Below are 72,089 nucleotides of genomic sequence, written 5' to 3' on the forward strand. Positions count from 1 at the left end.
AGAAACATAGTCAAAAAGTGGTTGCCAGGGCTTAGGATGGAAGAAATAAGAAAAAATTGGTAAAGAGTACAAACCTTCAGTTATAAGAAGAATGTCCTGAGAATCTAATATTTAACATGGTGACTATAGTTGATAACACAATTTATAATTGAAATTTGCTAAGAGAATAAAAAAATGTTCTCACACACTCAGAAATAGTAAATGTTGAGGTGACAAGTGTGCTAATTAACCCTGTGGGGGAATCCTGTGACATGTATACATATTTTGAACTTTCACTTTTTACATTTTAAATATCTTACAGCTATTCATAAGTACACCTCAATAAAGTTGAAAAATTTAAAAATAGTGTTAATGAATCTTTTAAAAGGCTCTATACTGTTTTTCCATTTCTTCCTCTTTGAATAATTTTACTTTGCTGATTTAATGTCATGAATAGCTTTCCTAGTATTCCTCCCTATTCATTCATTATAATCCTAAACTTAGATATTATAAATTATAAATTATATATATAGTTGATATGCAAAGTATGCATTCAGAGTCTGCATTTATTTCATTGGTGCAACTACCAGGAAGAATAAGTTATTTTCCTATTCTGTTACCAGATTCTGCAGACAATTTTTTTTTATTCAATAGAAAATGTGAATTAAAGAGTCATCTGGCTGCCATCTTACTGACCACACTATGGTGTATACAGATATTGAATTACAACATTGTAGACCTGAAACTTATATAGTATTATTAATCAATGTTACCTCAATTTAAACACAAAGTCTATAAAGAATTTTACTACTCCTGTAGTATCTTATAATACTTTTAGCCATGGAATATTTGTGTTTAAAACAATTTAATAAATGTCTTTTGATAATGATAACTATTCTACCAGTCAATGTGCCATTACTGTCTCCACATTCTGTTATATTATTCTGTTATACAATCTAATCTTGTTAATCTCATACACTATATTTTTTAATGATCGTCCATGGAACAATCTCTAAATTGATTACCTGAGGTGCAATGTCCTTCATGATCTGGCTACTGCTCACATATTTGCTTTATGCTCTTTACTCCTGCTCTTTTTACTTTGAGTTTCACCAATACCCAACTACTTGCCAGGTTTGTCCCCATGTGTTTGTATGTTGTCTAGATGATGCACTTCTATTTACCAATTTAGATGATCTTAAATACTTCTCTAAACTCAGCATTGCCCTTATCTGATTGCTTCCTCTTATCTTCACTTAGTACTTTCTACAATGTGTCTGTAATAGCAAATGTCTATTTGTTCACAAAATACACACACATTGAGTGTCCCATAACGTGACAGGTATCTACATCTTTTAAGGCTCTCTTCTCACCACCTGCCTGCTCAGGAACTCCAGAAGAGTTCCCTTGAGAAGAGAGCTAACTCTGTTCTTAACGTGGATGTTTCATTTCTTGTCTCCACTCCTTGTCCTCTTGCATTATATTGATGCTAATTTCTTCTCCAGAGACCTTTCAGACTTTTTTCATTTATTCCTAGCTTGAGCTTTGAATTTTCTTTCTTTCTAATTTTTCTCTTTGGACAGAAACTCACCTAATAACACATAATCCAGATTCTTGAATCCCAGTATAGGAAAAGCACTAGAGGCTTCAATATAAGTAGGAGAGTTCTATAGGCATTTTTTGACATTATTTTCTTTCCTTAATCTGTCTTGAAGGGAGTCATTATGTTTATCCCTGACATAAAAAATATTGTACATGTGTAAACCTAATTAAATAAATGAACAAATAAATTAATGTTACTTCTACCTTGCTCACTACAAGGTGATTATTGACAATGATTTTCAACTCAATTTTCTATCAAGTAGTTACAGTCTAGGAGAGTGCTTTTCAAATTGTACTCTGAGGAGTACTCAGAGGGTGATATAAGTATGCTGGGGGCGGTGGATGAAAGACAAGATGGCAAGGCTCCAGGCGCCTCACATGTAGTTCAAGCAGAGAAAGTTCCCTAGTGTGCATTTTATGTATTGGACTTCTTCCAAATATTTCAGCTGAATAAATGTTTCCAAGACTCCAAAATTAAAAAAAAAAAAAAACCCACTGGTGCAAAGATATACTAGAGAGTGGCAAAGGGTAACTTCCCATAGTAATTAAATCTGCTTACCTTGTCTCAATTGTACTTTGATAAATTTCCATGAACTTAAAACTTTTCTAACTATGATATTAAAATTTTCAACGCAAACAAAGCATTACATGCTTGGCAAAGTTGCTTCTACATCTTTAATGAAGACAGACTTCCCAAGAATATCTGGAGAACCAAATTTGCATAACAAAAGATTTATTTACCCAGGCATCTCTTCACAGAGGAAATTCAGTAATTTAATAAATCCATACCATTTTAACTCCTTGACACCTAAAACTTGAAGTGTGTCCTGCATGGAAGACAATTTTCCAACAACAGACACCTTGATAAGTGCTAATGCAAAAGGATTAGCAAGCTAGTGCAAACAAGATGAATTATGCTTAGCACTTAGGGTTTTCTGTGGGCAGTAGAAGGATAAATGAAGTATTATTAATCCTGTACATTTTGTGCCAGAGGCAATAACCAGTACTCTAGTGCTTTAGGCTACTTGATATGCCAGCCTCTGCAGTATGTTCCTCCAAGCTGATGCTGACAGAGCAAAGTAACACAGACAAAATCCTTTAAGTTTCTGTGTTCCCTGAAATAAAGAAATGTAAAAATTAATGCATTATGTTAATCTGAGAATCAAATAAAAATGTACTTTGGATTATTTTTTACATAACTCCTATGGCTATTAATCCACACCAAAATATTAAAGGACATGGTTAATCTGTCAAAAAGGACTTAAAATTTCAAAGGTACCTTTGATTTAATTCTTTTTCTGTTCTCATCACTAATAATCCACATATTAAAAAAATAAAAAGAAGAGGAGGCCTCTTGGGGATGAAGAGAATGATTTCTCTCACAGCGTCAATATTTGTAACAGACCCTTTAAGGAAAATCACCAAAATGTCATATTTGTTTCTTTTAAATAAATGGTGTAGTGATAGTAATGAACATATTTGCCAATATTAGCACAGAATGTCCTACTTCAGATTTTAGTGCTGAGAATATGGGGACAATTAGCTGTAGAATGAGGGTATTGCATGTTTATAGAAGTTATGCTTTGATCCAATGAGACCTAAATTGCTATGTCATACACATTGCCTTTATCAACATGTGTTATCACTCAGCTTCCTGTCAGGAAGTTCCACACCATCTTCCACTGTTTAACTTAGGAGCAGTAGACTAGACAAGACGTTACATTAGTTTGAGAAATATATTTGCCAATAAGTGTTTTTTTTATACAGGAAAATATGTACTCCAAAATTTGAAAATTAGCCTATTGTAAACACTACAAATCATTTAGAAATTACCTATATACTCACAGAATAGAGTGTGCTAAAGCATCATTTTTAAAATTGTGGCAGTAAATAATAAAATAGTCATATTAGAGAATCAATCTTTCACTTACCCTTGGCATCTCTCAATGTGTGGTATAAGTTTGCACGCAGAATTTAAAAAGTACCAGTAATTCCTATTAGTCAATTGAAACAATAAAGGAATTTATTCATTCATGCATCTATTTGTCTATTTATTCATTGACTTGGCACATGAAGTGTCTACTAGGGGTTATGTAACTACACTGGATGCCAACATCAAAAATTTAATTGAGAAAACAAGATGGCAGAAGAGTAAGTGGAAACTACACTAACCTCCTCCCAGGACCAGTCTGGATTTACAACTTAATTTTGGAGAAATCATCTGGAATACCCAACTGAACATCAGCTGGAGAGAAGAAGTCTTATAACCACGGAGAGACAGAAAAGGCCGCTACATCACAACGTGACCGGTAGGGAGTACGGAGACGTGAAAGGGGTGGCTGGGCTCACACGGGTGGCAGCTGAAGGGACTGAGAAAGATCAGCAGCCGGGGATTCCCCCTGAGAAGGGCAGGGTCTAAACCCCCAGCTGAACTTCCCAGCCTACAGCAACAGAGTGGAAAGTAAAATAGTATCCAGCTGAGAAAAGCGAAAAGCCACAGGGTTTCTTGCTAGCCAGAGAGAAACAGCTGAAGAAAAAGAGCTCTTAGGCGGATCACATATGAAAATATTTTGGCCCTCACTTACCCTGGGCTCAAGCAGAGGGAAGGCAGAGAGAACTAGGACTTGCGGAGAGTTTGGTGAGGTAGCTTTGAGGGGAGAGCTTGAGAAATGACCAACTGGGTCCCAGTGCTTATTCATCCCCACACTGCAGGCAGACCATTCCCCTCCAAGTGACATCAGCTTGAGGGGAAGAAAAAGCCCTGCCTACAGTAATTAAGCTGCCACACCCATGGTCCTTAAGCCTGAAAGCTAATCAGAGATTGAATAGATTAACAACTAAAGGAGACAGAATAAGGCAGTAGATCCCTGGAAGTCTCCAACAGGCTTCCTATGGCCAGACTGGTACAGGATCTGATGCCACCAGGGGCAGGTCCAGGAAGTGCAGATCACTCTAAGAAGCACCAACAAACAATAGGAGTCACAAAAATGGGGAGACAGAGAAACAACCCCCCATCTAAAGGAAAGGTAGAATCCGCAGAAAGAATGCTAAATGAAATAGAGGGAAGCAAACTATCAGACATAAAATTCAAAACACGGATTATGGAGAAGCTCAATGAGCTCAGCAGAAATTACAAAGAACTCCAGAAAAACTACAGGGAACTTACTGAGAATTACACCAGAATGAAAAAGGACATGGGAGCTATCAATAAGAGCCAGGAAGAAATGAAGAATACGATCTCTGAATTGAAGGCTAGAGGAAGCAGAAGATCGGATCAGCGAGCTGGAGGACAATGTAGACAAAAACTCACAGACAGTGCAACAAAATGAAAAAAGACTGAACAAGACTGAAGAGGCTCTAAGACAGCTGCAGGATAACATGAAACATAATAATATCCATATCATAGGGATTCCAGAAGGAGAATAAGAAGAGCAAGGAATAGAAAACCTCTTTGAAAAACTAATGACAGAAAACTTCCCTCACATGAGGAGAGAAAGAGTCACACAAGTCCAGGAAGCACAGAGGGTCCCAATGAAGATGAACCCCAACAGGCCCACTTCAAGACACATCATAATTAAAATGCCAACATTCAAAGACAAAGAGAGAATCCTAAAAGCAGCAAGAGAGAAACAACTAATAACATACAAGGGAGCTCCAATAAGGCTATCATCAGATTTCTCAGCAGAAACACTACAAGCCAGAAGGGAATGGCAAAAAATATTCCAAGCAATGAAAAACAAAGGCCTACAACCAAGAATACTCTACCCAGCAAGGCTCTCATTCAAAATAGAAGGTGAAATAAGGAGTTTCCAAGACAAAAGAAGGCTAAAAGAATACATCTCCACCAAACCAGCATTGCAAGAGATGCTAAAGGGTCTGCTTTAAGAAGATGAAGAAACAGAGAGAGACAGAGAGGAACACAAGTACAAAGGGGGAAAATTACAATGAATAAGTACTGAAAGAAAGAAGGAACTTCTACCATTTGCAACAACATGGATGGAACTAGAGAATTATGCTTAGTGAAATAAGCCAAGCAGTGAAAGAAAAATACCTTATGCTATAACCTATTACAGGAGACTAATGAACAACACAAACAAACAAGCAAAATTAAACCAGAGTGATGTCTGTAGTTATAGGCCTCACTTAATCCTGTCTGCATTGCTGCTTCCTGAGACCCAACAGTGTGGCTGAATAAAGTGGCTGGAATACAACAAGGATGCCGGCCTGATAAACCAAGCACACCATTGTCCAGGGACAGCCAACTGACCTGGAGTCTGCTAGATCCTTCTCCATGTGGGAAGGCCATCCTACCCTCCACACCCCCACTCTTATTAGGTATTTCTGGACCCAAAGGTAGGTAAGACAATGACCATACCCAACTTGAAGCAGCTAGAGGAGCACGAGACCTCCGCCCATTGTCCTTCATAAGATTATAAAGGGTCTTAAGTCTGAGAGGGGGAATATTATTATTTTTATTGTTATAAAAATTAATTAATTAATCATTTAAAAAAAGAATAATATGGGAAAGTGTGAAGCCAGAGAGCTTATATGCACGACCCATGGACATGAACTATGGGGGAGGGGAATGGCTGGGGGGAAGCGGGTACTGGGTGGAGGGGAGCAAAGGGAAAAAAATTGAAGTATTGTAACAATATAATCAATAAAATATACTTTAAAAAATCAATACAGATGACCTCACAACCTAGCAATATCATTCCTGAGTTGCTACCCAGGAGAAATGAAAATATAACTCCAGACAGACACTTGTATATAATGGATTATTAATAATAACCAAAAAGTGGAAATGACTCAATTATTCATCAATTAATAAAGAGAGAAGTACATTATATGTTCAAACAATGAAATACTATATAGCAATAATGAGATAACATAGTGATGCATGCTACAATGTAAATGAACCTCAAAAGTATTATGCTAACTGAAAGAAGCAAAACAAAGACCACATATTACATAATTAAATTTGTATGGGACATGAAGCAGAGACAAATATAGAGAGGCAGAAAGTAGATTAGTGTTTTTCTGGAGGACAAGGGAGGTAATGGGGGTTTGGTATAAATGGGCATGGAGGGTCCTATTGGGGTGATGAAAATTTCCTAACCTGGGTTATGATGATGGTTATACAACTCTGTAATTTGCTAAAAATTATTGAATTATGCCATTAAAATGGATGAATTTTATATGTAATTTATATCTCCAAATAGTTTTTATAAACCACATTGATATGGAAGTATTTGAAAGTTATTGAGAAAATGAAATTGCCTAGGCATTATGAATGACCAGCTATAAACACTGTGGGAAAGATTGATGCATATATTTCTGGCAAGAACAAGTGTGGACTATGGATCACACTGAGTAATGGGGTGGAAAGTTGTTCCACTTATAAGCACATCCTGATTATTACACCTTTCCAATTAAGTTGTTACTCTTCTACTAAACATTGGCAATGCCTGATCTTATAAATAAGTCTAAAAATGAAAAAAATCCTAAATCAAATCTAAAACCACATTCTAGCCACACTGATATTTTACAGCCTCTTACACATAGCATACCCATGTCAGTGATGGAGGGTTTGGAGATGTCTCTGGTAATCCTGGATGCAATAGTTGCCATGGTTACTTTCAGTTCTATGGTACCCAGGCAAATCCTCAGAAATTAACAGGATGTATAATATTTATCAGAGGCATCAGCACACACCCTGGGCTTACAGTAGACATAGCATGTATACACCTCTCAGCACTTTACATTTACACAATGGAATACTATGCAGCAGAAAGAAAGAAGGAACTCCTACCCTTCATGAAAGCATGGATGGAATTGGAGAGTTTTATGCTAAGTGAAATAAGCCACACAGTGAAAGACAAACACCATATGACCTCACGTATAAGCATAACCTAATGAACAAAAAAAAATAAACAAGCAAAATAGAACCAGTGACATGGAAATAAGAAACAAACTGACAGTGACCAGAGGGGAGGGTGTTTGGAGATAATGGGGGAAAAAGGGGAAGTGTCTAATCAAGGAACAAGTATAAAGGACTCATGGGCATGAACAATAGAGTGGGGACTGACTACAGAAGTGGGGGGGGTGTGGGACAGGGAAAATTTGAACAACTGTAATTGAAAAACAATAAAATAAAATAAATGTAAAAAAGAAAAAGGAAAATGTGGAAGGAGAAGAAACACACACAGATATACACACATTACTAGGATCTTATTCTAATAAAACCTGTATTCTGAGACAAATATGCCATATGCCTTTCTTCTATGTCCATTCATATACAAGGTCTGCCTGTAAAAAGTCCAGCCATTGTTAATATAAAGAGAATAGTTTGTGTAACATTAATGTAACCTGGCAGCCAAGGAGAGTAGACTGGAATGCGCATGCATAAATAATGATGACTTCATTGTACTGGTCAGTGGGGGTGGTAGACACTGTTGAGTGAGCATGTGTACTGTGTGGCCATCAAACTCAAAATGACTGAGCAAGTAGAGCAATGAATCTGCATCAAATTTTGCATTAAGCTTGAACACTCCTCCATGGAAACTATTTGGATGATTCAGAAGGCTGCAGCTATGGGCAACTGGTGATTGGCAGTTTCATCACACAATGCGCCCATTCATGCATCATAATTCATGCCAAGTTTTCTTTGGTGAAACATCAAATCATCCAGGTGATTCAGCCCCTCTACAGCCCAGATTTGTCACCCTGCAACTTCTGGCTTTTCCCAAAACTAAAATCACTTTTGAAAGGGAAAAGATTTCAGACCACCCATGAGATGATGAGATTCAGGAAAATATGATAGGGCAACTGATGGTGAATGGGATAACTGTGTGAGGTCCCATGGTGCCTATTTTGAAGGGAACTGAGGTGTAATTGTCCTATGTACAATGTTTCTGGTATCTTGTATCTTCTTCAATAAATGTCTCTGTTTTTCATATTATGTGGCTGGATACCATCTGAATAGACCTAATATTCATTTCAATTTGGTCCCAAAACAGCCTGCATATTTGGATTATTGGTCTTACTACTAAATAATATACAGAAATGCATAGACAAGTAATTACAGACTATAGTTTGTATCTTTTTTTTTTTTAAATTAGTGGGTAGGTGTCTCTCTCTCTCTCTCTTTTCTTACAATTTATTCAATCTCTACCACATCATAATATACAGCTTCCTAACCCTTTTAGAATTAAACATAGTGCAGATTCAAATAAAGGTTCAAATGTGAGAGCAACAAGTCATATTTTGCAGTAAGAGGCATTGTTCTGAACATAGAAAATCCAGTATTTTCTTTTACATGTAGTTAAAAGTAAGTTTTATATGAGATAATTTTATGCCCATTTATAGACACACAAAATTGCATTCCTTTCTTCTTAATAATAATAATAATAATACTTCTTGAGTACTTACTCTGTGCCAGGCAAATTTATATGATATTACACACACATATACACAAACACAGACATATCTACACATGGAATTCTCAGTATAATCACATGAAGTAGGTACATTAGTTTTCTTAGTTTATATTTAAGGGAATGAGTCATTGAGTAGTCAAAAAAACTGCTCAGGTCACATGATTAATAATTGGCAACGCAAAGATACAAGGAGGGTTTTCTGCTTCCATGGTTCAAGTGTTTACTATGCAATACAACATGTCTCTTCTCTAACTTTATTTCTTCCTACACTTTCAATGGTTACTTTTTTTTACCCAACCAATTACATTAACTGACATAAATTTTGGGGGTTATAAAAAAAAATTCTTTCTAGCTTTATAAACATTTTAGGATTTTTGATTTGTCTTTATTGTTTTATTTGTTGCTTCTCCAAAACACCAGAATTACCAACTAAAGCAGGAAAATACATTTGCTTTGAAAGAAGAGATGTTGTATGGACTAAGGGGAAAAAAAAATCAGAAATACTTTGTCAAGTTATTTGTCATAGGCTTAGTTGACACATCATAAAACCTCATTCCCTTATACAATCAATTTTTATTTTTTAGAATTGTATGTGCTGATAAATGGAGTTAAGAAACAACATGATGTATGCTGTAAACTACAAGATATATAATGTTGATGAAGAATAATGCTCAAAGCAAAGAATATTAAGAGATGAGGCCAGAGAAAAATGATAGACAGTTTTATATGACATTAAAAGAAATTCTTGCTTTATTCTGAAAATATTTTATACACCATTAAAGCTTTCAAATATGGAAGTGATAAGGTAATATTTGCACTTATAAAGCTATTGCTTTGATTGTAGAATAGCATATTAATTTGAAACAGACAGGATATGGAGCTATGCTCAAGGCTGTGCCATAGTCAAGATGAATGATGCTTACAGCCTGCATTAGAGGAGTAGCAGTGATGATTATGGACAGGTCATTCCATAAGAAATATTTCAGAGGTAGACTCTGACATGCCTGGCATTCTATTAGATGTGTGGAAGAGTGAAGACTCAAGTATAATATACAGGCAACAAGATTAAGTGATTCATTCAGAAGCAGATTAAGGTTGGTTGAGGCCCCGGGCACAGAAGAAAATATTGGGCCCCTTAAAAATAGAGAGAGAAAGGAAAAATAAAAATACATGTTAACCATATTTTACGCAGCATAGTAATGAAGTCAAACTTGGTGTCATTAGAAAAAAGTGTAAAGTTGGGGTTTTGCGGGGCCCTTCAGAAGTCAGGGCCCAAGGCACACGCCTGGTGTGCCCAGTGCACTTGCCATTAAATCCGCCTCTGGACTCATTGAGTGGAGGATCTTCCAACAGTTAAAGAGAATACACAAGAAAAAAAGGTTTGGGAGATAACTATTCTCTTTAGTATCTATACATGATTCTCTATAAGAAAATAGAATTTCAAGTGGAAGGAAATTGAGTTAATTCAGGAAAGGGTTATAAAAGGTGGCGATAGACTTACTATTTCTATATAGAGATAACAATGTTTTCAACTCCTCTCAAAGGCTGTCCTGAATACTCTCAAAATATAAGTTAATTTTAACAAACTTCTTATAATTTTAGGGTTCTAAGTACTATCATCATTTCATACCATTTGCACCAAATAACAAGAAAGAAATGTGGATACCTCAACTGGGCTCTACTTTAAGAAAAGGAGATTTTATGAACACCAGTGTTGTAAGCTACTTTTAAATTTGTGAGTTATCTTCGCATCAAGTTTATTCATAAAACAATCATTGAGACACTACTATGCATTTAGGCTCCAGTCTGGCTCTGCAGATATAATCAGTTAAACTGCCTCTGTCTTATCTAAATAGAACCACAAAGTTATAAATCATCTTCCTCTTTATCCCCCATCAAACTGTTCTTCTTGATTTTTATAGTCAATGTGCTGCTCCTTTTTAATTTGTTTATTTATACTTTGTAATTTTTTGTATGTTTTATTGATTATGCTGTTACAGTTCTCCCAATTTCTTTTTCCTCTGCTTCCCTTCACCCAGCACCACATTCCCCCCAGCAGCCCCACTCCCCTCAGTCCATGTCCATGAATTGTGCATGTAAGCTCTTTTTCACATCCCCCTATCTATTCTGTAGCCTCCTACTCTGCTTATTAATTCCTGCTCTATTTCCCTCCTTCTCTTTCTCTCTCTCCTCCCAGCTGACACCCCTCCACATGTTCCCTGTACCTATGATTCTGTCCCCACTCTGGTTGTCTGCTTAGTTTGTTTTTGTTTTTATTTTTTTAGCTTCTGCTGCTGGTAGTTGTGATTTTGTTGTCATTTCAATGTTCATAGTTTTGATCTTTTTTTTCTTAAGTCTTTTTAACATTTCTTATAATAATGGCTTGGTGATGATGAACTCCTTCAGCTTTACCTTGTCTAGGAAGAACTTTATCTGCCCTTCCATTCTAAATAATAATTTTGCTAGATAGAGTAATCTTAGTTGTAGGTCCTTGCCTCTCATCATTCTGAATACTTTTTACCAGTCCCTTCTTGCTTGCAAAGTTTCTTTTGAGAAATCAGCTGATAGTCTTATAGGTACCTTTTTGTAGGTAATTTCCTTCTTTTCTCTTGCTGCTTTTAAGATCCTCTCTTTATTCTTAACCTTTGGCATTTTGATTATGAGGTGTCTTGGGTCCTCCCTGGGTCTAGTTTGTTTGGGATTCTTTGTGCTTCCTGGACCCGTGTGTCCATTTCCTTCCCCAAATTAGGAAAGTTTTCTTTTGTTATTTTTTCACATAATTTTTCAACTTCTTGTTCTTCCTCTTCTCCTTCTGGCACCCCTATGATTCAGGTGTTGGCACATTTAAAGTTGTCCCAGATATTCCTAAACCTCTCCTTATTTAAAAAAATTCCTGTTTCCTCCTTCTGTACTTGTTGACTGTTTACTTCTTTATGTTCCAATTCATTGATTTGAACCCTGGTTTCCTTTCCTTCACTTCTAGTTTCATGTGGATTTTTCTTCATTTAGTATAGCCTTCACTTCTTCCCTATTATGCTTAATTTTTTCTGTCAAGTTCGTGAGCATCTTTATCATAAGAACTTTGAACTCTGTGTCTATTAGGCTGGCTATCTCTTTGTCCCTTAGGTTCGCCATCTCTTCATTGCTTAGTTCTGTCACTGGAACCTTGATCTGCCCATGCTTTTGGGCTGTACTTCTCTATCTCCTCATCTTGATAGCTTTCTATGTTTGCTTCTTTATTGTGAGTAGAGCTGTCGCACCAATTACACTGTAAAGGAACAGAGCCTTAGGTATTTGTTAGTGCGTGCTGACCCATTTCACCGTGCTGTGGGGCTGTATGTGAGGGAGGGGGTTGAGAGGGAACAGTGCCACTTGCTCAGGCTCGCTGCTTTCCAGGCACTCCTCCCCCTTCCCATACTGAACAAGCTGCCTCTGTTGAGGGACCTGCAGTTTCTTCCTCCACTCCACCCCCACGTGTTTTCACAGTCAGAAGCAACGAGGCCTTATTTTCCCCAGTGCTGGAACTATGCCCTGAACAGTCTGGGCTCATCGCGCTTTCTGTGGCAGCTTCAGTCCCTGTCTGCTAGCCGCACCCCTAGCTGTGCCCCCAGCCGTGCTGTCTGCTGCTGCTCCGAAGCACTACTCCTGCAGCAGCTGCGCCGCACTCTTTCTCTGTCCTGGCTTTGCCTCTTCTACCTTTCTGGCTGAATATTTCTCCTTTATTTCTTTGCTGAACTTCCCTGTAGTTTTGAAGTGGTTGTAAATTTTATCTTAGTTGTGATGGAAGCGCAGCATGTCTACTATGCCTCCATCTTGGCTGCCGTCCTCCTTTTAAATTTCTTTTTAAGTACAATTTACAGTCAATATTATTCTGTATTAGGTGGGTGCTCAAAATATCAGGGCAGCCACTCTATAAAGTCTGATTGTACATCTGAAACTGATACAAATTAATATTGAATATTGAATGTGCTGCTACTCTTTTAGACTGATTAGAGATTTCAACTTTCTGTATCTCTTTATTATATTATATGCATAAAAATTTCATAATTTTAGGACAGGTTTATATTCTGTCACATATTCTAAACCAGTAAAATATAAGGATCAAAACTATTACACATCCAATGTTTGTGCACTTACTTTTTTAAAGTGACTTTTCTTGGTAAAGTCATTATTTTCCTTTAGATATTGAAATATTATAAAATGTTTATATTATTTATTAATACTTATTTGAAGTGTTAGAACAATTTGGTGATATATGAGCTGTTATATCCACTTTACAGATAAAAAAAACCTGAAGCTCAGAGTATTCACAGGGCTGAGGTCTTTTCACAATATTAATGCACCTGAAAGTGATATAAAACATTCTTGTGCTTCTGCAATACTCTTTTATAGCACAATTAAATCTTTTATGATTCCTTTTATCCATGCACATCACTCCAGATTATCCTTATGGACTTCAGGAGCAGAAAATGTTAGTTATAAAAAGCTTTAATCAGGGACATGCCATAGAAATGGTGTTAAGATTATTAACACATTGTTTCAAGTAAAAGCTGTGTCACTATTCCATTTAATTGATGCTGCATTTTGCCTACCTCAGTCTGTTGGAATTTTTTTTCCTTTTCTAAAAGATTATGAAAAAAATGTTAAGCTTTTATATTTTCGTAGGGAATTGAAAGGTCCTTTTGCTACTATTCATTTCACCAAGTAATTCATTGTTTTTCTTTTAAAAACTCAGATTTTTGGATCTAAGTTGTGCATTTCCAAAACATTACAAATTTTGCATCTCTTTCTTCTGATCAAATAAGATAAAATAAAAGAATAAGGAAAAGAAGTTAAGTGTGCACCTCTGAGTCTGAAAGGATCGCACATGTGCCACTCTGAAAGCAGCTGTTTCTGTCTGCACAACTTTCTGAAACAATGTGACTACGAAGTTCTGAATGTAGAAGAGTTGGGTAACAAGTAGCAAAGTGTAAACACAGCCCTTCTGGACTCAACCTGAAAAAATAAGCTCAACAATGGAGTGTAATGGAAGTTCAGATGCAGAAAGAAACTTTTGATTCATTTAATGCAATATTCTCATTTCGTGGATGATGAAATTAAGACCCAGATAAACACATTGTTTACTCAGATCTTTATTTGTTGAAATCTGTTCAATGTACAGCAACAAAACCTTACTGCTACCTCTTACATCGAACATCAGTGTATATTCTATGCTGGAGTTTGTCTAAAGAATGAAGATGGGCAATTAGATATTTTAAATTCCTCATAATAAAATCAATACAAAACCAATCAACAAGCATCTGTATTTGTGAGTGTGTATTATATCTAACTTAGTCATTTATAGCAAGAAGTTGCCAGCTATAGTAGTTCATAAAGTAGATTACTTGCAATAACTTTCTTACCTCAGGTAATGTTTAGAGTCAGCTTGGTTTCCTTCATGTTTTCTTCTCCAACTGTGATAAAAGGTATTATTAAAAACACTATATCAAAGGTCATATCATGTCAAACCATGAATTTTATTTTGTTTCTGAATAGATTTGGTGTGGGTGTTTCACATTCATTAATTGCATTTGAGCCATGTTTTGAAAATATTTTACCTCACCTGATATCTTTCACATAGGTTCCCCAAGGACACTACAAATGAGCAACAGTCTCTTTCAAGTTCAAGACAGTTCTGCTAGACTGGCTAATGGGATTCAAAGGTCTTCAAAGCAAGATGATTTAAAATTCGCTGGACTTCTGAGTGGGCCATCACAATAAGGTTTAGAAACAACATGAAAATCACCCCTGGAGTTGGATGTAATAAAGGAAAGAGGGAAGTAAGTCTCAGGAGAATGAGTTACCAAACACAGACTTTTTCTGTGCAAGGAGCTTTAGCATTTCAGAAGTGGGAGGGAAATTAGCTGTCACTTAACTTTAATTTACTTTCCACTATATGTGAAGAAATTGAGGCCAAGAGAGAATAGAGGATATATTCCACAGCACATAGCTAGGTAGAAGAGAAGCAGGAATTATAATCTATTTATTCTGATTTTAATGATTATAGCTATATAAACATTAAATGTGCTTCTTTGTGAGGCATTCTGTTATAAAATATATCATTGGTTCATTACACTGAGTATAATTGCTTTCCTGAAATGTTGATAGCCATCACAAAATTAAACTAAACACAGTTCATGTGAGAACACTTTCATATAGGAAGACATTCTTAACAGCTATTCATTTTTTCCTTAACTGTTCTCTTCCTCTTGCTACCAATCTATCTTACACATTCCAATTCTCTTTACCATTGTTATATGACTTAAAGTACAGTGAAACTGTTACCTCTCTTTCCTCTCCTCCTTTAAAACTGGGGTTTTAGTTTAGATCGGAAAAATTTTTTTTTTTTAAATTCACACTGAGTCTACAGTCAGATGAAACCCCTAAGTAATAGAATTATAGAATCTTTGGATTGAAATAGGGCATTAACCATCATCTTATTTAGTCACCCATTTATGCTTGAATGTCCTCTACAATTTCCCCCCTCAACTGTCCACCCCTTGTCTACATTTGAACAGTTCCAGTGACAGGCTACATATCACCTTCTGAGAGAGGTTGCTTCATGTTCAAGTAGCTCTAGCTGTTTTCTCTTCTTTATATTGTGCTGAAACCCATGTCCTTGTAGTACCTAAAAACTGGTCCAAGTTTGCATTCTTGGGGCCATATAACCCCATGTCAATACTTCAAATATTTGCAAACAGCTATCTTGCTTTCTGAATCTTTTCTACTCTAAGGAAAATTTGATTTCCCTCAAATGTTTTTACAAAGTAAGGTTTAAGGTCACCCTTAACTCTTGAATACCTAATTTCTGTTTTCTGAAACAAACTCAATATGTTTATATTGTATTTCAAGTACTGTATAAATAATTTAATATGTTTTTACAGATATGTCTGGCTAGTGCGAAATAGTCAACTTAATATATGAATAGCAATAGGAATTTAAGGTTGCATTTTACTTTTTGATGTAATTATTTCCATCTAGTGATTCATATGAAACTTGCTGAAAACTAAATCTCTATGTCTTTTTGTTTTTTTTTATATGTGCTACTGCTAAGCACATGTTCACTATCCTGAATCTCTACTGTCAGAATGTCACCATATTGATGTGTCACAAGATGGGTACTTTTTTCTCTTTATATGAGAGTAGTCCATTAACTTTCTGGATGAGACCAATCTGAAAACAAGTTTAGGTCAACTTTGCAATATCCATACAATGAATAATAAATGTGATTAAGGATGATAATGTAGGTGCATAATTATTGACCTAGAAGGATGTTCATAATATATGCAGAATGATAAAAATAAATCTGGAAAGATGTAGATTATATCCCACTTCAGTTAAAAATACACATAAAAAAATATGTGTATGCTTTTCACTTGTTTAGAAAAATTGGCCCCAGGCTTTACTTTTTCTATCCCACTCTTCACAGTTACTAAAAAATTTATAACAACTTTCTAAGTGTAGTTATTAGGATTTTTATCACATTGGAATACAAATTTTCAAAAAGTAAAGTACTTGAAGAAGTTAAAAGCTGATACTCTTGGTGAGTTCAATATAATGTTTTGTAAAATACTTGATTTGTTAAAATTATACATGAGGTATTATCAATATTATTAAAATCTGGCAAGTAATGGCAAACTGTAAACACTGAAAATTTCTAACTTGCCTCATCTTACTATAGTTTTTCCTTATACCTGATTTCAATAACATGAGTTATTTTTATAATTTTATATATAAATAATATTACTATACATGTAGTGTTTACAGTAGTCCCTCTCTATATCGCAGTTCACTTACCGTGGACTCACTGTATTGCGGGATTAAAAAAAATATTATATTTAATTATTTATCGCAGCTCTTTTGCTATATTGCGGGATTTTGAGGTACTGTATACATATGTTGTTAAAGTTACGTAGGCTTAAGAGTGCAGAATATGTTTAAGAACATAAGTAGTGTTTATAAAAGTATGGAAAAGGTTAATAAGGGAGTGGGAAAGGCTAATAAGGGACTGGAAATGGTTTGTAAGTGTGTGGGGAGGGTTTATAAAGCCTTAAAATATATATAAATACTAAAATAAAGGTAAGGTTCCTACTTCGCGGGTTTTCACCTATTGCGGGGTGGGGGTGGGGTTCTAGAACATAATACCCACGATAAATGAGGGAATACTGTATTCCATACCAGGTGCCCTACTACTGGAAGATGTAACTTATTTCCTTATTTTATTATAAACTTTACATGTACCCACCTAGTTCAATTCTTCAAAGTAACTAATTATATATATAAATAAAACCTGCATTTTCTTATGTGATAAGATGCTTAGAGGGATTAAGTAATCTTTTCAGGGTCAATCACACAAATACATGAAAGTCTGATGCTTCATTCTCTAGATCTTAGCACTCTTTCTCACATGTTACACTGTGTTGCAGGAATCACTGTATGTAAGTGAACTTACAAAGAAAGAGACAATTGTGGTTCATTTATTACACAAATAAATGATATAAGTTTTATAATTAAAAAATTTAAGGGGAAATATTTAACTAAGGAAATTTATAAAATGGAAATTTGTTGCAATTGAAACCCCCAAATTGCTCAGTTTCTATTTTGAGAAAAACAAAAAAATAAATAAATAAAAGATACCCAAATCTTATTATCTAATAAAAGAAAGCAAACTAATTTATCCATTTCACATGGATAAATGTGCCTTGATGAGAAGCACTAAACCAAAAATAAACCGTGCCCTACATATTTGTCCCCCTACTTTGTGATTCTCTGTGTGAATAAACTGAACTTTGTACAATACATGCTCCAAAATAAGCATTGTGCAATGGTATCTAACTAGCATTTATATCTAACATTTTAATCATAATTCATTAGATAAACACATTACTGATCTTTTGTAGAATTTCAATTACTATTTTGTCAAAAGTTATAGGATAATGGTTAAAACTATGAGCTTTAACATATAAAGGATCTGTTTAAAATTTCAAATCCACTACTCCTTATGTGGGAAACTGTATTCACTAGACTATACACCTATTAAAGCAAAGACCATGTCTGCGTTCTTTACCACTGATTACCAGGGGCTAGTAGAGTGCTTACATCACTGGCTACTCAGCAAAAGGAAAAAGTGATGAATAAGTGAATTTAACTCTCTAAACCAAAATGTGTGAAAAAATACCTACATCATAAGGTTATTGCAAGAAAGAGATTAGTTATTATATATAAAGGGCTTAAGCTTAGTTATTATATATAAAGGGCATAATCTTAATAAAGTGCCTGGCAGAGAGCCGTTATTAAATAAATAAAAACTATCTGCATTATAATTATGTAACTCATTATAATCATGTAAATCATTATAATTTTCATTGTATTATCCTGAATTCTCACAGGAACTTAAGAAAAGGACTTTTTAAAAAAGATTATGAAACTTCTGGCCAAGACGGAGGCCTAGATAGATACACTGTCTCCATCCACAACTAAGAAGGAATACAACTACAGTATTCCCTCACTTATCATGGGTGCTACATTCTAGAGCCCTCCGTGATAGGTGAAAATCTGTGAAGTAGAAACCTTACATTTATTTTAGTATTTATATATATTTTAAGGCTTTATAAACCCTCCCCACACACTTATAAACCATTTCCAGTTCCTTATTAACCTTTCCCACTCCCTTATTAACCTTTTCCACACTTTTGTAAACACTACTTATGTTCTGAAACATATTCTACAATCTTAAACCTGCGTAACTTTAACAACATATGTATACAGTACCTCAAAATCCCACGATATAGCAAAAGAGTTGTGATAAATAATTAAATATAATACTTTTTAAAATCCTGCAATACAGTGAGGTTGCAATAAGTGAACCACGATATAGAGAGACTACTGTACCTCAAAACTAGAGACAACCAGAAGTTCCAGAAAATCAAGCTGCATGGAAATTCAACAAACAAAGAAATAAAAAAATAAAAAACAAATACTCATCCAGGAGGGGCGGAGCCAGGGCAGAGAGGATGCGGTGTGGTTGAAGCAGCAGTGGCAGCAGCAGGCCCACAGAAAGTGCAGTCACATGTTTTAAAAAGTCAGGAGGGATACCTGGGGATTGCTGCCAGCACTAACCAGACCACACAGCTCATGGTCCCATTGCCAGGGAAAATAAAGCCTCATTGTTTCTGACTGTGCAGACTAGTGGGGGTTGGGGTGGAGGAAGAAACTGCTGGTCTCTCAACAGAGTCAGCTTGTTTAAAGGGTTCCCATCATCCTAGAACATCCACAGACCCACCCACTCTGGGAACGATGGCCAGGGCAACACCGAGAGAGGCACCAGTCCCATATGGAAGTGGGAGAAGTGCCTGAAAAAAATAGCAAGTGCTGAGCAGTGGCATTGTTCCCTATCAGACCCCTCTCCCACATACAGTGCCACAACGTGGTGAAATGGGTCGCCTTGTACTGACAAATACATAAGGCTCCGCCCCTTACAACTCAACAAAAGTGAAAGCTGTACCTAAGACACAGAGGCAAATAAACACAGGAGCCTGTCAAGATGAGGAGACAGTGAAGTATGGCCCAAAATTGGGAATGGATCAAGATTCCAGTGAGACAACTAAGCTGGAGGAAAGTGGGATACTGGGAAAAGGGAGCTAAGGTAAATAAAATTGGGGCCATTGTAACAACATGGTCAATAAAATATAGTTTAAAAAAAACAAATAATGTTTTTATTCACGATATTTTGAGTTTTTTCATACTACTGTGTTCTTGATTCACATTGGTAATAGAGATTTTATTATATTTATGTATACATGTAGGTAATACCTTTCAGCAACAAAAAATACTTTATATTAATTACTTGAGAGGTAAGATATTCTACAGGTAAAAATTTAATTTCTAGAACACTTTATATAATCTATGATTTGGCCACCAGATTACATGTAGTGCCAAGGGCATCTACTACTGCCTAAGAATGAACTTTTTGAAGTAAATAAAATTAAACTTTCTTTTTTTCCTGTTAGAAACCTTATAGTATTATTTTTAAAATGAGGATTTCTCTCTTTCTTATAGCGTAAAAATATTTTAATCATCCAATTTTATCTAAGAAAATAATCTCTGTTAAAATTTATTGAAGGTATTAGTATAGTTTTAATTAGTTGCGTATTTGAGATAATTATATTTTTGTGCCAAAAACCTAGGCGTGTACCTAAGTGGAAACAAAAACATTTTGAGATGAATAGTTTGATAAAACACTATTTCCAAAGCAAAGAGGTAATAAAATCCATGTTTGGAATCCACTCACACCAGACCATGTAAGTATATCTATTTGAAATCTTGTGTCTTTTTATATATAGATCAGTACTAGTGGGCTTCAAACTCTGGATATTGGCTCCATTTTATTCCATCAAATGCTAGCATCAAAGACAAACTTTACCCCCAGTTGAAAAAAAAGTCAGCGAAAGATTTTAAAAAATATTTAGTCTTTTGAAAAGGACTCTCAAGGAAGTAATTTGAATAAGAAGCTACAGAATAAAATCATAATAGTAAAAGAAAACTAAGTGATAGAGAATAGGGAAGTTGTAAGGACTGAAAAGGAGTGTCGTGCCAACAAATGCAGGTTTCCTTTTTCTCTGGCAATTAGATAAAAGATGCGAGGCAAGGCTGGACTCTCTGACAGTTCTTTTATTGCAGACATTACAGCATTCTTGCTTGCCCTCTGCCCTTGGACTTGCACTGGACCACCAGCTGGTCACCAACCATCCTCCTCCAGCTCTTCTTGGGAGCCTGGCCGCTCCCTGCACCCTCGCTCACTGTGCCAACCAGAACACTAATGAACACTCCCGTTGGGGTTCCACCTCTTTTACATTATGTATAAAGAAAGCCAGCCACTAGCCAAAATATGACATCAATGCTTATATAACTACAAGTGCACTGCACACGTGAATCTAATTCTTATCTCTGTCAGCCCACGCCTGAGCATCGGGGTGAGAAATCCTGACCAAATTCCATTGTCCTCACAAGGAGTTACTCTATTGAGCTGTGCTACAGTTTTATAAAAAAATAAATAAAATATTTTGCTTCACTCATGATAGCATCTTCAGAAATTCTTTCAAATACACAGCAACTGCAACCCACCATTTAAAAAGGGTTAAAAGACCACAATGAGTATTTCCAACTTTCTACTAAAATTGTCATCATGCCTTTCAAGTCACAAATGATTCTTGACAAACTTGTCTTTATTTTCAGAGAAGAGTTATTTTGTTTATGTTTAATTTTATAATGCTTGAATTTCAAATTTTATGGCTTAAGCTGTTTAGCTAATAGATAATTTCAATCATATATGTTCATTTCATTTATACTAGGATTTACCAAGCTTATGGCTTCTGGAGACCACTTTCACATGACCTAAAAATCATTCCATTTGTGATAATGATTGTAATTATCACTCAATAACTAATAATATGGAGTTATTCTGCAGTTACATTTATTTTGAAATATATATTTTTTCTGACAACCACTGCAGTCTGTCACAGCACAGTCACTAACACTAAAAGATTTTTTTTTCAATAATTCCCCAGAACAACTCCAACCTAATATTTATTCAGTGATAGAGAGTTCATTAAGTTCTCATACTAATTAAGAAAAAAAAATCCAACAACTTTATGTGGAGAAGATGTGGGCAAAGTCCGGATATAGAGATTTCTACTTTAACATAATAAACTAAAAAAGGAACACTTGGAAAATAAGAATATATATTCCAGGAAGAAGAATCTTTGAAAATTTGAGATCTGTGATAAGCTTTGGAGTAGACTGTTAGGTTTTACAAAAACCTAACTTCCCTGGAGATAAGGAAATACATACTGAATCCCAGCCCCTTCTAGTTTTTCTGTCTCATGATGGGGCACAGGTGACTGAGAAGCTCTTGTGAAGGTCACAGACCAGGGTCATGCCTGACTACAAGACTGAGATCTAATCACGGGATTATAGAAGGGTTCCTGCCCCCTACACCTATCACCTAGGGTCTGTATAACAAATTAGGATTGAAAAACTGCAATCCTCAGACCCTATTTGACAAAGGTTTGCTAGGGAAAACCAAAGAGAGCAGAGAAGGCAAAAACAAGGACACTAGGGGAAATTTTAGCCTCTGATACCACAGCTACCGCGAACAATAAATGGTCTAATTTCTAGCCAGAGGTAATAAGATCCCACACTAAAAACTTATTTTCTCCAATTTCTTTTACTCTGTGCATTATGTATGAACTTCAACCACAAATTACAAGTTATGCTAAAAGGCACAAAATGTCTGGAGAGATAATGCAAACATCAATTTAGCTTCAGATATGGTTGAGAATTTAGAATTATGAAACTAGAAAAGATTTTTAAAAATCAGGATTAAATTCTAAGGGATCTCATGTAAACAGTGGACAACATGCAAGAATAGATGTCTAATATAAGCAGAGAGGTGCAAACTCTAAGAAAAATATAAAGAAAATTCTGTTCTATTGTGTATGAAGCATTATCCCATACACCAAAAGGCTGATGGTTTGATTCCCAGTCAGGGCACAAACCTATGTTGCAGGTTTGACCCTCAATTGGAGGATGTGTGGGAGGCAGCCCATTGATAAGTCTCTCACGTCAATCTCTCTCTTTTTCTTTCTCCACCTCCCCCTTCTCTCTTCTTCCCTTCTCTGTAAAACCAATAAACATATTCTCAGGTGAGGATTTAAAAATGTAATAAATATTGTAATAACTATATATGGTGTCAGGTGGGTATAAAATTTATTGGGAGATCACTTTATAAGTAATGTAAATGTCTAACCACTATGTTGTACACCTGAAACTAATATAATGAATGTCAACTGTAATTGAAAATTTTTAAAAAATTAAACAAACAAAAAATACAATCTAATAGAAATAAAGAAGTTTCAATGCACTTGAAAGTAGACTGGACCTGGCTAAGAAAATAGTCAATGAGCTTAAGGAGGGGTTTATAGAAACTACACAAAGTAAAAGGCAAAGAGAAAAAAGAACAAGAAGAACAAAAAAGAACTCTGTGACAATGATGTACCTGGAGAAGAAAGAGATGAAGAAATAGGAAAAATGTTGAAGTAAGAATGACTGAGGACTTGGCCTGGTAGCTCAGTTGGTTAGAACATTGTACCCTTATGCTAAGGTTGTGGGTTCATTCCCCAGTCAGGGCACATACAAGAATCAGTAAATTAAAAAAATGTAAAAAGTGGTTGAGTATTTTCCAAAATTAATAACAAACACAATACCACAGATTTAGGGTATTTAATGAATTAGAAGCTGGATAAATATATATTTTAAAATTATACTTAAACATATTATATTCATACTTCAGATAACCAAAGACAAAGAGAAAAACTTTAAAAAGAAGTCACTTTGCAGGTGGTGGGATAAAGGATAGAGGCACAAGGAAGTGTAAGAGTTACATCTGACTTTTCTTCAGATAAAATACAAGCAAGAGGACAATGGGGTGAGATATATAAAATGCTAAAAGACTGATCAAACAATCTAGAATTATACATTGAGAAAAACTAACATTCAAAAGTAAAGGAGAAACACTGTGTCAGAAAAACAAAAATTAAGGAAATCCGTCACTAGCAGATCTGATTTGCAAAATTGTTTAAAGGTATTATTTAGATCTAACCAGATAGCTCATTTGGTTAGAGCATTGTCTCAATATGCCAAGGTTGCAGGCTCAATTTCTGGTCGGGCTCATATAGGAATCAACCAATGAGTGCATAAATAAATGAAAAAATTAATCTCTCTCTCTCTCTCTCTCTCTCTCTCCTGCTCTCTCTCTAAAATCATTTTTTTTAAAGTAATCCTTTAGGGAGGAGAAAAATTTTATGGGTTAAAAAATGTTATATGTCAGGTCTACATTTAAAAACCAGTAACAGAGAAAAAAATAAATAAAAAATAATAAAGTATTTTATTTTTCTTATTCTTAATTGATCTAATACACAACACTTTACTTAACATAATAATAGCAACAATGTGTTAAGTGATTATAGCTTATGTATAAGTAGAAGGAATGACCTCAGTGTAATAAAGGATGAGCATGGGAAATTGGGAATGCACCGTAATAAGGTACCTATACTACCAATGAAGCAGTAAGGCGTTACTGAAAGTGTACAGAGATTGGTTGTAAATGTATGTTGCAACTTCAGGAAACCCATGAAGGAATTAAAGTCACACAGTTTAAGTGTGAGAGAAACTTCCTCTTCCTAACCTTTGTCAACATTGTGTAACTCACTTTTCTGTGTCCAGGCTTAGTGACCAGATTTCCCAGGTGAGCTTGGAGGGTTTTGATGGTAATGATATACTGCAATTTTTAATAATTTCAAAAGAATAGAAAGGAGCTGAACACTGAAAATTTCAAAAATGCAATATGCTCTTTAGTTTAATTAAATTAAAAATATATACCACAAAGTATATTTGTGATCACACATCATAAAGAGCATTAAAAATTTCCTCTGCTTAGAAAACAGACTATTCTTAAGTGTGAATATACAACCTATAGCTATTTTTATCTTAAATAAAGCATGTCGATTGATCAAAAGTCCATGTCATTTTGTCATTTTCAATAATAATAATAGCTACATGACAATCAGTGAGGTTAGAAGAATGGTTGCCCCAGTAATAAAGAAATCAGCAAATTATTACCCAAAATACTTGGGTTTTTTTAATGATCATTCTTTACTAATTTAAGTCATAGCTCCATGAGTTTAAAAGAAAAATTGTGAAAAACTAAATAGAAGATGCAAAGTGTAAACTGTTTAAAAATAGCAAAAATCATAAAAACAAAACCTATTCTGCAGAATGTGGCTACAAAGTGGGAAAAAATAATACTTATGTAAATAGTTATGCCCTTAAATGAAACATGTGATCACAATTTGTTTCCCTTTCTAGCCAAACCAAATATGAGTTGGACAGATTCACACATGTTACTCAAATGGTTTTGAAATGAGAATTTCAATGATCATTTCCTGCAATCCCTAATCAGAAATACAATCTGTTCTTTTAGAAAAAGCTCCTGGCTTAACATTTTTTAATCTTTGAAAAACTGTTTTACACCCACTTTGTTTTCTTTAATAGCTCCTCCTTTTAACTGCTGAAGTTTTATGTATATTTATGTAAGGGATGGAGTGTATTATGCATTATGCATCCTGCTGTTAGCTTCAGGGTAAAAGGAATTCTGCTCCATGAATACATGGGCATTTATTGAAAGTTTATGGATGATTCTGCATCTCTCCTCCAAATTGGTAATAATTTTTCTATCTGAAGAAAATAATAGATCTCAGTGTGAAAAGAGAAAGCGTTATGAAAGGGAAACAAAAGTAAAAATGTCTCCCAAAGCCTTCTGTTCCAAAATAAATCACCATTTATGTTATCTTGATTTTTAGATTTTTATTGCAGTCAGGTTTCAGATATTATTTGTCTGGTCCCACCTTGTAAATCTCAGAAGGTACATCATTCCCACTCTGCCCTTCCTTTTAGCTTTGAGCTACAACCTCTTTTTTCAAAAGTCATCTACCTGATCTTCTCTCCTTGCCCTGTAGTAGTCTTTCCCTAACACAGCTGCCAGAGTAATCCTCATTAACATGCAAGGCAGATCTCTGCTATAGCCTTCCACAGCTTTATGTCTCAGCATACAACCAAAACCTTCTAAAGCCCTTTAAGCCTTTCCATAATCTTTACCCTCCTCCCCATCCCTTTTTCCTTTTCTCCTGCTCCTCCTCACTGGCACCATCCCAGCACTCTAGTCTTTGCTGTTTCTAGATTATGCTGGGCCCATGCCAGCCTCAGGGCCTTTGTACTGGTTATTCCCTACGAATCTTATGTGGCTCACCACCCCCCCACTCTTTTAGGTATTTGTACAAATAACGCTCTCCCTGTGATACCTACCTCGAACACTTTATTAAAAGTAGCCACCCACCCCTGCACTTACACTTTAGCTCCCAAACTCTGATTTTCTTTTACTTATTTTATTTTATTAATTTTTTTATTGGTGTCCCCTCACTATTGTTAAGATTCACAAGGACAGGAATCTTCAAATTCTGTTCATCAATAAACTCAGCACCAAGAATACTGTCCAGCACATATTGGATAAACAACATATTTGTTCAGTCAAGAATGAGTCTCTTGACACATTTCCCACCTCCCTACTCTACAGAACTACTCTTCTTTTTAAATCTTTTGCAAAACATACAATCTTCCAGATTATACAAAAGTACTTAAAATTTTTTTAATCATTATTGCATCCTATATTTCTGATAAATTGCAACTCTTTGGTTGATGATCATAATAATAGATAATGTAAGCAATGTTGTTTTTTCAAATGAGCAACAAAGCATAAACCAAAGTAGAATATTCACAATTTACATTTCTTATTGTTATGGGAGAAACTCCCAGAAACTCAGTTCTTCTTGCCAATGCAGTAAAGAATTACAAATCAGCAAGTCTATTAGTATGCATACGGGGTTAATAGGGTGGTCCATTGTCATGGAAGAGGACAGGCCTAGCTAAGGTGGGTGTAAAAGGCATTGGCAAAGCAGGGTAAGGATGGCAAAAGTAAGGGTGGCCAAAGGCCTGGGGTGGCCTGAGCCCAGGCAGCCAGAGGCCTGGTGGCCAGAGTGAGCCAACAGAACAAGTCCTTTGTTCTGAGGACTTATATAGTTGGCAGGATGGAGGTGAAGAAGTTACATATTGATTGACAGATAAAGGTGGTGCCAGCTTTCCAAAGGAACCATGACTACCCAAACTTAGATATGTGTGGGGATCTGTTAGCCGGAATCATTATCTTGCTCTAGACTCCATTTGTTCCTTCAGTTGTAAAACAGATAGTGACAGGCAGTTAATTAAAGTTGGGGCAGTTACCCAAATTTACTTATGAGATTTTTACTAAACATTAGGGACTTCCTCATAAAACAGATAGTGAACAGAGGTAGACAATTAACCAAGGTTGAATGTTTTATGCACCTCTTCCTTTGGGGACTAGGGACTCTTTCCCATCTTTCAGGCCTTGAGATGAATACACAGTGTCAAAGACTGTGGAAACGATACATAGAATTTCCCCCCATGTTAACATGGTGTTTCCTATGATGTTGAAACATCTGGCAATATTATGGGGCCTGACTCAGGACTGCTGAGTCAGTAGGAGAGACATGTCTCCCTCTTCCTCTCTGCCTTGATTTGCTCTCTGTCTTACCTAACATAACCATTGCATTTTTTTTTTTCTGATAAGAACCAGGGATCAACAATCTTTTTATTTATTTATTTATTTATTTTTGCAATGGGTTGTGCTATTTACAGGAAATTAGTAATTTATTTTATTTAAATTTTGCATATTTAAAATTTTTTAAAAATATGTTTTATTGATTATGCTGTTACAGTTGTCCCAATTTCTTTTCCCCCTGCTCCCCTCCACCCAGTGACCCCCCTCCAGTTGTCCTGCCCCCCTTAGTCCTTGCCCATTGGTTGTGCATATAGTTCTTCTTAACACCTTCCTGTCTACTCCAGTCCCTCCTACTATGCTTCTTAATTTCTGTACTGTTTCCCTCCCTTTCCCCCTTCCCCCTCCCTGCTGACCTCCCCCCATAATGCTCCCCATACCTATAATTCTTTTTTCACTCTCGTTGCCTACTTAGTTTGCCTTTGTTTTGATTTCCTAGCTTTTGTTGTTGGTTGTTGTGATACAGTTTGCATTTTAATGTTCATAGTTTTGATCCTCCTTCTTCTAAACGAGTCCCTTTAACATCTCATATAACAGTGGTTTGGATCTGATGAACTCCTTCAGTTTTACTTTGTCCTCGAAGCACTGTTTCTGCCCTTCTATTCTGAATGACAGCTTCGCTGGATAGAGTAATCATGGCTATAGCTTTTTGATTTTCGTTACTTTGAATATTTCTTCCCAGTCCCTTCTTGCCTGCAGGGTCTCCTTTGAGAAATCCATTGATTTTCTTTTCTTTTCTCTTGCTGCTTTTAAGATTCTCTCTTTATCTTTAATTTCTGACAGTTTGATTATAATGTGTCTTGGTGTGGTTCTCCCTGGGTCCAGTTTTTCTGAAACTCTCTGTGTTTCCTGGACCTGTAAGTCTATTTCCTTTCCCAAGTCAGGGAAGTTCTGCTTCATTATTTTTTCACATAATTTTTCAATTTCTAGTTCTTCTTCTTCATCTTCTGGCAACCCTACAATTTGGATGTTCGTTCACTTGTAGCTGTCCCAGAGTTTTCTGAGCCTCTCCTCGTATTCCTCACTTTTTGTTTCCTCTTTTTGCACTGGTTGACTGTTTGTTCCTTCCCTATGTTCCAATTTGTTGATTTTATCCCTGGTTTTCCTTTCCTCACCACTTGTCTCATATGTGTTTTCATTCATTTTAGCATGACTAGCCTTCATTCATTCCCCATCTTGTTCAATATCTTTTGTTAATTCTGTAAGCTGCCTTATGACTATAGCTCTGGACTGAGCCTCAGAAAAATTATCTATTTGTTCATCAGTTAATTCACGTATTTGCTTTTTGGTCAGCTGTGTGATTGGTATTTAATCATGATTCCTGCCATCCTGACCATTTTCCTTTATCTTCCTTCTTGGGCGGGGCTGTCACACCTCCTACACTATAGGGGCCAGAGCACCATGCACTCGTCACTACAGGGTGACCCTTCTCACCACATTATGGTGCTTTGCGTGGGGGTGGGGGTACAAGATGGATTCCTGACGTTACTCTCTGCTGAGAGACTGGGAGCCTCCTCCTCCATCCCCACACCCTCTGGGCCCCACAGTCTGAGGCAGCATGGGTCTGCCTTCCCCAGCATTGGAATCACAAGCTGATGGGTCTGGACTGCAGCCGGGGATGCTCCCCAGGTTTTTCTCGCCTTCCCTTAAATATGGGTGTCTGTGCCTATCACAGTCCCGCTGCTCATCACCACTGCTGCCGCCACCAGCACAGTTTGATCTCTTCACCTTGGCTTTGCCCCTCCTACGCATCTGGACAAGCACCACTTGTTTATAACTTCATATGTTGGACTTCCATGTAGCTTTATTTTCTGGAACTTCTGTTTTTTTCTGGTTTTGCAATAGTTATAGTCCTTCTTAGTTGTGGAGGGAGACAGAGCATGTCAGTCTAAGCCTCCATCTTGGCCAGAAGTCCAAACAATCCTTTTAAATAGTAGAATCAATTATCAGTTGAGGCTAATAAACATGCTCTTTAAAAAAAGCATGAATCCAATAAAATAAAGCTAGCACTTTTTGCTTTACCATATATTCAAGCTTTCCGTAAATGTTAATAATATCTGACATCTTTTTGGTTCTGAATAAATTGTGGCGTTGAGTCTACTTGTCCTGTACTGTACAAGGCAGTGGTCTTTCTTCACTGTCATTAATTGTCAGAGACCTTGTCAACTTTGAAATACTGGGTGACAGACTTGTATCCTTTTGCTTCCTTAGGAATGTCAGTTTTATTTCCACATATCGCTGATGATCCAATTTTCATTTCTATACATATTGGAGATGTTGTGGTGATGTAATGTGTGGAATACCAAATTCTAACTTGTTACTCATTCAGGGACCTAAAAGCATAGAAATAAATAACAGTGGGATTTTTCAGAATCTTTTAAAAATATCTGGCAATATGTTGCTTGGTCCATTCACCCTCCATGTCTCATGTGGTGGAGACAGCAATTCACATTAAGAAATATAAATCACAGTTTCTCTCAACCTATAAATTCTAGATTTTATTCCCTGACAAAAAAAGACACTATCTATACTCTTCAGAAAGCAGGAAATCATTCTTGGTCTACTTCTGATTGGCACTAGATTTACAGCAGACATATCGCCCTCTAAACCTCCTGTAGCAAATAATATGGCATTGTTGAAGAGTGCACTAGAATTTATCATGTCTTTTTTGGGTTGTCAACTGTAGCATAATCATGTTTTACATGGTTTCTACCATTCCAAAGATTTTCCCACCTACTATCTATGTAGCTTTATAACACCTTCTTACAGGTTCTCCAAATGTTACATAAAATAAACTGACACAAAAAGGCCAAATGATTTCCTTAAGGTCAAACATGAGGCAATTGCATGTTAAGCAAACAACCCCGATGCCCTGCCTTTTAGCCCTATTTTAAAGATATTACTGTAAACGCTGCCCAGCATATATGCAGAGTCACTTCTAAGATAAAACATGAGTTCACTGAAAAATCTGAAATGTCTTCTATGTTTCTATCTGCACTTATTTAATCTCATCTCTCATGCATCTTCACTGCTTCTTCTGGCCATTCCCAGGTTTTCACATGCAGTCACAAACTTTTACCCATCTGGTATAGAGATCCTCTGCCAGCTGGTACTGAGTGACCCCATGCCCACGGAGCAGGGTACCTCCTCTTTGTGAGCTCAGCTAATGCTTCTCTAGGAGACCTACTGAACCTGCTATCTCCCAACGTTGCTTCCCTTTGCTACCCACAGGACACATTCTCTGCAGAAATGGGGAGAATGACCCCCTTTGGTATGGGACTCTGATCTAATTCATATCAAATTGGGAACAGAAGCCTCATTATTTTTTTCTCTTCTCAGTCTCCCTTTTATCTCATGCAAACCTGAAAAAGATGCTCAACACCACTAATTTCCAGGAAAATGTGGGTCAAAATCACAATAAGCTGTTACCTCACACTCACTGGAATGACATCTAGATGTGAAAAAACTGAACTCTGTGTATTGTTGGCGAGAATTTAAAATGATGTAGACACTCTGGCAAGAAGTACTCAAAACATTAGCCTTTAGATTACCATTTGGTTCATCAATGGTACATTAAAATTCATACCAGCATTATTCACCTTAACCAAAAAATTATAAACAGCTCTAATATCCCTCAATGAATAAATAGATAAATGTGTTATATACATATAATGAAATATTTTATAATCTTAAAAATATTATGAAATTCTGATCAATGGAACACCATGGAAGATTCTCAAAGACATTATGTCAAAAGAAATAAGCCAGACACAAAAGGATAAATATTGTATGAGTCCACTTGTATGAGGTACCTAGAGTTGTCAAATTCACAGAGACAAGAAATAAAATATTGATAACCAGCTATTGTGGGGGTGGATTGGAGAAAGAAGAGTTAGTATTTAGTGAGTAAATAATTTGAGTTTTGGAAGACAAAAACAAGTTCTAGTGATGGATAGTGGTGATGGTTGCACAACATTGAATACATTTAACACCCCTAAACTGTATAATTAATAGTGCTCAACGAGGTAGATTTTGTAAAGTATATTTCACCAAAATTAAAAATTAATTAAAAGCACTCTAACAAATGCATTTTCTGATTGTAAATCATTGTTTCGTACACTTTAGTTTCCAATTGTTCAAAATGTTTTAACATGGCCTGTAAGCCCCTGGACATCTTAAGTCAGCCTCATCCTGTGTCCCTTTTATCTTACCACTGGGCCCAGTCCAAGGCATCCTGTTCCAGTTGCTAGAACACATCTTTGGTTTGTCATGACTTTTGTATAAGCTCTTTCGTATAGATGAACTACTCTTCTACATTTGTACTTTTATACTTTACTGGAAATGCAATGTATGTGTACAAAACATTTTTGAAAATTTACAAAAAATTATGTAATATTATTAAATATATGTTTGCAATTTGTTGTTTATACACTATCTTTTCTCTTTAGCCCTATCTGTGGCTGAGATTCTTCATTTATTTTAACTAGTATAGAGACTTTTATTGCAGCAATACACTAGAGTTTATTTATTTATCTTCATACTGAGGGAAATTCACTTATTTTTCTCCAATAAGTTATTCTTGTTTCCAGTTGAACTTCTTAAAGAGTTTGTCTAAGGCACCATATGTAGAAACAAAATTGATGAGTATTAAATGAGATACAAACATCTTCAACTTTATTATTTTTTCAAATTGAGTTTTGTGGTAGTTAGAGTTTACAATACCTTAGCAATATGTAAAAATGCTTGTTTTCATGCATCATTGTCAGCAACTAGCATTACCAATTTTTAAAACATTTTTTAATCTTAAAGAAGATAAATTGTGTGTTATTGGTATTCTAATTTACATTATACTGATTAATAGTGATATAGAACATCTTTTATTTTTATTTTTAAAAAGTATTTTTTAAAATATTTTATTTATTTATTTCCATAGAGAGGGGAAAGGAGGGAGAAAGAGAGGGAGAGAAACATCGATGTGTGGTTACCTCTCACATGCCCCCAACCGGGGACCCAACCCTCAAACCAGGCATGTGCCCTGACTGGGAATCAAATTAGCAACCTTCTGGTTTGCAGGTCAGCACTCAAGGGCTAGAACACCTTTTAATATGTGTAATTACCTTTTGAATTCTCCTCATATAAATTGGTTGTTCAAAATCTTGCTCCATTTTGTAATTATGTTGATTTGTCTTTAAGTTTTAGTTCTTTGTATATTCTGGTTAAAATTATTTCATTGCTTGTGTGTATAAGTTTCTTGGTAAATCTGTCATTTGTATTTCTATTGTTTATAACACTTTTGCTAGAAATAGTTTAAGAAGTTTAATCTATACATATTTGTACATATCTATACATATAGTTTGTGTTTACTTGGTCTTATTTAAGAAATCCCCTAGTATGCTCATTTCACAGTATTTTGTTATATTTGTGTAAAAGTGTGAAAGTTTGAATATTGTGTACAGAATGAGATAAGAAAAATTTTTTCATAAGAGTATTCAGTTGTCACAATGCTATTTTTAAGTGACCTGTATTATCCTCTAACATGAGATACTTATTCCCTAATTGCCTAGTTTTCAAATATACACACACAGGTTCATATCCATGTTCTCTGTTGCATCCCTTTGGTCGGTTCATCTAGATCTACAACATATCATGGTGTTTTTAATTACTTTTACTTTAATTAAATTGGGGTATACTATATAAAATTCTTGTTAATATATTTTCCTAATCACCTTGATTATTTTTTACAATTTACTCTGTTGTGAATATTTAAGAGAGAATTCTCCATCTTCTATTAGTTGCAATGGTTTCCAGAATCTGTGTAATTTTGAATACAATTTTATTACTTGTGAATAACGACAATTTGGTCTCTTCTTATTTTGCTTGAGTTGCTCAACCCTCCAGTAAAGTGATGACTGGAAATGAAAATATTTAGTTCTGTTCTTGTCACTGACTTTAAAGAAACCAGTATAATACTTCATCATAAACTATAATATATTTTACCAGTTTGATTAGATATTTATTACTGAGTCATAGAAATTCTGTTCCAGTAAAATTTTGTTAACACTTTTTTTTTGTCACAGATGGATGTTAAATTTTATTAAAAACTTTTTTCTCTCATGTAATTGTATTCCCTTTAATTTGAAAATATAATGAATTGCTTTAATAGGTTTTCAAAATTAAGTTATCCTTGCAGTCTAAGATAATATTTCTTGAATTATTTTTAATACATTGCTGACAAAAATTTCATTATTTTATTTAATTTATTACATCTATATTTATACATAAAATGTGCACATAATTTTGGTAATTTGAATAATACTTTGGTTTTGTCTTGATCTGGTTTTGAATGAGAATAACACTAGCATTATAAAATTATCTGCAGAGCATTAATTTTTTAAATTATATTTTACTGATTATGCTATTATAACAGTCCCAATTATTCCCCCTTTTCCACTTTCCTCCCAGACCCCCCCCAACACCGTTAGGCAATCCCCACACCATTGTCATGCCCATGGGATATGCATATGTGTTCTTTGGCTACTCTATTTCCTATGCTGTACATTACATCCACATGACTATTCTGTAACTACCTATTTGTACTTCTTAATCTCTTCACCTTTTTCACCAATCCCCCTATCCTAACACCCATCTGACAACCATCAAAATATTCTCTGTATCTATGATTCTGTTTGTTCTGCTTATTTGCTTAGCTTGTTTTTAAGATTCAATTGATGATATTCATTTGTTGCCATTTTATTGTTCATAGTTTTGATCTTTTTGTTTTTAAAGAAGACTATTTAACATTTCATATAATTCTGATTTGGTGGGGATGTACTCCTTTAGTTTTTTTTTTTTTTTTTTTTTTTGGTCTGGGAAGCTCTTTATCTGTCCTTCAATTCTAAATGATATCTTTGCTGGATAGAGTACTCTTGGTTGTAGCTTCTTGCTTTTCATCACTCTGAATATTGCTTGCCAATCCTTTCTATTTTGCTATGTTTCTGTTGAGAAATCAGCTGAAAGTCTTATTGGAGCTCCCTTGTAGGTAACAAACTGCTTTCTTCTTGCTGATTTTAAGATTCTCTCTTTGTCTTTAATTTTAGCATTTTAATTATGATGTGTTTTGGTAGGGCCTCTTTGAGTTCATTTTGTTTGGGACTCTCTGCACTTTCTGATCTTATATGTCTATTTTCTTCTCCAAATCAGAGAAGTTATTATTATTTTTTTAAATAGATTTCCAATTTCTTGCTCTCTATCTTCTCCTTATGGCACCACCATGATGCAAATGTTAGTACACTTGAAGTTGTCCCAGAGAATCCTTAGACTATCTTCATATTCATTGGATTCTTTTTTCTTCTTACTGTTCTGATTGGCTGTTTTATTTCTTCTTTCTATATTCCAAATTGCTGATTCAGTTCTCTGCTTCATCTACTCTATTGTTTATTTCCTATAAATTCTTCTTTATTTTAATTAACATACCCTTCATTTCTAACTGGTTCTTTTTTTTTATGGTTTCCATGCCCTTTTTTATCCTGTTGAAGTTCTCATAAGTTCACTGAGTGTCCTTATAATCAGTGTTTTGAACTTTGCATTTAGTAGCTTGCTTGTTTAATTTCGTTTAGATCTTTTTCTGGAGTTTTCTTTTGTTTTTTCATTTGGGCCACATTTCTTTGTCTCCTCATTTTGGCAGCCTCCCTGTGTTTATTTCTAGGTCTTACAGGCTTGGTAGAATAGGTTAATGTAGTAGGTGTCTTGTAGGGTCCAATGGCACAGTCTCCCCTATTATCTAAGCTGGGTAATTGAGATGTGCCCACTGTTTGGACTGTGCACACACTCCTGTTGTAGTTAAGCCTTGATTGCTATTGGCACATCCAAAGTCAGCCACCACTTGTATTCTGTCCAGGTTCACCCAGAGTAACCTACACAGTGACCTGCAGATGACTGCTACTTGTACTGGTTTTGGAGGTGTCCAGGTGAAGCCACGCTATCAACCAAGGCTGGCTGTTGTTAGTGCTGGACCTGGGGCAACTTAGCAAGAGGTTGGTTTGCTGAATACAGATGCTGCTTGTTTGAGAGAATTTAGGAAATCCTAAAGCATGGGTCCAGACAAACCATTTGTATGGAAAGTCACTGGAAACAGCTTGGGTGAGCCTAAAAGCTGAACAAGGAAGGACTTTAGGAAATCACTAGGGTGGGGCAAGCAGTGTGAGTGAGGTTTATGGACTTTCAGATAAGGTGCCTATCCTCTGGGTCTGTGGTCTGTGAGGGGAGGGCTCAGAAAAGGAAAAGTAGCCCTGCCAGCACTTTTGTTTGGGAGAAAGCTGTCCCTCAGCTCTCACCCTGATGCCAGACAATTCAATTCCTCCCCATATGTCTCTGATGCCTTTCAATATTCTGCCCCCACGTTGGAACTCAGAGGAAATGAGTCCAAGTAAGTCTCTCTGTGGGCCCTTTAAGAGGAATTGCCAAGGCATAAGCACTTTTTGCCTTCCACAGCTTCAATCCCCACTAGTTTTACAGTCAGAGGTTATGGCAACTTCTCTTCCTGGCATTGGAACTCTGTGCTTGGGGCAACTGATGTGGGACCGGGACAATTTACTCCTTAGACATCCCTCCCAATTTTTATCTTCCATATGTGGGTGTGGGACCAGACCATTTTGCATCTTCCCCCTTCCTACCAGTCACAAGGTAAATAGTTTCTTCTTTAATTCCGTAGTTGTAGGACTTCCATTCAGCTCAATTTCTGACAGTTCTGAATGATGGTTATTCTATAGTTTAGTCATAATTTTGACGTGGTATGCCGCCATCTTGACTGGAAGTCCATTTGGAGCATTCTAATACAGAGCAGGATTATCTGTTTCTTGGAAATTTCACAGAATTTCCAGAGCCTGCTGGGTATTTTTGACAGTAGAGGGGTAGAAAAATTGTAAACTACATATTCAATTTCTACTTTTCTTTTTTTGCTTTATAACAATGTTTCCATCAAATTTTGATTTGAAACAAAATACATTTTATCATGAATAAGTAGGAGGGATGCCATCCTCATTTTTCTTGTCTATTTTAGCAACTTTTTGTCCAATTAATCATTATGTCTCCAGGTTTCCAGCCCCTATCTGCTGTATTCTCTCCAGTTCTCTGGCTGCCTGTGCAATTTCCATTCATGTGTCTCCTCATCTACCTGATTACTGTATGGAGAGTGCCCTAATGACCAACCCTTATATCTTTTCAGTCCACACTCATTTTCAGGTGAATTCTTCTGACCTCATGTGGTTATATCTCTAGCTCAGAAGTTTCCCTAAACTCCAGATTCATATATCCAACAGACTACTTGAAATATCCACCTGGATGTTTAATAAACATCTCAAAGTTAAAATGTTCAAGCTTGTGCACAGATTTCACACATCTTCCCTTCAGTTAATATCAGTTCCACATTGATTGCAACCTTTAGAGAGGCCTAGAGCCAGAGGACGCAGCTAGGCCCCATGAGATTCCAGCTTACTGAAACTGTGAAATTATTAATGTTTGTTGCTGTAAGTTACTATGTTTTGACATGTTTTATACAGCAATAGATGACTAATACAACATATATTCCACAATTTTCCTATTCTTTGAAAATACTTGTCTAAGATTGATAGTTATTTTCTTACCGTTTTTATAGAATTTATATGTAAAGCCATCTGTCCTAGATCTGTCTTTGTGGGAAGGCTTGTAATTATAGTTTCAAAATTTCCTTAATCAGCATATTAACTATTTCTCCTAGTGACAAATCTAGTGAATTTTCTTTTGTTATATGCTTAAAATTGTAGCTCTAGACTGAATGTAAAAATAGCTTACTTATTGAAAACATGATGATGCTAGAGGATTTTTACTTTTTTAATGGCATGGTGTCAAAAATGGAAGAAAGTCAGATTCATGTAGATCATGGCTTTCCAAACTTTCTTAAGCCTCAAATCTTTTTCTCCTTGTGACCAAAACTGAACTATAAATATATACAGCTCTACTAGTCATGGTTCTCAAGAACTTGGACCAATAGGAGATAGATAGATGGATAGATAGATAGATTTTAAATATATATATAGTGTAACTATATTAAAATTTATAAGTAGATATATTTATAAATATATTTTACATATATAATTTATTATAAGGAAAATGTTCACATGATTGTGGAATTGGGTAAGTCCTAAGATCTGTAGAATGAGTCAGTGAGCTGTAGACCCAGGAGGACCAATAAGTTATTTCCAGTTGAGTCCAAAGGCCTGAAAACCAGAAGGGATAATAATATAGTTCTAGTTTGACAATGGTGTCCTCAAGTCTACTGATTTAAACTCTGCTGTTATTTGTAAACACCCTCACAGAAATACCCAGAATAAAGTTTGAAGAAGTATATGGGCACCTCATGGTCAAATAGAGTTGACACATAAAATTAATCCCTACAGCCGCTTATTATAATCTGCACTTCAGCAACATATGTATTAGAATGAGAAAAAAAAATTCAAAATCTGAAATGGATTTTTTGCTTTGTTACTATTATAGTTTTAACCGTCTCAGTGTTTTCATGAATACTATAATGGGACTATTGCCATGTAATGCTACTTGATTCTAAATGCAACAAGAAGCCTGAATTGGCATTTAACAAATATTTTTAAAAAATATTTTAATATGTTATATTCTAATAAAAAGGTGTTAAAAGTAATAAACATTCATAATGTAGTCCTTGTTAATAGTATAAGTACTACAGTCTAATTGTGTCATTTATCAAAAGGTTAAACTAAGTTTAAAATGACTCATTTATTAAGAAGGGATCTATTACAAAGTACTTTAAAGAGTATATCTTTGGGTATTTTGTAATTTTAACTTTGAGCATTTCTCTAATTGTACAAAATTTTAAATTTAGTTTAAAACAGAGTCATTTTCATTTCATGAATTTTGACACAAAAGAAGCAGTAAACAGCCACTGTGCAGACTTACACGACTGCTTCTTTAAAACATCCTTTAAATAAATGTCTTTGATTCAATTCAGAGGATCCTTGATTTTTTAAATAGATATTTGGTAAACACTTCAAGACCTAAGAAGTTCTTAAAAGAGCCCAGCATATTTTTATCTTAGCCTCCTAAGTTCAGTAAATTCTTTCTTTATCAGCAAACAAAAAGGAAAATGTCAGACAGGACATTATCTAAGTAAATTGCCTGGAATAGTAAGGACTCATAAGACCTAAGGAGAAGTAACAGCCAATTATCAAGTGTTAGATTTAAAAAGTTTCTTAGCTAGAAGGTCCTTGGTTACTTTCATTTCTATAAAAATAGTATATGACAATTTACCTCTTAGTACTTCTGCAGGAAAATCACTTCAGTATCTAAAGGAAAGTTATTGATCAAAGTTAGGAGAAAATACTGTAATTATAAATTATAAATTGCTAGAGACCTTGTGTTTCTTCTTCTTTAAAGAAAATGCCATAATATTTGTGAACTAAATTATGTGGATTTTTATAATCTGTGACCTCATTTCACTTTATAAACCATAAAACTTAATAGAAGTCTCAGACACAGGGGTATAATGTGTTTTTAGAAGAAATTATTACTGTATTTATTTTCATGAACCTTTGAAGTCACCAAAGAGAAGAGAAGGTTCAGATACTGATGTCAAGGTTCTGGTATTAACAGGTAGCAAAAGGACAGTGGCACACTATTTTCCTAAGTCAGACTATTTAATGATACTTTAGCATAGTGAACCTCAACTTTTGGTGTGCATAAAATACACTTCAGAACTGGATGGGGTGTTGTTGATGTATTCATTGGATGTAGCAGTCAGTCTAAAAGAGAAGGTATAACTCTTTCTTCTTCCACTCCTCCCTATGGCAACCATGACTGCTGTGGTCACTCAAATATAGACACTCACAAACACTCAAAGATTTGGATCAAAGATCTCTTCTAGATAGGGTTCTGCAGCTTTGTGATTCCTTTAATAAAGGGGCAGTGTGAAATCAATATGAAGGCCAGTGACTGTGTATCTAGTGAATATATTTATTTTTTAAGACTCCTCACACATGGTCATATGAGTTAACACATACGGATCTCTCAAAGAACTTTCTCTGGTGCTAAGCTGGCCTTTTCTGTCTACAGCCCTTCAAACTTAAAGCATCTTTGCACACTTTGATGATTGCTTATTTCGGCACACTGTATATATCACTAAGACTAATTTTATTTGATTTTTAATTATTATAATAATATAGCCACTTGAAAAAGATAAAATAAAATTGGGAATCTTATCCAGAAATGTAAGATTTATATCTCCTCTGTTCTTAAACTTATTACTTAAAGACAACCTCTTGCTGATATATTTATTTTGTTGTTCTGAAAGGTATCCTCATAATTCACAATCATATGCTTTCACTTCCATTTCTATATTATGAATTTTATCAACTATATTTATTACCATCATGATGTGAAAAATATTTAACTTCCCTTATGCTGCTACTTCATCTCAGTTTTCTCTTCCCATTGTTTCATTTTTATACAATTATTTTAAATTTAGATTATTAATACCAACATACCTGGGGTACTTTTAAAATGTTCCTAGCTTCAAATTCAAATGTCCATCAACCTTTATATGAAAAGCCAGTTGTCTAAAACCATAACACAAATTTGTTTGCAAGATATCCTTGAAGAGATTTTAAAAATGCTTTAATTACTTTCTCATTTAAGGATTCATTGCATATTTATCTCCCATTATATCAGGCTAGGCCTCTATTTTCTTTTTTTTAAGTATATTTTATTGATTATATTGTTACAATAATTCTAATTGTTTCCCCTTTTCTCCTCTTTGCCCAGCACCCTCCTCACCCAGCAATCCCCCCCCCACAAGTCCATGCCCATGGGTTGTACATACAAGCTCTCCCGCTTCACTCTTTCATATATTCTTCTTATAATTATTTTTAAAAATTAATTAATTACTTTAACAATAAAAAATAACAATCCCTCCCTCTCAGACTTAAGACCCTTTATAATCTTATAAAGGACAATGGGCGAAGGTCTCGAGCTCCTCTAGCTGCTTCAAGTTGGACATGGTTGTCATCCTACCTAGCCTTGGGTTCAGAAATCCCTAATAAGAGTGGGGGTGTGGAGGGGAGGGCGGCCTTCCCACATGAAAAGGATCATGCAGACTCCAGGTCAGTTGGCTGTCCTGGGACAATGGCGTGCTTGATTTAACAGGCTGGCATCCTTGTTGTATTCTAGGGGCAACAGATTTGGCAACAGGGTTAAAAGACATCATTCAATCCATAACTACTAGATGACAAAAGGCAGGTATTAATTTTTCAATGTCCCACATTAGGGAAAAAAGAGCTTCTTTGGAGGAAGGTGTGTGAAGCGCATGCCACCTATCCAAAACCCGTTTGCCCATTATACTTAGTTTGGGCTGAGGGAAATACTTTAGGTTTCCCTCCTCTCAGACCTCTGGGCCCTTTCTGTCCAGAGAAACCAGTTTTAAAGTGAAGCTCACTGACTACCCCATACTTCACCAACCCAGCCACTAAGTTCAGCCGAACCATTGAGTCTCAGGAGGCAGCGATGCAGACAGTATTAAGTGAGGCATATATGTACAGACAATTACTCAGGTAATGAGATCATATGCTTGTGACCTTTGAAATCATAAAACACATGTTAATTTATATAACATAGCCTACAAACAAGTCTCTAAATATGTAAGACTGTTTTATTGGAAAGACATCCAGTTACAATGCACTTGACATTCTTCTTGCCTGTAAATTAAACATCTTTGATAATACCACAGACATAGTTTAACTTTCAAATGAAAACAAATTTTAAATGAAAATAAACTTTAAAGAACTTTGGTTAGTTGCACTACTTTATAGTCTACCACTGGGCGTTGTGATCTTCCTTGAATCTTGATTTTTCTCCCTAAGATTACCCTCCTTGTCATTAAAGGGACTGCATTAAGTTCATTTTTAATTTATCCTGTTCATTTGCATAAACACAACAAGAGCAGAAAATGATCACTTATGATCTTTAGTTCTGCTTTGCTGGAACTTATGCAAGGAACATTTAGGGTGACCTTCAGTCTGCCCTTCAGGGCACAGAAGCTGAGCCACATACCTGGCATTCAGCCTTGTCTGTAAACACCTGTCTTTTCCAGGTCCTCCTGGTTTTCCATTGTGCCTTAAGGTCCCTTCTAGCCATCTTTCAGGAAAACAACCTTCATTCCTTCCTTGGAAAGATTGCTATGGACCGCTCATTCATCCAAGGTACCAGGCCTTTTATCTCGTGGACTTTTATTATCTTTGAAAGTCAGTCCCAGTTGCTCAGGGCTTTTTGGTAACAACCAAAGCCCAAGCATGTCTCCTTTAGGCATGACATTCCATTCAAAGTCTAAGTTAAAAAAAAAACAAAACAAAAAACAAAAAAAAAAAACCTCTATTAACAACTGGTCTTATTAGTTTTATGCAAAGAAACTTAGGTCATTACTTACTTCTTTAGAATGCCAGATTCTGGAGGGATCAGATAGGAAGAAAAATATACAGTGTGAAGGAAAATCCTTGTCCTTCTAATATTCACTGAACTTGCATTTCTATTCTTTATATTTTTATTTTTCCCCCCACTAAAAATTTTTGTTTGTTTTTCCATTACAGTTGTCTCACTTTTTTCCCCCTCTTGCTTTCCTGCACCCTGCCCCCTCTTCTTCCACATTCAGTCTCCACCCAGTTGTCATTGTCCATGGGTCATTTATACATGTTCTTTGACTAGACCCTTCCCCTTCTTACCACTTCTCTCCCTCCCTTCTCCCCCTTTGCTACTGTTAGTTTATTCCTTGTTTACATACCTCTGGTTCAATTTTGCTCATTTGTTTGTGTTGTTGATTAGTTTCCTGTAACAGGTGATAGCATAAGGTAATTTTTTTGTTGTTGCCTGGCTTATTTCGCTAAGCATAATTCTCTGTAGTTCCAATCATGTTGTTGCAAATGGTAGAAGTTCCTTTTTTCTTTCAGTACTTATTCATTGTCATTTTCCCCCTTTGTACTCGTGTTCCTCTCTGTCTCTCTGTTTCTTCATCTTCTTAAAGCAGACCTTTAGCATCTCTTGCAATGCTGGTTTGGTGGAGATGTATTCTTTTAGCCTTCTTTTGCCTTGGAAACTCCTTATTTCACCTTCCATTTTGAATGAGAGCCTTGCTGGGTAGAGTATTCTTGGTTGTAGGCCTTTGTTTTTCATTACTTGGAATATATTTTGCCATTCCCTTCTGGCTTGTAGTGTTTCTGCTGAGAAATCTGATGATAGCCTTATTGGAGCTCCCTTGTATGTTATTAATTGTTTCTCTCTTGCTGCTTTTAGGATTCTCTCTTTGTCTTTGAATGTTGGCATTTTAATTATGATGTGTCTTGAAGTGGGCCTGTTGGGGTTCATCTTCATTGGGACCCTCTGTGCTTCCTGGACTTGCATGATTCTTTCTCTCTTCATGTTAGGGAAGTTTTCTGTCATTAGTTTTTCAAAGAGGTTTTCTATTACTTGCTCTTCTTATTCTCCTTCTGGAATTCCTATGATACGGATATTATTATGTTTCATGTTGTCCGGCAGGTGTCTTAGAGCCTCTTCAGTCTTGTTCAGTCTTTTTTCATTTTGTTGCACTGTCTGTGAGTTTTTGTGTACATTGTCCTCCAGCTCACTGATCCGATCTTCTGCTTCCTCTAGCCTGTTTTTAATTCCTTCTACTGTGTTCTTCAATTCAGAGATCGTATTCTTCATTTTCTCCTGGCTCTTATTGATAGCTTCCATGTCCTTTTTGATGCTGGTGTAATTCTCAGTAAGTTCCTTGTAGTATTTCTGGAGTTCACTGTATTTTTTTGGAGTTCTTTGTAGTTTCCGCTGAGCTCATTGAGCTTCTCCATAATCCATGCTTTCAATTCCATATCTGATAGTTGGCTCCCCTCTATTTCATTTAGCACTCTTTCTGGGGATTCTACCTTTCCTTTTGATGGGGTGTTGTTTCTCTGTCTCCCCATTTTTGTGACTCCTATTGTTTGTTGGTGCTTCTTAGAATGATCTGCACTTCCTGGGTCTGCCCCTGGTGGCGTCAAATCCTGTACCAGTCTGGGCCTAGGCACCTTGTTGGAGACTTCCAGGGATCTACTACCTTTGTCTGACTCCTTTAGTTGTTGATCTATTCAATCTGTGATTAGCCGTCAGGCTTAAGGACCGTGGGTATGGCAGCTTAATTCCTGTAGGCAGGGCTTTTGCTTCCCCTCAGGCTGACGCCACTTGGAGGGGGGCGGGGGGAATGGTCTGCCTGCAGTACCGGGGATGAGTCAGCACTGGGACCCGGCCAGCCACTTCCCCAGTTCTCCCCTCAATCCACCACACCAAACTCTCCCCAAGTGTCTCCAGTCCTCTCTGCCTTCTCTCCGCTCGAGCCCAGGGTAAGTGGGGGCCAAAATATTTTCATATGTGATCTGCTTAAGAGCTCTTTTTCTCCAGCTGTTTCTGTCTGGCTAGCAAGAAACCCTGTGGCTTTTCGCTTTTCTCAGCTGGATACTATTTTACTTTCCACTCTGTTGCTGTAGGCTTGTTACAGAACCCCTGGGCTGCTCCAGTTGAAAACAAACCCATGGGCTCTTTAGTTAGGGGCCCGATTGCCTGCCGCCAAAATTATAACTCTCAATACCAGAGTTTGGTGAAAAGAAAACGAATTGTTTATTTAACAGTTATATAGATTTAGTTATTTGCGGATTTCTGTTATTAAGTCTTATGCTCTTTAAAATACCCACAAACACATATCCTTGCCTCCCCCCCTTCCAAACCAGGCTAGTTTTAGGGAAGTCAAAGAAACTGTTTCCCTACTTTCCAAACACAGTTCAGCTTTACCAGCAGTTGCCAATCATTCAATCTGATTGGGGAGGTTCTTTCTGTGCTGTGGTGCCCTCCAGCTCTCAATGCAGAACCACCTGGATTCTCAGCCTCCTTGCAAACTGCCTTCTTCCTGCAAAACCGCGTGGATCTTCTCTCCTTCTCAAAACTGCATGGTGAGAGCCTCTTAAAGCAGCCTGGAGACTCCTTCTCCAAGCCACATGGAGGGAGCACACGAGAGAGCGAGAGAGCGAGCCAGAGAGAGAGAGCTAGAGCCCGAGAGCGAGTGCGCGAGAGAGTCTGAGTCAGAGCGCCAGAGCGAGAGAGTCAGAGCGCCAGAGCGAGAGCGCAAGCCAGAGAGCGAGAGTCCCAGAGTGAGAGCACGAGCAAGAGCCAGAGAGAGTCTGAGCGAGAGTCTGAGAGAGTCTGAGCGCCAGAGCCAGAGCGCGAGTGAGAGCCCGAGTCAGAGAGCGAGGGTCAGAGCGCCAGTGAGAGCCAGAGCCCGAACGAGAGCTTGAGAGAGTCTCAGCTAAAATGTCTGCAGCTGCTCATATATCCCTGACTGCGTCATCTGACGCAGTGGGCGTTGCAAACAGTTCTGACCATTCACAGGTCCTTACGTAGGCTCTGTGTGCTTTCCATACCATCCCCTGGTTCAAGACTCCTCCCATCTGCCTGAGGCTTTGGATGCATTAAAGCCATTTGCATAAGAAAGACAGTAGCCACCAGCCTCAGGCATGTGGAAGCATTTGAAAAGCTGCTTATTTCTCCCCATCCCCCAGCAGCAAACTCTGGGGATTTTTGGACTCCCCTGTTTCTGTAACAGGCTGGGAAGCTCAGCTGGGGGTTTAGACCCTGCCCTTCTCAGGGGGAACCCCCGCTGCTGAGCTGTTTCTCAGTCCCTTCAGCTGCCACCCGTGTGAGCCCAACCAGCCCTTCTGCATCTCCGCACTCCCTACCGGTCACGTTGTGATGTAGCGGCCTTTTCTGTCTCTCCGTGGTTATAAGACTTCTCTCCAGCTGGTGTTTGGTTGGTTATGCCAGATGATTTCTCCAAAATTACGTTGTAAATCCAGACTAGTTCTGGGAGGAAGTTAGTGTAGCTTCCACTTACTCCTCCGCCATCTTGTTTCTCCAAATATATGACTTTTTAAATTTAGTGTTTCTCACAAAACAATCAATAAACTCATTATTAAAAATCTTAATAGTAATATCCCCCCAAATAGCAAATCTCTCTAGGAAATATTTTTAGTTTATTTACACTTAGGTTAAAACTATGGTTACAAGTTGTACTTCAAGTACATTTCAAGTCAATTATAAAGATCTATATGGACTTCTGGCCAAGATGGAGGTATATGTAGACATGTTCACCTCCTTCTACAACCAAAAGAAGGATTACATCTACCTCAAAACTAAAAACAACCGGAACTACCAGAAAATTGTGCTGCATGGAAGTCCAACAAAGATATAAAGAAGTAATACTCATCCAGACAGGTAGGATGGGCAGAGCCAGGGCAGAGAGAATGTAGTATGGCGGCAGTGGCAGCGACAGCAAGGCAGTAGCTACGGCGGGCCAGTAGAAAGGGCAGTCACGATTGTGAAAGTCAGGAGGGGTACTTGAGGAGTGATATCAGCCCCGGACCAGACTACTCAGCTCAGTGTTCCAGTGCCAGAGAAAGTAAAGCCTCATTGCTTCTGACGGTGAAAACCACTGAGTTTTAGGGCAGTGGAAGAAACTGCTGGTCTCTCAGCAAATTTCATTTGTTTAGAGGCCCCCACAATCCTAGAACTTCTAATAACTCATCCACTCCCAGGGTACCACAATCAGAACAATAGCTAGAGGGGCACCAGTCCCATACAGGAGTGAGAGAAGTGCATAGAAAAGAGACGAGTGCTGAGTAAGTGGCATTGTTCCCTCTCTAACTCCTCCTCCACATACAGTGCCACAACGTGGTGAAATGTGTTGCCCTGCATTGACAAATACCTAAGGCTTTACCCCTTACAGTGTTAACAGGTGTGGCAGCTCTACCTCAGACATAGAGGCAAACACAAAAGGCTGTCAAGTTGAGGAGACAGAAAAGTATGGCCCAAAATGAGGGGCAGATCAAGGTTCCAGTGGAAGAACTAAGTGATGAGGAGATAGCCACCCTAACAGATGCAGTCCAAAATACTAGTGAGAATGATGCTTGCAGACTTGACAGAAATGCTTGAGTACATCAAATGATTAAAGAAAGAAGTGAAGGTTATGCTAAGTAAAAGGAAGGAAAATCCACACAAAACCAATGGTGAAGGGAAGGAATCCGGGTTTCAAATAAATGATTAGGAGCATAAGGAAAAAAGGAACAGTCATCCACTTCAAAACAAACAAACAAAAACAACAACAAACAAACAAGAATTGAAAAAAATAAGGAGAGGCTTAGGAACCACTGGGACAACTTTAAATGTACCAACATGGGAATCATAAGGGTGCCAGAAGAGGAATAGCAAGAAATTGGAAACTTATGTGAAAAAATAATGAAGGAAAACTTTCCTATTTGGAGAAGGAAATAGACACACAAGTCCAGGAAGTACAGAGTCCCAAACAAGCTATACCCAAAAAGGACCACACCAAGACACATCATAATTAAAATGCTAAAGGTTAAAGATAAAGAGGGAATCTTAAAAGCAGCAAGAGAAAAGAAGAGAGTTACCTACAAAGAGGTACCTATGAGACTGTCAGCTGATTTCTCAAATAAGTTTCTCAGGCAAGAAGGGGCTGGCAAGAAATATTCAAAGTGATGAAAAGTAAGGACCTACAACCAAGATTACTCTGTCCAGCAAAGCTATCATTTAGAATGGAAGGGCAGATAAAAAGTGCTTCACAGACAAGGTAAAGGTAAATGAGTTCATCATCACCAAGCCATTATTATATGAAATATTAAAGGAACTTATTTATGCAAAAGAAGAATATCAAAACTATGAACATTAACTGACAACAAATTCACAACTATCAACAACTGAATTTAAAAAATAAAAACAAAATCCAACTAAGCAAACCAGAATAGAAACAGAATCATAGGTAGGGGGATCATCTGGAGGTTTTCAGCTGGGAGGGGAAAGGGGAGAAATGGGGAAATGGTGCAGGGATTAAGAGGCATAATTGGTAGGTACAAAATAGACAAGGGTCTGTTAAAAACAGTATAGGAAAGGGTGAAGCCAAAGAATTTACATGCATGACCCATGAACTAAGGGGGGTGGGATTTCTGGAGGGAAGGGTGGTACTGGAGCAAAGAGAAAAAAATTGGGATAACTGTAACAGCATAATCAATAAAATATACTTTAAAAAACTATAACATACATTGTTTTTGGTTGCTTACTTTCATTTCCTATATCATGTGCCTTAATGTGTTTCATAAATGTGAAGAAAATATATCCGGGTAATGATAATTCTGTAAATATTAGTAAATAGATTGAAAAGGTTAAAATTATGGTTGTCAAAGTCTCAAGTTTATTTATTTAGGATGCTTTGGGTATAATGTACATAGTATTTATATAATGCTGACATAAATAATTACCTAACAAAACAAAGCTAATAAAAGAGATCTGGCATCTCATCTAAAATTAAATTCTAAGCTATAAAATATCTTTATTGGTTTTAAAATAAGAATAAAATATAGCCAGGTTTCTGAATATTAGAAATTCTTTAAATAAATTACTGCTTTAAAATAAATATTAAAACAAAATTAATGTCCCCTTCTATATTCTTCTATATCACAATGTCTCTAGTAATTATTGAGCTTACCTTTCTGTGCTACAATTGCCTGTTTACTTGTCAATCTCCATGATTTCTCTGGAAACTTCCTTTTGAAAGTGTGGATGACCTTTCTTTGCAATTATGTATAAAATATTTGTTTAATCATGCTAACTAAGTTCTCAATAAAAAGTTTTGGAGATAATTTATGAAAGAATATGAGAAATAAAATTATCCTTAATTTAAGTGTGAAAAGAGAGGTTATAAAGGGTACAAATGTAGTCCTATATTACTGTAAATTTCCCCACCCTGAAAGTTTACACTCTAAGCAGAACATCTTCAAGTTAAACTTATATTCTCTAGTTCTTAAAATTAGTGTACTGGTCTTTTAAATGTAATTTTCCCTTCTATTTGAACTTGTGATTAAATGATTTATGTGAACAATTGAGTTTCTCAAAAGTCTCCCTTAAAGAGATAGAAACAAAGAATATTTGACAAGCCATGGCTAAGTTTAAGAAAAATAAATGATACATCTTATTCTATGACCTCTTCTGTTTTCCTATTTTAACTCACATAATTTGTTTGCCACTTAAGTATCTGTCATTTTTATTTTAGTGTTTTCAGATGTCAAACACAACTTGGATCTCAGCAGCAAATAATTTATGGCTAGAGACTCCTTTTGGATTAAAAACAACAACAACAACAACAAACACAAAACCTCCCTCCTGTATATAGAGCTGGCAGTGAAGCAGCCAACTCTGAAAAAACAAAGAGCACTGTAAGTTCCTATCATAGATTGTGCACTAAACAGAAAATATCTTATGCATCAATAAATTGAATTTGTTGCTGAGAAAGAGTTGCCTGTATAACTGCGATTCAAAGTTCTTCTCTTTCACAAGATCCCCTTGTGTCAAGTAAGTAAATAAGCTTAGATTCAAAGACTCAAAAAAAAAGTAGAAAAGGCTATAGAAATTGTCCAGCCAGACTTCTGTACAGAACAGGGCTTGTTTGGGTGATAAGGATATTTTGGAGCATCCAATTAACCCTTTCCATGATCTTCTAGTGACTATGCTATCTCATAGTAGCCAAGACTGGATTTCCTATTTAGAGTTGAGGCAAATTAGTACTTAGGAAGTAAAATCCTATTTTCATTGAGGTGAACTTAAAATAAACAAAAATCAACCAAACAAAACTATTTTAAGGCCTATCTGCTTGATTTAAGGTACTTTAAATATAGTGTGCATTGACTTCCATAATATCTAATTTTTGTTTCCTTGTTTTCCCTGTAATGAAGACTCACTCCATTTTTGTTCGATGTTACCTAGTGACAGATTTCAAGTCCCATTCCTCCCTCTTTTCCTTTAGCTCCACATCTGGGTAAAGCAATAAGAGCTTAGGGGTGCTTTTCTTTGCTTCCAGTGGAAACTTCAAAAACATAACAAGCCCTTGATTGTGGCAGAACCCTCATCCTAGCCCCACCCTTCAAATATGTTCTCCTTCCTCAGTTCTCTCAAGCTACTTCAGACCTGCTTGAGAAGTCTGCTTTGTTTTCCTTCAGAAAGTCCCATTATGTGAATTATAGAGCTTTTCATACCCTCTTGGTGCTTGTGTGACTACCTGAGTCTTAAGATCCACACCATGTTTTGAGTGATGACAACATAATCTCACATCTTGTCTATCAATGGAAGTCAAAGTAGAAAATAATAGGAGTCAAACACAATCTACAGAATGTGTTTTAAACATGGGTGAGAAAGAGAGTAAAGTTTTATAAAACAGGCTAAACTTCTCTTAGAAATAAAATGTATGAAACAGACCCAAGATCAAATATATCTGTGATTTCATTACCAAATAATGTAAACAATAGTGAGAACAGTATAATATGGAGGGATTGTGAATTATTTTACAAGGCAAAAATGTAAGATGCATAAAAAGAACTGAAGCAGGTAGACTGCCTTTATTTTAAATGTTGGGAAGATATTAAAATAAAGGTATACTTCACTATGAGAAGGAAACATTCCTGCAAAGTTATTTGTAAAGTATTATAGCATATATTCTAACATTTTTCTCACTGAATTTTATTATAAAATAGAAGATATGTTCTGTAGAAGGAAACCAAGGCACCAATATAAAATAACTAACTCAAGATGGATTAGTTAATACCCTTCTCAAGCTTTATAAAATTTTTAAAATTTCACAGTATTATGGTGTAACAAAATGCACACATTTCAAGTGAGCAGTTTGCTGAATTTTAACATCCATTTATATCATCCAGAAATTGTGTCCCTGCAGTCAATCAATCTCCCAACTTCTTCCCAGAAAATCACAGATCTGATTTCTATCACCCTAGAATTATTTTACCTAGGACATGAAATTTACACAAATACACTTACATTGTTTGCATGCATTTGTGTATTACTTATTTTGCTCACTGTGTTTTGGAGAGTCATCACTTTGTTTTATTATCTTTATTGCTGTGTAGTATTGCATCATAAAGTGTACAACAATTTGTGTATTCCTTCACCTCAGGTGGACATTTGGGATGTTGCACATTTCTTGACTTTTATGAATAAAGGTGATATGAATATTCATCTGCAAGTTTTTAATTGCAAGGTCATATTTTTTCCAAATTTTTCTTGTAAAAGTTTTATTTTCAATACAAATTAATTTCCTATATGGTAAAATGTGGAAGTAAATACTCATTATTTTTCAACAGAAATCCATTTTCAACATCATTTGTAGAAAAATGTAAACTTTAGCCATTAAATTATCTCAATGACATTTTAGAAAACAAAATTAACATTTGAGAAAAAAAATGAACACCATATATATGTATATAGATGTATGTATTTTTATTTTGTTCTATTGATTTTTGTGTTTATCCTTACCCAAATATCATACAATCTTAATAAACAAAGCCTTTTAAAAATTCTTGAAATCAGGTAGTGTAAGTTTTTCAAATATGATTTTTTTCCCCCCCAAGTTGATTTGGCTATTCTAGTTGCTTGCATTTCCAGGTATATTTTACATGTAATTCCAGTTTCTAAAAAAAAAAAAAATATCTTTCAAAGATTTTAACTGGTATTGTGTTAAATCTATAAGTCAATGTAAAGAAAATGGCTATTTTAACAACCCTAAACCTTCCAATTCATGAACATGGTATGAATTACCATGTAGATAGCTCTTTTTAATTTTTCTTAGCAATGTTCTATAGTTTTTAGTGAGAACATCTTCATCAATTTCCCTTAAAGTTATTTTTTTATACTTTCACTTTTAAATACTTTATTAAAGTATAATTGACATACAATAAACTATACATATTTAAAATGTAGAAATTGAAATATGTGTACACTCATGAAAACATTATCACAATCAAGATAGTGACCATATCCTGCCCTCCTGAAGTTTCCCCTGCATGTTTGTGACCTCTTCCTCCTTCTCCTCCCCTTTTCCCCAATCCTCACGCCACCACTAACCTACTTTCTTCCACTATAGATTAGTTGGTATTTTCTAGGATTGCATATATGGTACCATAGAGTATACACTCTTTTTCTCCTTTTTGTCTGGCTTTTTTCATGAAGTGTAATGTTTTTAGATTAATCCACATTGTTTCAGATACAAATAGTTCATTCTTTTTTTTAAAGTATATTTTACTGATTATGTTGTTACAGTAGTTCCAGTTTTTTTCCCCTTTGCTCCCCTCCATCCATTACCCACCTTCTCTCCAGTAACCCCACCCCCTTGGTTCATGTCCATGGTTCATGCATATAAGTTCTTTGGCTTCACCCTTTCCTATATTATTCTTAACTTCCCCCTGTCTATTTTGTACCAACCAATTATGCTTCTTAATCCCTGCACCATATCCCCATTTCTCCTCCTCCCCGCTCCCAGCTGATAACCCTCCAAATGATCACCACGCTTATGATTCTGTTCTTATTCTGGTTTGCTTAGTTGGAAATTGATTTTATTTTTTAGATTCAGTTGTGGATAGTTGTGAGTTTGTTGTCATTTTAGTGTTCATAGTTTTAATCATTTTTTTGTTCTTAAGTAAGTCCCTTTGACATTTCATATAATAATGGCTTGGTGATGATAAACTCCTTTAGCTTTACCTTGTCTGGGAAGCACTTCATCTGCCCTTTCATTCCAAATGATAGCTTTGCTGGATAGAGTAATCCTGATTGCAGGTTGCCTTTCATCACATTGAATACTGCTTGCCAGTCCCTTCCTGCCTGCAAAGTGTCCTCTGAGAAATCAGCTGATAGTCCTATAGGCACCCCCCTGTAGGCAACTTTCCACCTCTCTCTTGCTCCCCCCAGGACTCTCTCTTTATCTTTCACCTTTGGCATCTCCATCATGATGCATCCTGATTGAGTCCAGGTGTGGTGTGGTCCCCTCTGGATCCAGCTCGCCCAGGACCCTCTGTGCTTCCCAGACCTGTATGTCCATCTCCTTCACATAATCTGGGAAGCTTTCCTTATTTATTTTAATTCTTGCTTCCTCTTTCTGCACTGGTTGACTGTTTTTTTTTTCTTCCTTATGTTCCAAATCATTGATTTGAAACCCGGTTTCCTTCCCTTCACCATTGGTTTTATGTGGATTTTCCTTTGTTTCACTTAGCATAGCCTTCACTTCTTCTCTTATGTATTTGCCATACTCAAGCATATCTGTCAAGCCTGTGAGCATCTTTATCACCAATGTTTTGAATTCTGTGTTTGTTAGGTTGTCTATCTCCTCATCTGTTAGGTTGGCTATCTTCTCGTTGCTTAGTTCTCCCACCGGAACCTTGATCCATTCCCCCTTTTGGGCCATACTTCTCTATCTCCTAATTCTGACAGGCTCCTGTGTTTGTTTGCCTCTGTATCCCAGGTAGAGCTGTCTCTCCTATCTGGATGAGTATTTCTTCTTTATATCTTTGTTTGCTGGACTTCCATGCAGTTTGCTTTTCTGAAACTTCTGGTTGTTTCTAGTTTTGAGGTAGTTGTTTTCCTTGTTAGTTGTGGAGGGAGACACAGCATGTTTGTCTACGTCTCCATCTTGGCCAGAAGTCCAAATTAATTCTTAAATACTTATTGTATATGCTCTTATAAATGAAAATTGTTGTTTACCTAATAATTACTGAAGCTTTTTTAAAAATAGATTCCTTAGGATTTCCTACATAAACAATTATGCCATCTATAAGCAGCTACAGTTGTTTTATTCACCTTTAATTACATTTTTTATTTTTTATTGTTTCCTTATTCTGTTACCTATGATCAAGAGCACACATTAGAATGGAAGAGGAAGAGAATGAGCATCCTTTACTTTTTCCAAATGTTACGGAGAAAGCATTCACTATTAACCATAAGATATATCAACAGTAGATTGTTCATATATGTTCTTTATCAAATGAAAAACAATTCATACTACTCCTTTTTTGCTGTATTTGTAAAAGATGGAATTGTGCTTTGTCAAATCCTTTCTTTATATTCATTCAATTGATCATATGGTTTGTCTTCTTTATTGTCTTAATGTGGAGGTTGGACTGATTGATTTTTGAGTATTGATTACTTTTACCTTTTTGGGATCCCCTTCTCTTCTTTATAATGCTAAATTATATTTTTTATATTGTTTTGCTAACATTTTATTGAGGTCTTTTGCATACTAGTTTTATTAGTGAATTCAAGAAGTGAATTGTTAGCCTGGATAAATTTCTGTTTGTTGTCTACTTCATAATCGGGTGTTATATTTTTAGCTTGTTAAATTAGAATTTTACATCATTGATTCTTTTTGTCCAAGGACTTCTCTAGATATAAGCTATAAAAAGTTTTATATATTGTATTTTTAATATCCTTTATTTCAAAACATTTGTACTTATAATTTTTGATAGATAGACTATTTTTAAAAATATAATTGAATTCCAAATACTTGTGGAGTTTTCATTTATGGTTTTTTAATTAAATTCTAATTTTATACATTATGATTAGAGAATACAAAATGTATGATTTCTTGCTTTTTTTTGCAATATTATTGGAAAGCTCAAGGTGTTTCTTAAAATTTCTTACCTTGGCAAGACTTCAATTCCAACTCTGTTTCCTCCTCTGGAGATTGTGTTGAGGTTTTTCTCAGGGCAAATCCTAAAGTAAGCCATCTATAACATAGACATGTTTTTGTTTGTTTGTTCGCTTCTTTTCTGTTATCTTAGATGTATGATCAGGCTGTTAAAATAATTTCTTTATGCTGGCTAAATCTGAATTCTACTACCTCTCAGTGCTGTTAAATCTCTGTTCTGTTTTCAGCAGTCTGCATAATCTCACTCTTTGCATGTGTGGCTCTATCCTTAGTAAATAATTCATGTGGATCTTTCTCACATGGTTCTACACACTTAACCATGCAATCTATTGTTCTCCAATGCCCTGCCCATCAGGTTCCAGCCACTTCCTTAGTACTAAACTTGATTCTCTTCTTATACTCTAGCTATCTACACAGTATACAAGAAATTATCTCCATACAGAGACAGGAAGAACATAAATTTCATTCATGAGATCCAATTTTTAAATAGATCACAGTCTTGCTCTGCTTATTGCATAACGTTTGAAAATTGTTACTGCATATATTTCTCTCAGGTAGGGAGTTTTGTTTTGTTCATTTAAATAAGTCTAATCCAGTATCAGTCACTTCATCAAGACCAAAAGTAAAAAAGTTTCTTAATTGGGTTTGGTTTGCCTTAAAATTTTGGATTAATGGCTTCTATCAGTTCCAATTTTCTTTTTAAAAAGCTACAAAAATTTATTTTATCTGTATTTGTATGTCCTTAAGTCACTCTTTAGTAAAAATTATTTGAAGTTGAAAATGTATGTATTTTTCTAATTTGAAATGAACCACAATCCTTTTTCACCAGTTCTAAAGTTTAACACTCTATGATAAATCCTTTAGAGTGATATCTGCATTTTACCTAGTTTAGCTCTCAGTAAGTCAACTAAAAACCAAGAACCTTGAGCAGTCTTCCCAGATAAGTGAGGAAAGTTGTACCCTGTTTTTATTCCATAAAAATAAAATTCTTTCCCTGATATTATTGGGCTTACCTATATTTAAAAATGTTCTACAAAGTTGGAAATGTATCAACATCATATGTCACTGAGATTTCAACATTTCTCACAGTACAACCAACACAAAATTAATTCCCCAATTTTCCTTCTATTCAAAGATTTAATCTCAGTTGAATTTAATATGTTACTTAAGTTGCAGCAGTGGCTGAGCTAAAATGTGCCCAAACCACTTGAGAATACTAGCCAGGTAATTTATTCATAAAAGAAAAAGTGGAATTTTTTGTTTGACTGTTTAAAAAAAACGTTCCCTAAGGAAATCGAAGAGAACTGGAAAAGGGGTTGTATATAGTCAGGCTCCCAAATGATTAAGGAAATATGGCTTTAGTTGATGCTATGAGAAGAACAAAAGAAAAAGGGACAGATTTCTTCTTGAGATTTGTCAGCTAGAGTGGAGACCTGACCTTCTAACAATCTCCAAACAGGAAAGGTTATTATGCAAATTGATGTGTCCAGCTGTTGTTTCTTTCTATGACAGATAAATTAAAGAAAATAGGCTCAAAATGAAGCATGAGGGACTAAGGTTTGGCAGCTTTGCAAATGGTCCTTTGCTTTCCAGCCCAAGGAAAATGACAGCTGATTGTAGGAGCGTATTAATGAATACTAATTTCACTATTGAGTTATGGTTTCTCTACCCCCAATTAGAATGCAGATCAATTGGTTCTAAATTGTATCATACTGTGTTTTACCTTACATGTAATATAAAACCTTTATGCACAATAAAGAGTACACAGAAAGTTTTATAGATTTTTAAAAATTATATTCTTCTAAGGAGAAAGTCCTCCCTATGACCATGATTTGATTTTTTAAAAGTGCTTTAGTTCAATGGTTTTTGAGTCCTAAATAATACAACAATAGTTGAAATAGCTTATATGTACCCAGAAATTTAGATTTTTCAGTAACTTTCAATTTCCATTATCTCATTTATTCATCATATACGCTTATTTCCATTTTACGGAACAAGGAACTGGGGTCCATGAACTGTGTGACTTGGCTACATGAGTAGTGACAGCCCTTGCAGTACTTGGGATGGCAGCCCCCTCTTGCTCAATCTAATGATCTTCCACTGGAGCTGCCAGCGGTCTCTTTGTAATGTGGGGAGGTACAGCTCTAAACTTCCTCTGCTGAGTGTCAAGGGGCCTGACTAGAAAAGCCAGTCATGGAGTATGTCATTCCCTCACACCTTTTGAGAAACCCTTGTGAGGAACTTGAGACTGAAAGAAAAATAAGACAGCAGCAGGTTTTTCTGGAAAGCCTAAGAGCTATCACAGAAATCTGAAGTCATGAGGAAGCAGAAATTTTAACTTTTCAGAAGATGTGCAGTAGATGAAGGCTCACTGACTAGAGTGTGAAAAAGGCAGATGGAAATTAAATATAGGGAGGCGGGGCGGAAAGAGCAAGAGAGAAAGAACGGGAGGATGTTTGACGAATAGAGCAGGTTCAGCACGAAGAAGATCAAAGATAATTTGTTCCTCGGGTCCCCCTCGTAGTCTCTGATTCTCAATGTCCTCCCAAGGGGACTTTCTATGGGGCAGGATTTTATGATCCTATTCTTCCTGAAGGCAGGCTCCACTAGACTCCCTTGCTATTTGCTCTTTCTGAGGCTGCACTATGGGACTTTCCTGGATGCTTGGGTGTATGTTTGTCCCAATGTTGCTGCCATCTCTCAATATTTGAGACTTCTTGAATTATTATTAGTTTCTTGCCCCAAAAAGACCTCAAATAAGCCATATCACATAGAACTGAGACTGACAGCTGATAAAGATTTAATACTGACAGAACAGAAATGCTTGGGAGAAATAATTTAAAATAATAATGACTCTGACATCAAGCCATTTAGTTAATAGAATATTTAGAGGTCTGTTTTCTTTTGGAAAAAAATGTGTTTTATTGGGAAATGAGAAGATGGCTTTTTCTACATGTGTCTTATTTTTTTGAACTCTTAGAGCAGTTATTTACTGCATGATGCAAATTTTATTTTAATCATTTGAGGTACTGATCTTTTGTACACCTGACTAGTGGTAGTGAAAATCCTTTGAAATACAGAATTATGTATATTAAAAAAAAGAAATGTATTTCTACATAGTGCCTTACTGTGTGCTGTCCTGAATTCATAGCAGTATTTTTGAAGAGGTCACTGACCAAATAAAAGATGGTTGTTTTGGACTGAGTACCATCATGTTTCAGGAATGATACTTGGTTCTTTGTATTTTTTGGCATTTGACTTAATATTCATAAAAGCCTCAATAATTGTATTATTGCATATGAGAAAATGATGTCTCTGTATGACAAGTGACACAGCTGTTGTCCTACAATCGTATGTGATGGAGCTCGAAGTTGAACTTGCATCTCTGATTTACTAACCTCTGATATTTCCACCACCCAACACTAGTCCCCATCAAATCCTCAATTTTGTCTGCAACAGAAATTTATTAAGAGATGATTTTGTGCCAGACAGTGTTCTAGAAACTAGGATACAGTGATGGATAATAATAACAAAAACAAAAAGACAAGACTCCCTGCATTATGGAGCCTCTACTCCAATAAGTCCTTTGAACTTTATGACTTCTAGATTGTCCCAAAACGAGTGACCTTTATTCATTTCTTCATCCTTGTCTTGCATCTATGAAGTTCAAAGTGCAAGGCTATGGTTTTGCACATGTAAAATTAATAATTATACCCCTTCAGCTTTCTTCAGAGGCCATGCACTACCCACCCAGAACAGAGCTCCCTCCCTAGTGCTTCTCTATGAAGGTAGTAAAGGCATATGTATGTCCACAAGGCCAAATATTGTAGATATTTTTTTCAAAAGATTCTATAGTCTTTTTTTTTTCAGATTTAATGTGTTTTATTGATTAAAATATTACATTTGTGCCCGTTTCCCTTCCCTCTGCTCCCCTCCACCCGGTGGCCCCCCTCCCTCCAGTTGTCCCCCCCTTTTAGATTATGTCCATTAGTTGTGCATACAGTTCCTCCCAACCTCTCTCCGTCTATTCCATTCCCTCCTACCATGATCCCCAATTCCTTTATCATCTCCCTCCCTCTCCCCACTCCCCCTCCCTGTTGACCTCCCCCCAATATGCTTCCCGTACCCACAGTTCCTCTTCCACTCTCGTTGCCTGTTTAGTTTGCCTTTGTTTCATCTCCCTAGCTTCTGTTTTTTAAACCAGTCCCTTTAACATCTCATATAACAGTGGTTTGGATCTAATGAACTCTTTCAGTTTTATTTTGTCCTGGAAACACTTTCTCTGTCCTTCTACTCTGAATGACAATTTCGCTGGATAGAGTATTCGTGGTTGTAGGTTTTGGATTTTCATTACTTTGAATATTTCTTGCCAGTCCCTTCTTGCCTGTAGGGTCTCTCTTGAGAAGTCAGCTGATAGTCTAATTGGGACCCCTTTGTACATAATTCTTTTCTTCTCTCTTGCTGCTTTTAAGATTCTCTCTTTATCTTTAATTTTTGACATTTTGATTATAATGTGTCTTGGAGTGGTTCTCTCTGGGTCCAGTCTCTTGGGAACTCTCCTTGCTTCCTGGACCTGCAAGTCTATTCCCTTCCCCAAGTCTGGGAAGTTCTCCTTTATTATATTTTCACTCAATTTTTCAAGTTCTAGTTCATCTTCCTCATTCTCTGGCAAACCAATGATTCTTATGTTGGGCCTTTTATAGCTGTCCCAGAGGTTTCTGATCCTCTCATTGTTGCTTCCCATTTCCTCTCTCTGCATTGGTTGACTGCTTGTTCCTTCTCCATATTCCAGTTTGTTGAAATGAACTCTGGATTTTTTTTCCTCACCATCTGTCTCGTATGCGGTTTTGTTCCTTTCGTTATGAATGTTTTTCGCTTCTTTCTTATCTTTTTCCTGCTCTTTTGTGAATTCTGTAAGCCACCTGATAACAATGGCCCAGAACTGAGCCTCTGACAGGTTTCTTATCTGTTCATCTGTCAGGTTCTCTATCTGTTGCCTGGTGAGCTGTGCTACCGGGATTTCTATAGTTGTCTGCCTCATTTTGACAGATGCGTTTTGTTTTCTTGGGCCGGCTGTCGGGGGCAGTGCCTGTGTACGCGTCACAATTCAGCGACTGGCGCCTGTCTGCGACCTATTTCGCAGCCCTGTGGTGCTTTCTTTGGGGGCGGGGGTCCAAGATGGATTCACACAGTTATTCAGCTAGGAGACCGGGATCCGTCCTCCCGCCCCCCTGGGCCTCACTGTTCAAGGCGATGCGGCGGCCGCTCTCCCCAGCGCCGGGGTTGCGCACCGCCAGGGGCTTGACCGCAGCCGGGATTCCTCGCCGCCCCGCCGCTCCAGGTGCGACTGCAAACAGCGCTGCCCTCTTTAACTCTTACCTGCCCAAATGGCACCGCTGGTTTATAACTTCATATGTTGGGCTTCTGTGTAGTTTTATTTTCTGGAATTTCTAGTTATCCTTTGTTTTGAAGTAGTTGTATTCCTCTCTAGTTGTAGAGGGAGACCTAGCGTGTCCGTCTAAGCCTCCATCTTGGCTGGAAGTACCAGATTCTATAGTCTTAATAACAAGTTGTATTCTTTCCAGACCATATTTTAAAATTAATTTTAATTGGCAAAATCTTCTGTTATGATATTTAATTAACTCTTCTGAAAGATAAGTTAAAATTTTAACTCCCAATAGCTCAGAATGTGATTTTCTTTGTAAATAGTATTGTTGCAGATGTATTTAGTTAAAATGAGGTCATACTCTAGAAGGGTAGGCCTCTAATTCAATATGACCAGTTCCCTTATGAGAAAAGGGAAATTGGGACACAGATGTACAGAGGGAAGATAATTGAAAGAGGCAAGAGGACAAGACAGCCATGTGACAAGGGAGGCAGAAGCTGGAGCAACACATCTACAAGCCAAGGAAGGCCAAGGACTGTTGGGAGACACGAGAAACTAGAAGGAGCAAGGAAGAACTTTTTTCTACAGGTTTCAGAAAGAATATGATCTTGTTGATATCTTCTTATTTCAAAAATTGTAAGACATGCATTTTTTGTTGTTTTAAGATATCCAATTTTGGTAATTTGTTAAGACAGCCCTGGGAAATGAATACACCTTTCTATAATACCTCTTTTTCATTTCCTCATTTACCTTCTTCTCTTTTATTCTTTTCTCTCTCTCTTCTTCTTCTTCCTCGAGCTATTTTTATTTTATTTTTATCTCTCACCTCTTACCTTATAGTATGGATGCCAATGGCAAGAAAAAAAAGAAATCGCTGTGCCACCATTTCTTCCTACTAGATTGATTTCCCAGGTCTGACATCTTGGCAGTTCCCTTGCAGAAACCACTGGAAGAGTTATTTAATAAAGGTGCCGTTTTATTTATGAATGCTAAGGAATGCCTTGAAGGTTCAGAAACTCGTCTCTCAGTCCATATTACAAAATACATGAACTGATGAAAAAGTCTCAGAGCAATGTTGCTGCTCCCATTTAAAGATTCCAGAGCATATGTTTCATTGGTCCTCTGGCATCTTTATGTCCTTGGAGACATGCAATCTCCTTCCATCAGAGAGTTATTCAGTGCCCTGTGAGCGATTAGTGAGTCCTAAAAATGTGAACTTGTGGTTTCTTACCAGGCCCAGGTAGACAAGGCATTTTTCCTCAGTCCTCAGTGTCACAACTAATCATGTGTCATGTCTCCTAGAAGCACTGGGCCACTGCCCGAAGTGATTTTCTACTCAAGACAATCACACTACCCTGTTGGATATGCAAATAGTCCAGTATAGAGCATTCTTCCTGAAAACTATTTCTCAAGGAAATGTTATTTCAAAACCTGATTTTGTGGAACTAAAAAAGCACACTTGTCACTGGTTATTTCCTTCTCTAAATGTCTCAGCTTGTGAAGTTTTTTTGGTTACTTTGCCCTTTAATGTGAGGAACAATAAAGAACAAGAAAAAGGCACAAAAACATTAGAGAGACCTCACTACTTTTATAAGGTCAATATAGTTTTATGTGTATTATACATTTAAGAAAAAAATTCTCACTCAAAGATATGTTTATTGATTTTAGAATGAGAGGAATAGAGGGAGAAATTGAAAGAGACAAACATTAATGTGATAGAGAAATATTGATCAGTTGACTAGCATAGGCACCCCTACCAGGAATTGAACCTGCAACCTAGATATGGGCCCTGGCCAGGAATCAAACCTGCAACCTCTTGGCATATGAGACAATGCCCAAGAAACTGAGCACTTGGCCATGGCTATCATATACATTTTAATACAGGAATAAACAATATAATTTAAAATGTGTGTATTATATTTAACAAATAATTATGAAGTGCTTTTACTTTTTCTAGGCACTACCTGTAAAAAAAGACAGAGATGAAAACAATGCAGCCCATTTCCTTATGGAGTTTTTAGTCTAGTAGGGGAAGCAGACATGCCCACAGATGACCACCTTCCACACACAGGCTATGAGGTGTGAATTGAGTGGTACCCTGGAAAAATTTGCAGGCTCTGAGGTCAGGTTATCTTGGTTCATAATCTCAACTCAGCCACTTGCTAGTCTCTGATCTTGAGGAAATTACCTAAGCTTTCTAAACCTCAGTTTTCTCTTGTTATAAAATCTCTCCCACCCTCCCCACTCTCTGTCATAGAGCTATTTTGAGGGCTTTAAAAGTTAATGTACATAATGCCTTAGCATAGTTATGGACACATAGGAAGCTCTGGGAAATAATATGCTTTTATTTTACAAGGGAAAAAGCAGCTGGGCAGAGGGACTGAATGAAAATAGCCCACCACAATAGGAACATTGATGTAGAGTATTAATCTAAAAGCTATTCAACTTCAGCTGTGCTGAGTAGCTTACAAATGTGTTGAAATTTTTCCATAGAGACCAACTAGTGACAACAACCAAAAGAGGAGAAAAAAAAAAGCTCCAAGGAAAATGAAATGATGACTTGAAAAGAGGCAGTGACTATATCACCATCTGCCCTCTGCCCTTCTCCTGGGGTATCAGCGTCTGCTCCAAGGAGAGCAGTATCTGTGTCATATACAATAATTACTAGGCCAGTTTTCTGCAGGGAGTTGCTATTTTTCTGTTGAGAGGGCACATTGAATTAATCACTTGGTATTCCATCATATTCAATTTACTGTTCCATAGCAATTTATTTGCTGTATATAAGAACTTTTGTGCCAGAGGGCTCTGATGATGTTGAAAATGCATTATTTCAGTCACTTACCTCTACTACTAATGGTTTTGCTACCAGCAGAATTAATTTGGCAACTTAGAGCTCAAGTATAAAAAAGTAGGAAAAGTCTACTTTTGAACATAGCTAAAACCAGCTGGAGGTATGGTATAAGGAAGAAGATTTGTTTTGCTGGAGGCTGTGATGCCAGATTTTTATCATTTGTGAGATCATTTAAAAAATAAATAAACTTTTAATTTTCAAAGAGTTTTAAATTAATAGGAAAGTTGTAAAACTAGTTCTAAAGGTTCCCATATATTTAAAACTCAGTTTCCCTTGTTGATAACTCCTTATATTAAGTAGGTATATGCTTGGCTACCAATAAAGGACATTTGATATATTACTATTAACTGAATTTCATACTTTACTCAAATTTATTTAAGTTTTACCTGATGCCCTTTTTGTGTTCCATTCTGTCATTCAAGATACTACATGATAACTTTTAGTCATCATGTTTCTTTAGGTTCCTCTTGACTCTGACAGTTTCTCAGATTTTCCTTGTTTTTAATGACCTAGTTTTGAGAAATACTGGGCATTTTGTATAGTGTCCCTAATTTGTAAAATAATATTTTATAATATTTTTAAAATAATGTGAGGTCTGTCTGGAATAAGTCCAGCCATTGTTAATATAATGAGAATAGTTTGCATGACATAGATATAACCTGGCAGCCAAAGAGAGTAGACTGGAATGCACAATGACAGCTTCACTTTATCAGTCAGTGGGGGCAGTAGACACCATTGAGTGAGCATGTGTACTGTGTGGCTGTCACATTCAAAATGACTAAGTGAGTAGAGCAATGAATCTGTATCAAATATTTGATTAAGCTTGAACATTCCTCTGTGGAAACTATTTGGATGACTCAGAAGGCCACAGCTATGGACAACTGGTGATTGGCAGCTTCGTCACAATGCTCCTGCTCATGCATCACATATCATGCAGAGTTTTTGGAGAAACATCAAATTACCCAGGTGACTCAGCCCCACTACAACCCAGATTTGGTGCTCTGCAACCTCTGGCTTTCCCTAAAACTAAAATCACCTTTGAGAGAGAAGAGATTTCAGACTGTCAGTGAGATTCAGGAAAATATGATGGGGCAGCTGATGGTGATTGGGAGAACTATGTGAGGCCCCAAGGTGACTACTTTGAAGGGGACTGAGGGATCATTGTCTTGTGTACAGTATTTCTTGTGTGTTCTCTCTTCTTCAACAAATGTTTCTATTTTTCATATTACATGGCTGGATACCTTCTGAACAGACCTCATATTTATGCTTACACTGAGATTTTGGGGTTTCGTGAAGAGGACCACAGGGGGAACACTCTATTTTGATTATCACATCATATCAAGTATTGATCTATTGAGAAGACTTATCATTGTTGATGTCAACCTTGATTGTCAGGCTGAGGTAAGTTTCATCAGGTCTCTCTATTGGCAAGTTACTCTTTTCTTCCCCCTTTTCACACTGTGCTCTTCAGAAACGAGAAGCCACTTATGAGGTAGGATACATGTTTCACTTCCTTGGGGCTAGATTATCTACTCAAGTGTAGAGTTCATGGGCACTTGAGACTTGCTTATTCTTATTTATTTACTTACTTATCAAATCATTTATATCAGTATGAACTCACATGTATTTACTTTATACTTTGAGTTATGTGTTTTGTTGTTCAAGTTACCTCAGTCAATTTAAACAACAGACCAGTGGAGTTCTTTCATTGGCTGTTGTCCCCTTTTTCCATATCCTCATCATGGTGGGTTGTTTTGTTTAAGTACTTTCTTACATTCTGGAAACACAAGATACACCACAATCGTCTAACTGAGAATCAGCCATTTCTTTAAGCACTAGATTATTTTGTTGGAAAGTGGTATTAAAAACTAAAGTCTGAGTATTGGGTGTGCTTTTGCTCCTGGAACATCATTGCTTCTGACACTAGCTTTTTACCACTTGCTCTTCCTCAAAATTGCCCCAGGATCCCTGGTACTCAGGCTGCCCAGGACCTTGCCCTGTAATGTCTCATCCAGCTCAACTCTTCTTCAGTGACTCACCATAGGACAGCTGGGTGAATCCAACTTCTTCCGCTTCCTTCCATCAAAAGTTTTGATCTGTGTCCTCTTCCTTCACTGCTATTGTGATCAGCTTCTGAAGATAGTTATTTGAACACTGCATAGGTGATTTTCAATAAGTATTTCTTACATTGAATTGAATATGATAATCTAATTCCCATTAGGTTGTCGAAAAGTGATAATGGATTAAAGCGACACTAGTCATCACAAGGTAATTTAATTTTTAACAGAGAATTTCTGAAGACACAGCTGTTGCCCAAGGAAATGGCACCAAAAGGTGGTAGATACTTGGGAAGATATATCCAAGCAAATAAACCTCAATTTAGAGCATCCTGGCCAGCAGTTTTAAAAGTTAAAGGAGAATAGAAAATATAATTCATCACATATAATTAGAATTAACATTGTTTTGTGAAGCATGCCGTGTATGTCTATGTGTATGTGTGTGTGGTGAGTTATGATGTACATAACATCACAATTCACAATGTCTAAGTGGCAATTTTCTCCACCATTTTATACATGGATATGCAGTATATTATAAATATTAAGAATTTCTATGCTTAAATATTAATTTGTTAAATTCCTTTGGAAATATGTCACAATCATCAATACAGTCAGTGGCATAACACATTGGTGAATTTGGCTATGCTGTGTCTACCTCTATGGATGTGAAAAGATACGATCAATGTGTGATAAGGGTCACATTCCTTTCTTTTAGTTTCTGGCTTATTATGTTTATTAAGAGGTATTCCCATCCATCTAGATAGCCAGGTGAGCAACAAAACAATGTAGTGTACTGGTTAAGCATGTAGGCTCTGCTTTACTCACTACATAAGTTCTGCAATTTCTTAACTGTGTGGTTTTAGTCCAGTAACCTCTGTTTATTCGTATGTAAAATGAGATTAATAATGATATTAACCTCATAAGACTTTTTTGATAGGAACATTTAGTATGGTATACCTTCCACAGATTTCATCATTCAATAAGTCAGCATTTTGCAAACTATAGATCACAACTCCTCAGAGTACCATGAAATCAATTTAATGGATGTCTGCAATATTAAATAAAATGTAGACAAACATAGCATGATAGAATACATACGAGTAGTTAGAGTAAATTTGATGCCCAAAGTTTTAGTTCTGTGTGTGTTTTTCTGTGTGCATATCTATGTGTGTGAATACTGGGTCATTAGGTAATATGCATTTCTTACTGATGGTCATGATCAGAAATATTTGGAATGACAGACAGATCTTTCCCCACCCAGCCGACCCTTAGTCTTTACCTCTCTGTCTGGTGTCAGTCTTTTCTTACACCATGAAATCTTAAATTCTACCACTTCTCAGAGCTGTAATTTTACATTTATTTATGTGATTGTTTGATTAACTGTTCTACCTCTCTTCTTAGAATCTAATTTCACTGACAGTCATGGCTGATCATTTTTTTCTCACTTCTCTATTCCCTGCGCTAACGAAGTGTCTGGCACATGGTATATGCCCAACAAGTATTCAATAACGGAATAAATATATCCTTCATTTCCTCCCTATGTATAATCAGCCATTAACTTCCATAAATTCTTTCTACTTAATATATCTCAGGTCTATCCAGTTCACTGAGTTATTTAGGAAACAATTCTTTTTGCCTGAACTTCAGCACTATTCTTTCACTGGTTTCCTTTTCTATGTCTTGCTTCATTAGCTACCACTCCAATCCAATTAATTTTCTCCCTAAGTGATTTCTTAGTAAAATAAAAATATGATCATGTCATCTCTCAGCTTATTATTTTCCAATGGCATCTAATTACCCTCAAGAAGAGGTTCAAACCCCTTATTATGTACATTTGCAATCATAGATGCCACTGTGCAAAATTTTAACTGTATTTTTTATAACTCAATTTGATTTTCTGATTCCAAACTATATTTGCCTGATTCAGCATCAATTTAGTCACTTTCATGTAAACTTAGTCCAATTAGTGATTTCTCAATTATGACTTATAGTTCAGTCACATAAAAGATTACAACATTCTTATCTTTTATTTCTTCATAGTTCCCCTAGAGTTTGAGTCTCATTCTTGGGAGATTAAGTAAAGATGTTGGGGTGACTTATACAATTGCTACTGTATTATTTCAGGGAATGGGTCTTCTCCATCTTGGTCAGCTCACTTCATATCTACATTTGCCTTTTAATTCTGCATGTGTTCTCTGATTCTGATTTGTACATGAGCATCTCCATCTAATGTGACTTGGGCTGCCAAGGTATGACTTCACTCCCTTAGCTTTCAAGTGAATGTGGTCCATGGAGAGAGAGGACAATCAGCTCCCCAGTCTCTGGAGGCAATTGTCTATGCCACAGACTTGGCACATAATGCCCAACTCAGCTCTCTGGTACTTGTGTTTTGCTAACCTGTGCTCTTTCTCTTCTTTTCCCCTCCTCTCCTCTTTTCCCTGTTAATATGACACTTTACTCACAACATATGGGAATGGTCATATGCCATGGCTTTTAGGAACTCCGGCTTACTTATGAGCTCTCTCTCTCGGCTTCTTAAATCTTCAGTTGGGCATTGACTACTCTTTTTATCTTCCTTCAAATTTCCCAAACTTCAAGGCCTCTAGGGGCAATTCTATTCTATAAGAGCCTCATATTTCTAAGTACTTGCTAAGTTCTCTAGAATATGATTTCACCATAGTTTCTCTCCAAAGCTCATCAATTTTTCAGTATCAGGAGTGAAAGAAGAATTTGAGCCTTGCTCATATGCATACTTAATTCAACTTCCAGTGGATAATAATGTTGGAATATTTAAGTAACACATTTTTCTTTGTTCACTTTATTCTCTCAATTTGAAAAATTTTCTCTGCAGTTAATAGGAATGCAAAGACTTCCATAGGAACCTAGGTAGTTGGAGTGGAGATGGCATGTATTTTATTTTGCCAAACACTATAATAAGCAGTTTCTTTGACCATTTAATATAATTCTCACAAAAAACTTATGAGTAAAATTAAGTTATTTTAAAAAATTTACCTATGGGGAAACATAAGTACAAAAAATGAAGAAACCTGTTTAAGGTTGCACAAGATGCAGTAAGATGAAATATAACCTAAGAACTATTAATCTGAAGTTGTTGTTGTCAATTACTTTGCTTTGCTGTAAACACCTTTCTGATTTATAACTCCTCAAATCTTGGTACCAGATGCTCTAACTTCTGTGTAGAATGTTCTTTCTCTGTTTTCTCTCTTCTTATCATTTGAAATTCAATTCACCACATCTCTGGAAGGTTCTCCTTTATCGCCTTTCTCTGCATGCTTCAGTGACTGGTTTAACATCTTAGTCTCCCACTAGACCACGAACTTATTAAAAGCAGGAACCGAGTCCTCTTGTTATTTATATTGCAGTGCCTAATCTCATACCTGACCTGTAAAAAGTGTTTAGAACAATTAGTTGAATGAATTAATGATGAATAAAAAAGGTTCAAAGATGAAGGTATTCTCCAGTGCTGATATAGAACTAACAGAAACTTTTAAAAAACAGAAACTATGACAGTTTTAAATAACACCTGTTTGGTAATAATCAAATCTTGTTTTAAGGTCTCTGAGAGACTTAGGTATGAAGACCAATCCTCCTGAGGCGAATGAGCCACACTATCCTTGGGTATCTTATTTTGTTCTCACTGCTTTGAAGAAAATATCTAAAATAGTATGTTTTCCCAAAGGTTTCTATCATTCATAGAGTGTGAAGTTTCTTGAATACCTATAAAATAACGTTGTTTCTGTTACTTGCAAGAATTATCTATAGTTGTTTTGAGAGATTAGTCCTCAGAATCACAATAGGAAAAAAGACTACTGTAAGTTAGTAGAACACATGCTAGGGGTCTGATTTGAAGCAACAGGTATGGAAAGAGTGTGGCTAGCAACCAGTGGGACCTGAAAACCTGAAGTTGATACAGCATGGATCCATGATTAGAACATAATTAGGAGAAGCAAAAAAAGTTTCATGGTCCAAGATATCTGGACTCTTGGTGGGTTTCTCACCCACTCCCTACACCAGAAATATCAGTATTGTAGGGTAGACCATAAATGTGAGTCATGCCTTCCACATACAGCATTTGTGCTTTCTGACCAAATGACTAATTTTCAAGGTTACCCAGAGCAAATGTTCAAGCCTAAAAAATTGCCAGAATTTGCTAATGGCCCATTCAGAAAAGACAGATTTGTCCTGCTTCCATATTCCCTAAGATTGATAACAAGTAAAGGTCAGTAGTTGATTTATAAATGAAAGATAAATCAGAAATCCAAACAAAATGTTTGCAAAATGTCAGAGATGCAAAATGCTAAAAGTCTTACTTTGAAGTAACTACTTGGGATTTGACCAAGAATCAGTTCATTAGCATTCAACATTATCACTTTTGCATAACTAGAAAAATAAAACATACCATAAATAATAAATTTTGGGGTGAGAATAAATAAAGAATTAGTATTTTCAGTGTAAAAAATGATATACATTTTAGGTGCAATTATTTAATGTTGATATGATACTTAGCTTGCTAATCCCATTTCTGAAATCAATAATAATAGGTGAAATGTTGAAGGTATTTAAGAACTACAATATTGGGGAATGGTTTTCAAGTACTAATTGGTAATAGTCAAGCAATTCAATGATGATAAATGCTCCAAATTCTTCAGATGAATATATACATGTATATACCTCTAAGTAAATGTGAATAAAGAATCATAGGTTAGAAGCTACCTTTCTCTTCTATTTTTATTATAGCAATCTCTACATGTAGATCTTTAATGTTTAAATAAAATTATGTTTGAAAACAGCATAATAACATGATCAATTAATTGTTTTATATATACAGGAAAGTTTGCAAAACTTTCACTTTTTTTTTTTACATACTATTTTATATACCTAAATGTTTTATAAGCTGTTATTCTTTGACTTTTGGGTTTTTACTTCTCTGGAGTTATTGAAGAATGAAAGTGTCTTGGTGGTGTCCTTGCTGGTGTGGCTCAGTTGGTTGGAGCATTATCCGGCAACCCAAAAGTTGAGAGTTCAATTTAAGGTCACGGCATATACCTACATTGCAGGTTCTATCCCTGGTGGACCCTACATATACAATCCCCTGTACAGGAGACAACCAGACAATACTACTCTCTCATATAGATGTTTCTCTCTCTCCTTTCATCTCTCCCTTCCTCTCTTTCTAAAAATCAAAGAAAAAAAAGTCCTTAGGTAAGGAAAAATAGAATAGAATAGAATAGAATAGAATAGAATAGAATAGAATAGAATAGAAGCATCTGGAGGCAATTCTAGCTACAAAATTGAATCTTAGCACATCACGTACCTTTTGATTGCACACAGGTACACATTGTGAACTGGTTCTCAGATTTTTATTTTTAAGTATATTTTATTGATTATGTTGTTACAGTAGACCCAATTTTTTCCCCTTTGCTCCCTTCTTCCCAGTACACCCTTCCCTCCAGCAATCCCACCCCGCTTAGTTCATGTCCAAGGGTCATGTATATAAGTTCTTTGGCTTCACCCTTTCCTATATTATTCTTAAATTCCCCCTGTCTATTCTGTACCTACCAATTATGCTGCATAATCCCTGCACCATTTCCCCATTTCTCACCTTCACCCTGCCTGCTGATAACCCTCCAAATAATCCCCATACCTATGATTCTGTTTCTATTCTGGTTTGTTTAGCTGGGTTTTGTTTTTATTGTTTAGATTCAGTTGTTGGTAGTAGTGAGTTTGTTGTCATTGTTTTTTCAAGTTTTTATTTATTTATTTTTAGAGAGAGGGGAAGGGAGGGAGAGAGAGAGAGAGGAAGAGAAACAGTAATGTGCATTTGCCTCTTTGTGTGCCTCCCACTGGGGACCTGGCTCACAATGCAGTAAGTGCCCTGACTGGAAATCGAACCAGCAACCCTTTGATTTGCAGGCCAATGTTCAATACATTGAGCTACACCAGCCAAGGCTGTTGTCATTTTAGTGTTCATAACTTTGTTCTTCTTTTTCTTAAGTAAGTCCCTTTGACATTTCATATAATAATGAACTCCTTTAGCCTTACCTTGTCTGGGAAGCACTTTATCTGCCTTTCCATTCTAAATGATAGCTTTGCTGGATAGAGTAATCTTGGTTGTAAGTCCTTTCCAACACCTTGAATATTTCTTGCCAGCCCCTTCTTTCCTGCAAAGTTTCTTTTGAGAAATCAGCTGAGAGTCTTATAGGTGCCCCGTTCATAGGTAACTCTCTGCTTTTTTCTTGCTGCTTTTAAGATTCTCCCTTTATCTTCAAACTTTGGCATTTTAATTATGATGTGTCTTTGTGTGGTTCTTTTTGGATCTAGCTTGTTTGGGACTCTGTGCTTCCTGGACTTGTATGTCTATTTTCTTCACCAAATTTGGGAAGTTTCCCTTCATTATTTTTTCACATAAGCTTTCAATTTCTTGCTCTTCTTCTTCTCCTTCTGGCACCCCTATAGTTTGGATGTTGGCGCGTTTAAAGTTGTCCCAGAGGTTCCTAAGCCTTTCCTCATTTTTTTTCAATTCTTGTTTCCTCATTCTGTAATGGTTGACTGTTTTTTTCTTCCTTATGTTCCAAATCATTTATTTGAACCCTGGTTTCCTTCCCTTCACCATTGGTTTTGTGTGGATTTTTCTTTGTTTCATTTAGCATAGCCCTCACTTCTATGCATTTGCCATAATTAAGCATATCTGTCAAGTCTGAGAGCATATTTATCACCAGTGTTTTAAACTTCATATGTTAGGCTGGCTATTTCCTCGTTTGTTAGGTTAGCTATCTCCTCATCACTTAGTTCACCCACTGGAACCTTGATCTGTTCCCTCTTTTGGGCCATATTTCTCTTTCTCCTCAACTTGACAGGTTCCTGTGTTTGTTTGTCTCTGTGTCTTAGGTAGAGCTGTCACACTTGATACATTGCAAGGGGCGGAGCCTTAGGTATTTGTCAGCACAGGGCAACCCGTTTCACCACGTTGTGATGTTGTATGTTGGTAGGGGTTCTGAGAGGAAATAATGCTGCTTGCTCAGTACTTGCCCCATTTCCAGGCATTTCTCCCACTTCCATATGGGACTGACACCTCTTGAGCTGTTGCCCTGGCTGTCACTCCCAGAGTGGGTGGATCTGAAGATGTTCTAGAAAAGTGCGTGCCCTTTAGACAAGTGGACTCTGCTGAGAGACCAGCAGTTTCTTCCTCTGCCCCAACCCCCACTAGTTTGCACAATCAGAAGCAATGAAGCTTGATTTACCCTGGTGCTGGGACCATGAGCTCCACTCTCCGGTTTGGTGCTGGAAGTGCTGCCCAGGTGTCCCTCTTGACTTTTTTTTTTTTTTTTTTTTTGGTAGGAATTTCACTTTAATTAAATTTGTATTACATTTATTCAGGTGACATTGATTAATAAAATTATATAAGTTTCAGTGTGTAATTCTACAATACATCATCTGTATATTGTATTGTGGGTTCAGGGATTTCTGATGTCAAAAAATCATAACATGTAAGACTATACTTAGCAATCAGGGTAACTTAGCTCATGGTAACTGGCATATGTATAATTACAATTTGCATTCCAGTTACTTAAACTTAGATATCCTTAATCAGGTTGGACATACTGTGAGTAGAAGATCTCTTTTTCCAAGAGATAAGGTGGAGTCAGTCTTTGGAGAATGGCCTCATTGAATTGGTAAGTTAGTTTTCTCTGGACTCTTGACTTTTTAAAACATGTGACTGCACTTTCTGCTGGCCTGCTGCTGCCACCACACTGAGTACCCTCCAACCTGTACGTCCCTCCAACCTGTCTGGATGAGTATTTCTTCTTAATATCTTTGTTAGTTGGACCTCCATGCAGCTCG

Source organism: Furipterus horrens, unplaced genomic scaffold (assembly GCF_987537825.1).
Source record: "Furipterus horrens unplaced genomic scaffold, mFurHor1.1.pri manual_scaffold_1, whole genome shotgun sequence".
Classification (NCBI taxonomy): Eukaryota; Metazoa; Chordata; class Mammalia; order Chiroptera; family Furipteridae; genus Furipterus; species Furipterus horrens.